The sequence below is a fragment of the Spermophilus citellus genome (assembly GCF_964194105.1).
Source record: "Spermophilus citellus genome assembly, chromosome: 5".
NCBI classification, from domain to species: domain Eukaryota; kingdom Metazoa; phylum Chordata; class Mammalia; order Rodentia; family Sciuridae; genus Spermophilus; species Spermophilus citellus.
Genome location: NC_138186.1, coordinates 36,692,249 through 36,764,337, shown reverse-complemented (window position 1 = coordinate 36,764,337; position 72,089 = coordinate 36,692,249).

Below are 72,089 nucleotides of genomic sequence, written 5' to 3'. Positions count from 1 at the left end.
TGAGGTTTCAGGAAACTCGTAGTTTTTAGGAAGCTTAGCAACCCCAGTTTATGAAAATGATTTGCGCCGGTCTCTGCTTAGGGCTACATCAATAGGAAATAAACCATAGAGATAGAACTTGGAACTACTTTATGTGTCAAGTTTCAAAGAGCTAGCACAAACCATGTTTGATTTAGAGTTCCAACTACATGTATCCATATAGGAGAAAACAGAGTGAAACCTAAAAATTAAAACTGTTACTGCAAACGAACGGTTTAACCTAGAAGAACGAAATTTGGTGAGCCAAGTGGGATTTGGGTACTGATCATTACCTGAAAGTGTCATCAAGATTGGGTGAAAAAATGTGTCCTGAGATTTCAGAAAACTCGTAGTTTTTTGGAAGCTTGGCAACCCCTTTCCATGAAAGTGATTTGCGCCGGTCTCTGCTTAGGCCTACATCAATAGGAAACAAACCATTTAGATGGAACTTGGAACTACTTTATTGTGTCAAGTTTCAAAGAGCTAGCAGAAACCGTGTTTGATTTAGAGTTCCAACTACATGTATCCATATAGGAGAAAACAGAGTGAAACCTAAAAATTAATACTGTTACTGCCAACGAATGGTTTAACCTAGAAGAACGAAATTTGGTGAGCCAAGTGGGATTGGGGTACTGATCATGACCTGAAAGTGTCATCAAGATTGGGTGAAAAAATGTGTGCGAGATTTCAGAAAACTAGTAGTTTTTTGGAAGCTTGGCAACCCCTTTCCATGAAAGTGATTCGCGCCAGTCTCTACTTAGGGCTACATCAATAGGAAACAATCCATAGAGAGAGAAATTGGAACTACTTTATTGTTTCAAGTTTCAAAGAGCTAGCACAAACCGTGTTTGATTTAGAGTTCCAACTACATGTATCCATATAGGAGAAAACAGAGTGAAACCTTAAAATTAAAACTGTTACTGCCAACGAACGGTTTAACCTAGAAGAACGAAATTTGGTGAGCCATGTGGAATTGGGGTACTGAACATTTCGAGAAAGTGTCATCAAGATTGGGTGAAAAAATATGTGTTGAGATTTCAGGAAACTCGTAGTTTTTTGGATTCTTGGCAACCCCTTTCCATTAAAGTGATTTGCACCGGTCTCTGCCTATGGCTACATCAATAGGAAACAAACCACAGAGATAGAACATGGAACTACTTTATTGTGTCAAGTTTCAAAGAGCTAGCACAAACCGTGTTTGATTTAGAGTTCCAACTACATGTTTCCATATAGGAGAAAACAGAGTGAAACCTAAAATTTAAAAGTGTTTCTGCCACGAACAGTTTAACCTAGAAGAACGAAATTTGGTGAGCCAAGTGGGATTGGGGTTCTCATCATTCCCTGAAAGTGTCATCAAGATTTGGTGAAAAAATGTGTGCTGAGATTTCAGGAAACTCATAGTTTTTTGGAAGCTTGGCAACCCCTTTCCATGTAAGTGATTTGCGCCAGTCTCTGCTTAGGGCTACATCAATAGGAAACAAACCATAGAGATAGAACTTGGAACTACTTTATTGTGTCAAGTTTCAAAGAGCTAGCACAAACCGTGTTTGATTTAGAGTTCCAAATACATGTATCCATATAGGAGAAAACAGAGTGAAACCTAAAAATTAAAACTGTTACTGCCAACGAACGGTTTAACCTAGAAGAATGAAGTTTGGTGAGCCAAGTGGGATTGGGGTACTGATCATTCCGAGAAAGTGTCATCAAGTTTTGGTGAAAAAATGTGTGCTGAGATTCCAGGAAACTCGTAGTTTTTTGGAAGCTTGGCAACCCCTTTCCATGTAAGTGATTTGCACCGGTCTCTGCTTATGGCTACATCAATAGGAAACAAACCATAGAGGGAGAACTTGGACCTAATTTATTGTGTGAAGTTTCAAAGAGCTAGCACAAACCGTGTTTGATTTAGAGTTCCAACTACATGTGTCCATATAGGAGAAAACAGAGTGACACCTAAAAATTAAAACTGTTACTGCCAACGAAAGGTTTAACCTAGAAGACGAAATTTATTGAGCCAAGTGGGATTGGTGTACTGATCATTACCTGAAAGTGTCATCAAGATTGGGTGAAAAAATGTGTGCTGAAATTTCAGGAAACTCGTAGTTTTTTGGAAGCTTGGCAACCCATTTCCATGAAAGTGATTTGCGCCTGTCTCTGCTTAGGGGTACATCAATAGGAAACAAACCATAGAGAGAGAACTTGGACCTAATTTATTGTGTGAAGTTTCAAAGAGCTAGCAGAAACCGTGTTTGATTTAGAGTTCCAACTACATGTATCCGTATAGGAGAAAACAGAGTGAAACCTAAAAATTAAAACTGTTACTGCCAACGAACAGTTTAACCTAGAAGAACGAAATTTGGTGAGCCAAGTGGGAATGGGGAACTGATCATTCCCTGAAAGTGTCATCAATATTTGGTGAAAAAATGTGTGCTGAGATTTCAGGAAACTCGTAGTTTTTTGGAAGCTTGGCAACCCCTTTCCATGAAAGTGATTTGCGCCAGTCTCTGCTTAGGGCTACATCAATAGGAAACAAACCATAGAGATAGAATTTGTAACTACTTTATTGTGTCAAGTTTCAAAGAGCTAGCACAAACCGTGTTTGATTTAGAGTTCCAACTACATGTATCCATATAGGAGACAACAGAGTGAAACCTAAAAATTAAAACTGTTACTGTCAATGAACGGTTTAACATAGAAGAACGAAATTTGGTGAGCCAAGTGGGATTGGGGTACTGATCATTCCGAGAAAGTGTCATCAAGATTGGGTTAAAAAATGTGTGCTGAAATTTCATGAAACTCGTAGTTTTTTGGAAGCTTGGCAACTCTTTTCCATGAAAGTGATTTGTGCCAGTCTCTGCTTAGGTCTACATCAATAGGAAACAAACCATAGAGAGAGAACTTGGAACTACTTTATTGTGTCAAGTTTCAAAGAGCTAGCACAAACCGTGTTTGATTTAGAGTTCCAACTACATGTATCCATATAGGAGAAAACAGAGTGAAACCTAAAAATTAAAACTGTTACTGCCAACGAACGGTTTAACCTAGAAGAACAAAATTTGGTGAGCCATGTGGGATTGGGGTACTGATCATTACCTGAAAGTGTCATCAAGATTTGGTGAAAAAATGTGTGTTGAAATTTCAGAAAACTCGTAGTTTTAGGAAGCTTGGCAACCCCTTTCCATGAAAGTGATTTGCACCGGTCTCTGCTTAGGGCTACATCAATAGGAAACAAACCATAGAGATAGAACTTGGAACTACTTTATTGTGTCAAGTTTCAAAGAGCTAGCACAAACCGTGTTTGATTTAGAGTTCCAACTACATGTATCCATTTAGGAGAAAACAGAGTGAAACCTAAAATTTTAAACTGTTACTGCGAACGAACGGTTTAACATAGAAGAAAGAAATTTGGTGAGCCAAGTGGGATTGGGGTACTGATCATTACCTGAATGTGTCATCAATATTGGGTGAAAAAATATGTGCTGAGATTTCAGGAAACTCGTAGTTTTTTGGAAGCTTGGCAACCCCTTTCCATGAAAGTGATTTGTGCAAGTCTCTGCTTAGGGCTACATCAATAGGAAACAAACCATAGAGAGACAACTTGGAACTACTTTATTGTGTCAATTTTCAAAGAGCTAGCGCAAACTGTGTTTGATTTAGAGTTCCAACTACCTGTGTCCATATAGGAGAAAACAGAGTGAAACCTAAAAATTAAAACTGTTACTGCCAACGAACGGTTTAACCTAGAAGAACGAAATTTGGTGAGCCAAGCGGGATTGGGGTACTGATCATTACCTGAAAGTGTCATCAAGATTTGGTGAAAAAATGTGTGCTGAGATTTCAGGAAACTCGTAGTTTTTTGGAAGCTTGGCAACCTCTTTCCATGAAAATGATTTACGCCAGTCTCTGCTTAGGTCTACATCAATAGGAAACAAACCATAGAGATAGAACTTGGAACTACTTTATTGTGTCAAGTTTCAAAGAGCTAGCACAAACCATGTTTGATTTAGAGTTCCAACTACATGTATCCATATAGGAGAAAACAGAGAGAAACCTAAAAATTAAAACTGTTACTGCCAACGAACGGTTTAACCTAGAAGAACGAAATTTGGTGGGCCAAGTGGGATTGCGGTACTGATCATTACCTAAAAGTGTCATCAAGATTGGGTGAAAAAAAGTGTGCTGAGATTTCAGGAAACTCGTAGATTTTTGGAAGCTTGGCAACCCCTTTCCATTAAAGAGATTTGCACCTGTATCTGCTTATGGCTACATCAATAGGAATCAAACCACAGAGATAGATCTTGGAACTACTTTATTGTGTCAAGTTTCAAAGAGCTAGCACAAACCGTGTTTGATTTAGAGTTCCAACTACATGTATCCATATAGGAGAAAACAGAGTGAAACCTAAAATTTAAAACTGTTACTGCCAACGAACGCTTTAACCTAGAAAAACGAAATTTGGTGAGCCATGTGGGATTGGGGTACTGATCATTTCGAGAAAGTGTCATCAAGTTTGGGTGAAAAAATGTGTGCTGAGATTTCAGGAAACTCGTAATTTTTTGGAAGCTTGGCAACCCCTTTCCATGAAAGTGTTTTTCGCCAGTCTCTGCTTAGAGCTACATCAATAGGAAACAAACCATACAGATAGAACTCGGGTCTACTTCATTGTGTCAAGTTTCAAAGTACTAGCACAAACCGTGTTTGATTTAGAGTTCCAACTACATGTATCCATATAGGAGAAAACAGAGTGAAACCTAAAAATTAAAACTGTTACTGCCAACGAAGGGTTTAACCTAGAAGAACGAAATTTTGTGAGCCAAGTGGGATTAGGGTACTGATCATTCCCTGAAAGTGTCATCAAGATTTTTTGAAAAAATGTGTGCTGAGATTTCAGGAAACTCGTAGTTTTTTGGAAGCTTTGCAACCCCTTTCCATGAAAGTGATTTGCGCCAGTCTCTGTTTACGGCTACATCAATAGGAAACAAAGCATAGAGAGAGAACTTGGAACTACTTTATTGTGTCAAGTTTCAAAGAGCTACCACAAACCATGTTTGATTTAGAGTTCCAAATACATGTGTCCATATAGGAGAAAACAGAGTGAAACCTAAAAATTAAAACTGTTACTGCCAACGAACGGTTTAAAATAAAAGAACAAAATTTGGTGAGAGAAATGGGAATGGGGTACTGATCATTACATGAAAGTGTCATCAAGATTGGGTGAAAAAAATGTGTGCTGAGATTTCAGGAAACTCGTAGTTTTTTGGAAGCTTGGCAACCCCTTTCCATGAAAGTGTTTTGCGCCAGTCTCTGCTTAGAGCTACATCAATAGGAAACAAACCATACAGATAGAACTTGGGTCTACTTTATTGTGTCAAGTTTCAAAGAGCAAGCACAAACCATGTTTGATTTAGAGTTCCAACTACATGTATCCATATAGGAGAAAACAGAGTGAAACCTAAAAATTAAAACTGTTACTGCCAACGAACGGTTTAACCTAGAAGAACGAAATTTGGTGAGCCAAGTGGGATTGGGGTACTGATCATTCCCTGAAAGTGTCATCAAGATTTGGAGAAAAAATGTGTGCTGGGATTTCAGGAAACTCGTAGTTTTTTGGAAGCTTGGCAACCTCTTTCCATGAAAGTGATTTGCGCCAGTCTCTGCTTAGGGCTAATTCAAAAGGAAACAAACCATAGAGATAGAACTTGGAACTACTTTAGTGTTTCAAGTTTCAAAGAGCTATCACAAACCATGTTTGATTTACAGTTCCAACTACATGTGTCCATATAGGAGAAAACAGAGTGAAACCTAAAAATTAAAACTGTTACTGCCAACGAACGGTTTAAACTATAAGAACTAAATTTGTGAGCCATGTGGGATTGCGGTACTGATCATTACCTGAAAGTGTCATCAAGATTGGGTGAAAAAATGTGTGCAGAGATTTCAGGAAACTCGTAGATTTTTGGAAGCTTGGCAACCCCTTTCCATGAAAGTGATTTGCGACAGTCTCTGCTTAGGGCTACATCACTAGGAAACAAACCATAGAGATAGAACTTGGAACTACTTTATTGTGTCAAGTTTCAAAGAGCTAGCACAAACCGTGTTTGATTTAGAGTTTCAACTACGTGTGTCCATATAGGAGAAAACAGAGTGAAACCTAAAAATTAAAACTGTTACTGCCAACGAACGGTTTAACCTAGTAGAAGAAAATTTGGTGAGCCAAGTGGGAATGGGGTACTGATCATTACCTGAAAGTGTCATCAAGATTGGGTGAAAAAAAGTGTGCTGAGATTTCAGGAAACTCGTAATTTTTTGGAAGCTTGGCAACCCCTTTCCATGAAAGTGTTTTTCGCCAGTCTCTGCTTAGAGCTACATCAATAGGAAACAAACCATACAGATAGAACTTGGGTCTACTTTATTGTGTCAAGTTTCAAAGAGCTAGCACAAACCATGTTTGATTTAGAGTTCCAACTACATGTATCCATATAGGAGAAAACAGAGTGACCTAAAAATTAAAACTGTTACTGCCAATGAACGGTTTAACAGAAGAACGAAATTTGGTGAGCCATGTGGGATTGGGGTACTGATCATTTCGAAAAAGTGTCATCAAGATTGTGTGAAAAAATGTGTGCTGAGATTTTATGAAACTCGTAGTTTTTAGGAAGCTTGGCAAACCCTTTCCATTAAAGTGATTTGCGCCGGTCTCTGCTTAGGGCTACATCAATAGGAAACAAACCATAGAGATAGAACTTGGAACTACTTTATTGTGTCAAGTTTCAAAGAGCTAGCACAAACCGTGTTTGATTTAGAGTTCCAAATACATGTGTCCATATAGGAGAAAACAGAGTGAAACCTAAAAATTAAAACTCTTACTGCCAACGAACGGTTTAACCTAGAAGAACGAAATTTGGTGAGCCAAGTGGGATTGGGGTACTGATCATTCCTGGAAAGTGTCATCAAGATTGGGTGAAAAAATGTGTGCTGAGATTTCATGAAACTCCTAGTTTTTAGGAAGCTTGGCAACCCCTTTCCATTAAAGTGATTTGCGCCGGTCTCTGCTTAGGGCTACATCAATGGAAACAAACCATAGAGATAGAACTTGGAACTACTTTATTGTGTCAAGTTTCAAAGAACTAGCACAAACCGTGTTTGATTTAGAGTTCCAACTACATGTATCCATATAGGAGAAAACAGAGTGAAACATAAAAATTAAAACTGTTACTACCAATGAACGGATTAACATAGAAGAACGAAATTTGGTGAGCCAAGTGCGATTGGGGTACTGATCATTCCTGGAAAGTGTCATCAAGATTGGGTGAAAAAATGTGTGCTGAGATTTCAGGAAACTCGTATTTTTTTGGAAGCTTGGCAACCCCTTTCCATGAAAGTGATTTGCGCCAGTCTCTGCTTAGGGCTACATCAATAGGAAACAAACCATAGAGAGAGAACTTGGAACTACTTTATTGTGTCAAGTTTCAAAGAGCTAGCACAAACCGTGTTTGATTTAGAGTTCCAACTACGTGTGTCCATATAGGAGAAAACAGAGTGAAACCTAAAAATTAAAACTGTTACTGCCAACGAACGGTTTAAACTAGGAGAACTAAATTTGTGAGCCAAGTGGGATTGCGGTACTGATCATTACCTGAAAGTGTCATCAAGATTGGGTGAAAAAATGTGTGCTGAGGTTTCAGGAAACTCGTAGTTTTTTGGAAGCTTGGCAACCCCTTTCCATGAAAGTGATTTGCGCCAGTCTCTGCTTAGTGCTACATCAATAGGAAACAAACCATAGAGAGAGAACTTGGAACTACTTTATTGTGTCAAGTTTCAAAGAGCTAGCACAAACCGTGTTTGATTTAGAGTTCCAACTACATGTATCCATATAGGAGAAAACAGAGTGAAACCTAAAAATTAAAACTGTTACTGCCAACGAACGGATTAACCTAGAAGAACGAAATTTGGTGAGCCAAGCGGGAATGGGGTACTGATCATTACGTTAAAGTGTAATCAAGGTTTGGTGAAAAAATGTGTGCTGAGATTTCAGGAAACTCGTAGTTCTTTGGAAGCTTGGCAACCCCTTTCCATGAAAGTGATTTGCACCAGTCTCTACTTAGGGCTACATCAACAGGAAACAAACCATAGAGAGAGAGAACTTGGAACTACTTTATTGTGTCAAGTTTCAAAGAGCTAGCACAAACCGTGTTTGATTTAGAGTTCCAAATACATGTATCCATATTGGAGAAAACAGAGTGAAACCTAAAAATTAAAACTGTTACTGCCATCGAACGGTTTAACCTAGAAGAACGAAATTTGGTGAGCCAAGTGGGATTGCGGTACTGATCATTACCTAAAAGTGTCATCAAGATTGGGTTAAAAAATGTTTGCTGACATTTCAGGAAACTCGTATTTTTTTGGAAGCTTGGCAACCCCTTTCCATTAAAGTGATTTGCGCCAGTCTCTGCTTAGGGCTACATCAATAGGAAACAAACCATAGAGAGAGAACTTGGAACTACTTTATTGTGTCAAGTTTCAAAGAGCTAGCACAAACCGTGTTTGATTTAGAGTTCCAACTACGTGTGTCCATATAGGAGAAAACAGAGTGAAACCTAAAAATTAAAACTGTTACTGCCAAAGAACGGTTTAAACTAGAAGAACTAAATTTGTGAGCCAAGTGAGATTGGGGTACTGATCATTACCTGCAAGTGTCTTCAAGATTGGGTGAAAAAATGTGTGCTGAGATTTCAGGAAACTCGTAGTTTTTTGGAATCTTGGCAACCCCTTTCCATGAAAGGGATTTGCGCCGGTCTCTGCTTAGGGCTACATCATTAGGAAACAAACCATAGAGATAGAACTTGGAACTACTTTATTGTGTGAAGTTTCAAAGAGCTAGCACAAACCATGTTTGATTTAGAGTGCCAACTACATGTATCCATACAGGAGAAAACAGAGTAAAACCTAAAAATTAAAACTGTTACTGCCAACGAACGGTTTAACCTAGGAAAACGAATTTTGGTGAGCCAAGTGGGATTGTGGTACTGACCATTCGCTGAAAGTGTCATAAAGATTTGGTGAAAAAAAGTGTGCTGGGATTTCAGGAAACTCATAGTTTTTTGGAAGCTTGGCAAACCCTTTCCATGAAAGTGATTTGCGCCTGTCTCTGCTTAGGGCTACATCAATAGGAAACAAACCATAGAGAGAGAACTTGGAACTACTTTATTGTGTCAAGTTTCAAAGAGCTAGCACAAACAATGTTTGATTTAGAGTTCCAAATACATGTGTCCATATAGGAGAAAACAGAGTGAAACCTAAAAATTAAAACTGTTACTGCCAACGAACGGTTTAACCTAGAAGAACGAAATTTGGTGAGCCAAGTGGGATTGGTGTACTGATCATTACCTGAAAGTGTCATCAAGATTGGGTGAAAAAATGTGTGCTGAGATTTCAGGAAACTCGTAGTTTTTTTGGAAGCTTGGCAACCCCTTTCCATGAAAGTGTTTTGTGCCAGTCTCTGCTTAGAGCTACATCAATAGGAAACAAACCATACAGATAGAACTTGGGTCTACTTTATTGTGACAAGTTTCAAAAAGCTAGCACAAACCGTGTTTGATTTAGAGTTCCAACTACATGTATCCATATAGGAGAAAACAGAGTGAAACCTAAAAATTAAAACTGTTACTGCCAACGAACGGTTTAACTTAGAAGAACGAAATTTGGTGAGCCAAGTGGGATTGGGGTACTGATCATTACCTGAACGTGTCCTCAAGATTGGGTGAAAAAATGTGTGCTGAGATTTCAGGAAACTCGTGGTTTTTTGGAAGCTTGGCAACCTCTTTCCATGAAAGTTATTTGCGCCAGTCTCTGTTTAGGGCTACATCAATAGGAAACAAACCATAGAGAGAGAACTTGGAACTACTTTATTGTGTCAACTTTCAAAGAGCTAGCACAAACTGTGTTTGATTTAGAGTTCCAACTACATGTATCCATATAGGAGAAAACAGAGTGAAACCTAAAAGTTAAAACTGTTACTGCCAACAAACGGTTTAACCTAGAAGAACGAAATTTGGTGAGCCAAGTGGGATTAGGGTACTGATCATTCCGAGAAAGTGTCATCAAGATTGGGTGAAAAAATGTGTGCTGAGATTTCAGGAAACTCATAGTTTTTTGGAAGCTTGGGAACCCCTTTCCATGAAAGTGATTTGCACCGGTCTCTGCTTATGGCTACATCAATAGGAAACAAACCATAGAGAGAGAACGTGGACCTACTTTATTTTGTCAAGTTTCAAAGAGCTAGCACAAACCGTGTTTGATTTAGAGTTCCAACTACATGTATCCATATAGGAGAAAACAGAGTGAAACCTGAAAATTAAAATTGTTACTGCCAACGAACGGTTTAACCTAGAAGAACGAAATTTGGTGAGCCAAGTGGGATTGCGGTACTGATCATTACCTGAAAGTGTCATCAAGATTGGTTGAAAAAATGTGTGCTGAGATTTCAGGAAACTCGTAGTTTTTTGGAAGCTTGGCAACCCCTTTCCATGAAAGTGATTTGCGCCAGTCTCTGCTTAGTTCTACATCAATAGGAAACAAACCATATTGATAGAACTTGGAACTACTTTATTGTGTCAAGTTTCAAAGAGCTAGCACAAACCATGTTTGATTTAGAGTTCCAACTACATGTTTCCATATAGGAGAAAACAGAGTGAAACCTAAAAATTAAAAGTGTTACTGCCAACAAACGGTTTAACCTAGAAGAACGAAATTTGGTGAGCCAAGTGGGAATGGGGTACTGATCATTCCGAGAAAGTGTCATCAAGTTTGGGTGAAAAAATGTGTGCTGAGATTTCAGGAAACTCATAGTTTTTTGGAAGCTTGGCAACCCCTTTCCATGAAAGTGATTTGCACCAGTCTCAGCTTAGGGCTACATCAATAGGAAACAAACCATAGAGAGAGAACTTGGAACTATTTATTGTGCCAATTTTCAAAGAGCTAGCACAAACCGTGTTTGATTTAGAGTTCCAACTACATGTATCCATATAGGAGAAAACAGAGTGAAACCTAAAAATTAAAACAATACTGCCAACGAACGGTTTAACCTAGAAGAATGAAATTTGGTGAGCCAAGTGGGATTGCGGTACTGATCATTACCTAAAAGTGTCATAAGGATTGGGTGAAAAAATGTGTGCTGAGATTTCAGGAAACTCGTATTTTTTTGGAAGCTTGGCAACCCCTATCCATGAAAGTCATTTGCGCCAGTCTCTGCTTAGGGCTACATCAATAGGAAACAAACCATTGAGATAGAACTTGGAACTACTTTATTGTGTCAAGTTTCAAAGAGCTAGCACAAACCGTGTTTGATTTAGAGTTCCAACTACATGTATCCATATTTGAGAAAACAGAGTGAAACCTAAAAATTAAAAATGTTACTGCCAACGAACGGTTTAACCTAGAAGAACGAATTTTGGTGAGCCAAGTGGGATTGCGGTACTGACCATTACCTAAAAGTGTCATCAAGATTGGGTGACAAAATGTGTGCTGAGTTTTCAGGAAACTCGTATTTTTTTGGAAGCTTGGCAACCCCTTTCCTTGAAAGTGATTTGCGCCAGTCTCTGCTAAGGGCTACATCAATAGGAAACAAACCATATAGATAGAACTTGGAACTACTTTATTGTGTCAAGTTTCAAAGAGCTAGCACAAACTGTGTTTGATTTAGAGTTCCAAATACATGTATCCATATAGGAGAAAACAGAGTGAAACCTAAAAATTAAAACTGTTACTGCCAAAGAACGGTTTAACCTAGAAGAACGAAATTTGGTGAGCCAAGTGGGATTGGGGTACTGATCATTCCGAGAAAGTGTCATCAAGATTGGGTGAAAAAATGTGTGCTGAGATTTCAGGAAACTCGTAGTTTTTTGGAAGCTTGGCAACCCCGTTCCATGAAAGTGATTTGCACTGGTCTCTGCTTATGGCTACATCAATAGGAAAAAAACCATAGAGAGAGAACGTGGACCTACTTTATTTTCTCAAGTTTCAAAGAGCTAGCACAAACCGTGTTTGATTTAGACTTCCAACTACATGTATCCATATAGGAAAAAACAGAGTGAAACCTAAAAATTAAAACTGTTACTGCCAATGAACGGTTTAACCTAGAAGAACGAAATTTGGTGATCCAAGTGGGATTGAGGTACTGATCATTCCGAGAAAGTGTCATCAAGATTGGGTGAAAAAAATGTGTGCTTAGATTTCAGGAAACTCGTAGTTTTTTGGAAGCTTGGCAACCCCTTTCCATGAAAGTGTTTTGTGCCAGTCTCTGCTTAGAGCTACATCAATAGGAAACAAACCATACAGATAGAACTTGGGTCTAGTTTATTGTGACAAGTTTCAAAAAGCTAGCACAAACCGTGTTTGATTTAGAGTTCCAACTACATGTATCCATATAGGAGAAAACAGAGTGAAACCTAAAAATTAAAACTGTTACTGCCAAAGAACGGTTTAACCTAGAAGAACGAAATTTGGTGAGCCAAGTGGGATTGGGGTACTGATCATTCCCTGAAAGTGTCATCAAGATTTGGTGAAGAAATGTGTGCTGAGATTTCAGGAAACTCGTAGTTTTTTGGAAGCTTGGCAACCCCTTTCCATGAAAGTGATTTGCACCGGTCTCTGCTTATGGCTACATCAATAGGAAACAAACCATAGAGAGAGAACGTGGACCTACTTTATTTTGTCAAGTTTCAAAGAGCTAGCACAAACCGTGTTTGATTTAAAGTTCCAACTACATGTATCCATATAGGAGAAAACAGAGTGAAACCTAAAAATTAAAATTGTTACTGCCAACGAACGGTTTAACCTAGAAGAACGAAAATTGTTGAGCCAAGTGGGATTCCGGTACTGATCATTAGCTGAAAGTGTCATCAAGATTGGTTGAAAAAATGTGTGCTGAGATTTCAGGAAACTCGTAGTTTTTTGGAAGCTTGGCAACCCCTTTCCTTGAAAGTGATTTGCGCCAGTCTCTGCTTAGTGCTACATCAATAGGAAACAAAGCATATAGGTAGAACTTGAAACTACTTTATTGTGTCAAGTTTCAAAGAGCTAGCACAAACCATGTTTGATTTAGAGTTCCAACTACATGTTTCCATATAGGAGAAAACAGAGTGAAACCTAAAAATTAAAAGTGTTACTGCCAACAAACGGTTTAACCTACAAGAACGAAATTTGGTGAGCCAAGTGGGATTGGGGTGCTGATCATTCCGAGAAAGTGTTACCAAGATTGGGTGAAAAAATGTTTGCTGAGATTTCAAGAAACTCGTAGTTTTTTGGAAGCTTGGCAACCCCTTTCCATAAAAGTGATTTGCGCCAGTCTCTGCTTAGGGCTACATCAATAGGAAACAAACCATATAGATTGAACTTGGAACTACTTTATTGTGTCAAGTTTCAAAGAGCTAGCACAAACTGTGTTTGATTTAGAGTTCCAACTACATGTATCCATATAGTAGAAAACAGAGTGAAACCTAAAAATTAAAACTGTTACTGCCAACAAACGGTTTAACCTAGAAGAACGAAATTTGGAGAGCCAAGTGGGATTAGGGTACTGATCATTCCGAGAAAGTGTCATCAAGATTGGGTGAAAAAATGTGTGCTGAGATTTCAGAAAACTCATAGTTTTTTGGAAGCTTGGGAACCCCTTTCCATGAAAGTGATTTGCACCGGTCTCTGCTTATGGCTACATCAATAGGAAACAAACCATAGAGAGAGAACGTGGACCTACTTTATTTTGTCAAGTTTCAAAGAGCTAGCACAAACTGTGTTTGATTTAGAGTTCCAACTACATGTATCCATATAGGAGAAAACAGAGTGAAACCTAAAAATTAAAATTGTTACTGCCAACGAACGGTTTAACCTAGAAGAACGAAATTTGGTGTGCCAAGTGGGATTGCGATACTGATCATTACCTGAAAGTGTCATCAAGTTTGGTTGAAAAAATGTGTGCTGAGATTTCAGGAAACTCGTAGTTTTTTGGAAGCTTGGCAACCCCTTTCCATGAAAGTGATTTGCGCCAGTCTCTGCTTAGTGCTACATCAATAGGAAACAAACCATATAGATAGAACTTGGAACTACTTTATTGTGTCAAGTTTCAAAGAGCTAGCACAAACCATGTTTGATTTAGAGTTCCAACTACATGTTTCCATATAGGAGAAAACAGAGTGAAACCTAAAAATTAAAAGTGTTACTGCCAACAAACGGTTTAACCTAGAAGAACGATATTTGGTGAGCCATGTGGAATTGGGGTACTGAACATTTCGAGAAAGTGTCATCCAGATTGGGTGAAAAAATGTGTGCTGAGATTTCAGGAAACTCATAGTTTTTTGGAAGCTTGGCAACCCCTTTCCATGAAAGTGATTTGCACCGGTCTCTGCTTAGGGCTACATCAATAGGAAACAAACCATAGGGAGAGAACTTGGGACTATTTATTGTGCCAATTTTCAAAGAGGTAGCACAAACCGTGTTTGATTTAGAGTTCCAACTACATGTATCCATATAGGAGAAAACAGAGTGAAACCTAAAAATTAAAACTGTTACTGCCAACGAACGGTTTAACCTAGAAGAACGAAATTTGGTGAGCCAAGTGGGATTGGGGTACTGATCATTCCCTGAAAGTGTCATCAAGATTTGGTGAAAAAATGTGTGCTGAGATTTCAGGAAACTCGTAGTTTTTAGGAAGCTTACCAACCCCAGTTTAGGAAAATGATTTGCGCCGGTCTCTGCTTAGGGCTACATCAATAGGAAATAAACCATAGAGATAGAACTTGGAACTACTTTATTGTGTCAAGTTTCAAAAAGCTAGCACAAACCGTGTTTGATTTAGAGTTCCAACTACATGTATGCATATAGGAGAAAACAGAGTGAAACCTAAAAATTAAAACTGTTACTGCCAACGAACGGTTTAACCTAGAAGAACGAAATTTGGTGAGCCAAGTGGGATTGCGGTACTGATCATTACCTGAAAGTGTCATCAAGATTGGGTGAAAAAATGTGTGCTGAGATTTCAGGAAACTCGTAGTTTTTTGGAAGCTTGGCAACCCCTTTCCATGAAAGGGATTTGCACCGGTCTCTGCTTATAGCTACATCAATAGGAAACAAACCATAGAGAGAGAACTTGGACCTAATTTATTGTGTGAAGTTTCAAAGAGCTAGCACAAACCGTTTTTGATTTAGAGTACCAAGTACATGTATCCATATAGGAGAAAACAGAGTGAAACCTAAAAATTAAAACTGTTACTGTGAACGAACGGTTTAACCTAGAAGAACGAAATTTGGTGAGCCAAGTGGGATTGGGGTACTGATTATTCCCTGAAAGTGTCATCAAGATTTGGTGAAAAAGTGTGTGCTGAGATTTCAGGAAACTCGTAGTTTTTTGGAAGCTTGGCAACCCCTTTCCATGAAAGTTATTTGCGCCAGTCTCTGCTTAGGTCTACATCAATAGGAAACAAACCATAGAGATAGAACTTGTAACTACTTTATTGTGTTAAGTTACAAAGAGCTAGCACAAACCGTGTATGATTTAGAGTTCCAACTACATGTATCCATATAGGAGAAAACAGAGTGAAACCTAAAAATTAAAACTGTTACTGCCAACGAACGGTTTAACCTAGAAGAACGAAATTTGGTGAGCCAAGTGGGATTGGGGTACTGATCATTCCGAGAAAGTGTCATCAAAATTAGGTGAAAAAATGTGTGCTGAGATTTCAGGAAACTCATAGTTTTTTGGAAGCTTGCAACCCCTTTCCATGAAAGTGATTTGCACCGGTCTCTGCTTATGGCTACATAAATAGGAAACAAACCATAGAGAGAGAACTTGGACCTAATTTATTGTGTGAAGTTTCAAAGATCTAGCACAAACCGTGTTTGATTTAGAGTTCCAACTACATGTATCCATATAGGAGAAAACAGAGTGAAACCTAAAAATTAAAATTAATGCCAACGAACGGTTAAACCTAGAAGAACGAAATTTGGTGAGCCATGTGGAATATGGGTACTGATCATTTCGAGAAAGTGTCATCAAGATTGGGTGAAAAAATATGTGTTGAGTTTTCAGGAAACTCGTAGTTTTTAGGAAGCTTAGCAACCCCAGTTTATGAAAATGATTTGCGCCGGTCTCTGCTTAGGGCTACATCAATAGGAAATAAACCATAGAGATAGAACTTGGAACTACTTTATGTGTCAAGTTTCAAAGAGCTAGCACAAACCATGTTTGATTTAGAGTTCCAACTACATGTATCCATATAGGAGAAAACAGAGTGAAACCTAAAAATTAAAACTGTTACTGCAAACGAACGGTTTAACCTAGAAGAACGAAATTTGGTGAGCCAAGTGGGATTTGGGTACTGATCATTACCTTAAAGTGTCATCAAGATTGGGTGAAAAAATGTGTCCTGAGATTTCAGAAAACTCGTAGTTTTTTGGAAGCTTGGCAACCCCTTTCCATGAAAGTGATTTGCGCCGGTCTCTGCTTAGGCCTACATCAATAGGAAACAAACCATTTAGATAGAACTTGGAACTACTTTATTGTGTCAAGTTTCAAAGAGCTAGCAGAAACCGTGTTTGATTTAGAGTTCCAACTACATGTATCCATATAGGAGAAAACAGAGTGAAACCTAAAAATTAATACTGTTACTGCCAACGAATGGTTTAACCTAGAAGAACGAAATTTGGTGAGCCAAGTGGGATTGGGGTACTGATCATGACCTGAAAGTGTCATCAAGATTGGGTGAAAAAATGTGTGCGAGATTTCAGAAAACTAGTAGTTTTTTGGAAGCTTGGCAACCCCTTTCCATGAAAGTGATTCGCGCCAGTCTCTACTTAGGGCTACATCAATAGGAAACAATCCATAGAGAGAGAAATTGGAACTACTTTATTGTTTCAAGTTTCAAAGAGCTAGCACAAACCGTGTTTGATTTAGAGTTCCAACTACATGTATCCATATAGGAGAAAACAGAGTGAAACCTTAAAATTAAAACTGTTACTGCCAACGAACGGTTTAACCTAGAAGAACGAAATTTGGTGAGCCATGTGGAATTGGGGTACTGAACATTTCGAGAAAGTGTCATCAAGATTGGGTGAAAAAATATGTGTTGAGATTTCAGGAAACTCGTAGTTTTTTGGATTCTTGGCAACCCCTTTCCATTAAAGTGATTTGCACCGGTCTCTGCCTATGGCTACATCAATAGGAAACAAACCACAGAGATAGAACATGGAACTACTTTATTGTGTCAAGTTTCAAAGAGCTAGCACAAACCGTGTTTGATTTAGAGTTCCAACTACATGTTTCCATATAGGAGAAAACAGAGTGAAACCTAAAAATTAAAATTGTTACTGCCAACGAACGGTTTAACCTAGAAGAACGAAATTTGGTGAGCCAAGTGGGATTGGGGTTCTCATCATTCCCTGAAAGTGTCATCAAGATTTGGTGAAAAAATGTGTGCTGAGATTTCAGGAAACTCATAGTTTTTTGGAAGCTTGGCAACCCCTTTCCATGTAAGTGATTTGCGCCAGTCTCTGCTTAGGGCTACATCAATAGGAAACAAACCATAGAGATAGAACTTGGAACTACTTTATTGTGTCAAGTTTCAAAGAGCTAGCACAAACCGTGTTTGATTTAGAGTTCCAAATACATGTATCCATATAGGAGAAAACAGAGTGAAACCTAAAAATTAAAACTGTTACTGCCAACGAACGGTTTAACCTAGAAGAATGAAGTTTGGTGAGCCAAGTGGGATTGGGGTACTGATCATTCCGAGAAAGTGTCATCAAGTTTTGGTGAAAAAATGTGTGCTGAGATTCCAGGAAACTCGTAGTTTTTTGGAAGCTTGGCAACCCCTTTCCATGTAAGTGATTTGCACCGGTCTCTGCTTATGGCTACATCAATAGGAAACAAACCATAGAGGGAGAACTTGGACCTAATTTATTGTGTGAAGTTTCAAAGAGCTAGCACAAACCGTGTTTGATTTAGAGTTCCAACTACATGTGTCCATATAGGAGAAAACAGAGTGACACCTAAAAATTAAAACTGTTACTGCCAACGAAAGGTTTAACCTAGAAGACGAAATTTATTGAGCCAAGTGGGATTGGTGTACTGATCATTACCTGAAAGTGTCATCAAGATTGGGTGAAAAAATGTGTGCTGAAATTTCAGGAAACTCGTAGTTTTTTGGAAGCTTGGCAACCCATTTCCATGAAAGTGATTTGCGCCTGTCTCTGCTTAGGGGTACATCAATAGGAAACAAACCATAGAGAGAGAACTTGGACCTAATTTATTGTGTGAAGTTTCAAAGAGCTAGCAGAAACCGTGTTTGATTTAGAGTTCCAACTACATGTATCCGTATAGGAGAAAACAGAGTGAAACCTAAAAATTAAAACTGTTACTGCCAAAGAACGGTTTAACCTAGAAGAACGAAATTTGGTGAGCCAAGTGGGATTGGGGTACTGATCATTCCCTGAAAGTGTCATCAAGATTTGGTGAAAAAATGTGTGCTGAGATTTCAGGAAACTCGTAGTTTTTTGGAAGCTTGGCAACCCCTTTCCATGAAAGTGATTTGCACCGGTCTCTGCTTATGGCTACATCAATAGGAAACAAACCATAGAGAGAGAACGTGGACCTACTTTATTTTGTCAAGTTTCAAAGAGCTAGCACAAACCGTGTTTGATTTAAAGTTCCAACTACATGTATCCATATAGGAGAAAACAGAGTGAAACCTAAAAATTAAAATTGTTACTGCCAACGAACGGTTTAACCTAGAAGAACGAAAATTGTTGAGCCAAGTGGGATTCCGGTACTGATCATTAGCTGAAAGTGTCATCAAGATTGGTTGAAAAAATGTGTGCTGAGATTTCAGGAAACTCGTAGTTTTTTGGAAGCTTGGCAACCCCTTTCCTTGAAAGTGATTTGCGCCAGTCTCTGCTTAGTGCTACATCAATAGGAAACAAAGCATATAGATAGAACTTGAAACTACTTTATTGTGTCAAGTTTCAAAGAGCTAGCACAAACCATGTTTGATTTAGAGTTCCAACTACATGTTTCCATATAGGAGAAAACAGAGTGAAACCTAAAAATTAAAAGTGTTACTGCCAACAAACGGTTTAACCTACAAGAACGAAATTTGGTGAGCCAAGTGGGATTGGGGTGCTGATCATTCCGAGAAAGTGTTACCAAGATTGGGTGAAAAAATGTTTGCTGAGATTTCAAGAAACTCGTAGTTTTTTGGAAGCTTGGCAACCCCTTTCCATAAAAGTGATTTGCGCCAGTCTCTGCTTAGGGCTACATCAATAGGAAACAAACCATATAGATTGAACTTGGAACTACTTTATTGTGTCAAGTTTCAAAGAGCTAGCACAAACTGTGTTTGATTTAGAGTTCCAATTACATGTATCCATATAGTAGAAAACAGAGTGAAACCTAAAAATTAAAACTGTTACTGCCAACAAACGGTTTAACCTAGAAGAACGAAATTTGGAGAGCCAAGTGGGATTAGGGTACTGATCATTCCGAGAAAGTGTCATCAAGATTGGGTGAAAAAATGTGTGCTGAGATTTCAGAAAACTCATAGTTTTTTGGAAGCTTGGGAACCCCTTTCCATGAAAGTGATTTGCACCGGTCTCTGCTTATGGCTACATCAATAGGAAACAAACCATAGAGAGAGAACGTGGACCTACTTTATTTTGTCAAGTTTCAAAGAGCTAGCACAAACTGTGTTTGATTTAGAGTTCCAACTACATGTATCCATATAGGAGAAAACAGAGTGAAACCTAAAAATTAAAATTGTTACTGCCAACGAACGGTTTAACCTAGAAGAACGAAATTTGGTGTGCCAAGTGGGATTGCGATACTGATCATTACCTGAAAGTGTCATCAAGTTTGGTTGAAAAAATGTGTGCTGAGATTTCAGGAAACTCGTAGTTTTTTGGAAGCTTGGCAACCCCTTTCCATGAAAGTGATTTGCGCCAGTCTCTGCTTAGTGCTACATCAATAGGAAACAAACCATATAGATAGAACTTGGAACTACTTTATTGTGTCAAGTTTCAAAGAGCTAGCACAAACCATGTTTGATTTAGAGTTCCAACTACATGTTTCCATATAGGAGAAAACAGAGTGAAACCTAAAAATTAAAAGTGTTACTGCCAACAAACGGTTTAACCTAGAAGAACGATATTTGGTGAGCCATGTGGAATTGGGGTACTGAACATTTCGAGAAAGTGTCATCCAGATTGGGTGAAAAAATGTGTGCTGAGATTTCAGGAAACTCATAGTTTTTTGGAAGCTTGGCAACCCCTTTCCATGAAAGTGATTTGCACCGGTCTCTGCTTAGGGCTACATCAATAGGAAACAAACCATAGGGAGAGAACTTGGGACTATTTATTGTGCCAATTTTCAAAGAGGTAGCACAAACCGTGTTTGATTTAGAGTTCCAACTACATGTATCCATATAGGAGAAAACAGAGTGAAACCTAAAAATTAAAACTGTTACTGCCAACGAACGGTTTAACCTAGAAGAACGAAATTTGGTGAGCCAAGTGGGATTGGGGTACTGATCATTCCCTGAAAGTGTCATCAAGATTTGGTGAAAAAATGTGTGCTGAGATTTCAGGAAACTCGTAGTTTTTAGGAAGCTTACCAACCCCAGTTTAGGAAAATGATTTGCGCCGGTCTCTGCTTAGGGCTACATCAATAGGAAATAAACCATAGAGATAGAACTTGGAACTACTTTATTGTGTCAAGTTTCAAAAAGCTAGCACAAACCGTGTTTGATTTAGAGTTCCAACTACATGTATGCATATAGGAGAAAACAGAGTGAAACCTAAAAATTAAAACTGTTACTGCCAACGAACGGTTTAACCTAGAAGAACGAAATTTGGTGAGCCAAGTGGGATTGCGGTACTGATCATTACCTGAAAGTGTCATCAAGATTGGGTGAAAAAATGTGTGCTGAGATTTCAGGAAACTCGTAGTTTTTTGGAAGCTTGGCAACCCCTTTCCATGAAAGGGATTTGCACCGGTCTCTGCTTATAGCTACATCAATAGGAAACAAACCATAGAGAGAGAACTTGGACCTAATTTATTGTGTGAAGTTTCAAAGAGCTAGCACAAACCGTTTTTGATTTAGAGTACCAAGTACATGTATCCATATAGGAGAAAACAGAGTGAAACCTAAAAATTAAAACTGTTACTGTGAACGAACGGTTTAACCTAGAAGAACGAAATTTGGTGAGCCAAGTGGGATTGGGGTACTGATTATTCCCTGAAAGTGTCATCAAGATTTGGTGAAAAAGTGTGTGCTGAGATTTCAGGAAACTCGTAGTTTTTTGGAAGCTTGGCAACCCCTTTCCATGAAAGTTATTTGCGCCAGTCTCTGCTTAGGTCTACATCAATAGGAAACAAACCATAGAGATAGAACTTGTAACTACTTTATTGTGTTAAGTTACAAAGAGCTAGCACAAACCGTGTATGATTTAGAGTTCCAACTACATGTATCCATATAGGAGAAAACAGAGTGAAACCTAAAAATTAAAACTGTTACTGCCAACGAACGGTTTAACCTAGAAGAACGAAATTTGGTGAGCCAAGTGGGATTGGGGTACTGATCATTCCGAGAAAGTGTCATCAAAATTAGGTGAAAAAATGTGTGCTGAGATTTCAGGAAACTCATAGTTTTTTGGAAGCTTGCAACCCCTTTCCATGAAAGTGATTTGCACCGGTCTCTGCTTATGGCTACATAAATAGGAAACAAACCATAGAGAGAGAACTTGGACCTAATTTATTGTGTGAAGTTTCAAAGATCTAGCACAAACCGTGTTTGATTTAGAGTTCCAACTACATGTATCCATATAGGAGAAAACAGAGTGAAACCTAAAAATTAAAATTAATGCCAACGAACGGTTAAACCTAGAAGAACGAAATTTGGTGAGCCATGTGGAATATGGGTACTGATCATTTCGAGAAAGTGTCATCAAGATTGGGTGAAAAAATATGTGTTGAGTTTTCAGGAAACTCGTAGTTTTTAGGAAGCTTAGCAACCCCAGTTTATGAAAATGATTTGCGCCGGTCTCTGCTTCGGGCTACATCAATAGGAAATAAACCATAGAGATAGAACTTGGAACTACTTTATGTGTCAAGTTTCAAAGAGCTAGCACAAACCATGTTTGATTTAGAGTTCCAACTACATGTATCCATATAGGAGAAAACAGAGTGAAACCTAAAAATTAAAACTGTTACTGCAAACGAACGGTTTAACCTAGAAGAACGAAATTTGGTGAGCCAAGTGGGATTTGGGTACTGATCATTACCTGAAAGTGTCATCAAGATTGGGTGAAAAAATGTGTCCTGAGATTTCAGAAAACTCGTAGTTTTTTGGAAGCTTGGCAACCCCTTTCCATGAAAGTGATTTGCGCCGGTCTCTGCTTAGGCCTACATCAATAGGAAACAAACCATTTAGATAGAACTTGGAACTACTTTATTGTGTCAAGTTTCAAAGAGCTAGCAGAAACCGTGTTTGATTTAGAGTTCCAACTACATGTATCCATATAGGAGAAAACAGAGTGAAACCTAAAAATTAATACTGTTACTGCCAACGAATGGTTTAACCTAGAAGAACGAAATTTGGTGAGCCAAGTGGGATTGGGGTACTGATCATGACCTGAAAGTGTCATCAAGATTGGGTGAAAAAATGTGTGCGAGATTTCAGAAAACTAGTAGTTTTTTGGAAGCTTGGCAACCCCTTTCCATGAAAGTGATTCGCGCCAGTCTCTACTTGGGGCTACATCAATAGGAAACAATCCATAGAGAGAGAAATTGGAACTACTTTATTGTTTCAAGTTTCAAAGAGCTAGCACAAACCGTGTTTGATTTAGAGTTCCAACTACATGTATCCATATAGGAGAAAACAGAGTGAAACCTTAAAATTAAAACTGTTACTGCCAACGAACGGTTTAACCTAGAAGAACGAAATTTGGTGAGCCATGTGGAATTGGGGTACTGAACATTTCGAGAAAGTGTCATCAAGATTGGGTGAAAAAATATGTGTTGAGATTTCAGGAAACTCGTAGTTTTTTGGATTCTTGGCAACCCCTTTCCATTAAAGTGATTTGCACCGGTCTCTGCCTATGGCTACATCAATAGGAAACAAACCACAGAGATAGAACATGGAACTACATTATTGTGTCAAGTTTCAAAGAGCTAGCACAAACCGTGTTTGATTTAGAGTTCCAACTACATGTTTCCATATAGGAGAAAACAGAGTGAAACCTAAAATTTAAAAGTGTTACTGCCACGAACAGTTTAACCTAGAAGAACGAAATTTGGTGAGCCAAGTGGGATTGGGGTTCTCATCATTCCCTGAAAGTGTCATCAAGATTTGGTGAAAAAATGTGTGCTGAGATTTCAGGAAACTCATAGTTTTTTGGAAGCTTGGCAACCCCTTTCCATGTAAGTGATTTGCGCCAGTCTCTGCTTAGGGCTACATCAATAGGAAACAAACCATAGAGATAGAACTTGGAACTACTTTATTGTGTCAAGTTTCAAAGAGCTAGCACAAACCGTGTTTGATTTAGAGTTCCAAATACATGTATCCATATAGGAGAAAACAGAGTGAAACCTAAAAATTAAAACTGTTACTGCCAACGAACGGTTTAACCTAGAAGAATGAAGTTTGGTGAGCCAAGTGGGATTGGGGTACTGATCATTCCGAGAAAGTGTCATCAAGTTTTGGTGAAAAAATGTGTGCTGAGATTCCAGGAAACTCGTAGTTTTTTGGAAGCTTGGCAACCCCTTTCCATGTAAGTGATTTGCACCGGTCTCTGCTTATGGCTACATCAATAGGAAACAAACCATAGAGGGAGAACTTGGACCTAATTTATTGTGTGAAGTTTCAAAGAGCTAGCACAAACCGTGTTTGATTTAGAGTTCCAACTACATGTGTCCATATAGGAGAAAACAGAGTGACACCTAAAAATTAAAACTGTTACTGCCAACGAAAGGTTTAACCTAGAAGACGAAATTTATTGAGCCAAGTGGGATTGGTGTACTGATCATTACCTGAAAGTGTCATCAAGATTGGGTGAAAAAATGTGTGCTGAAATTTCAGGAAACTCGTAGTTTTTTGGAAGCTTGGCAACCCATTTCCATGAAAGTGATTTGCGCCTGTCTCTGCTTAGGGGTACATCAATAGGAAACAAACCATAGAGAGAGAACTTGGACCTAATTTATTGTGTGAAGTTTCAAAGAGCTAGCAGAAACCGTGTTTGATTTAGAGTTCCAACTACATGTATCCGTATAGGAGAAAACAGAGTGAAACCTAAAAATTAAAACTGTTACTGCCAACGAACGGTTTAACCTAGAAGAACGAAATTTGGTGAGCCAAGTGGGAATGGGGAACTGATCATTCCCTGAAAGTGTCATCAATATTTGGTGAAAAAATGTGTGCTGAGATTTCAGGAAACTCGTAGTTTTTTGGAAGCTTGGCAACCCCTTTCCATGAAAGTGATTTGCGCCAGTCTCTGCTTAGGGCTACATCAATAGGAAACAAACCATAGAGATAGAATTTGTAACTACTTTATTGTGTCAAGTTTCAAAGAGCTAGCACAAACCGTGTTTGATTTAGAGTTCCAACTACATGTATCCATATAGGAGACAACAGAGTGAAACCTAAAAATTAAAACTGTTACTGTCAATGAACGGTTTAACATAGAAGAACGAAATTTGGTGAGCCAAGTGGGATTGGGGTACTGATCATTCCGAGAAAGTGTCATCAAGATTGGGTTAAAAAATGTGTGCTGAAATTTCATGAAACTCGTAGTTTTTTGGAAGCTTGGCAACTCTTTTCCATGAAAGTGATTTGTGCCAGTCTCTGCTTAGGTCTACATCAATAGGAAACAAACCATAGAGAGAGAACTTGGAACTACTTTATTGTGTCAAGTTTCAAAGAGCTAGCACAAACCGTGTTTGATTTAGAGTTCCAACTACATGTATCCATATAGGAGAAAACAGAGTGAAACCTAAAAATTAAAACTGTTACTGCCAACAAACGGTTTAACCTAGAAGAACAAAATTGGAAGAGCCAAGTGGGATTGGGGTACTGATCATTCCTAGAAAGTGTCATCAAGATTGTGTGAAAAAATGTGTGCTGAGATTTCAGGAAACTCGTAGTTTTTTGGTAGCTTGGCAACCTCTTTCCATTAAAGTGATTTGCACCGGTCTCTGCTTATGGCTACATCAATAGGAAACAAACCATAGAGAGAGAACTTGGACCTAATTTATTGTGTGAAGTTTCAAAGAGCTAGCAGAAACCGTGTTTGATTTAGAGTTCCAACTACATGTATCCATATAGGAGAAAACAGAGTGAAACCTAAAAATTAAAACTGTTACTGGCAATGAATCGTTTAACCTATAAGAACAAAATTTGGTGAGCCAAGTGGGAATGGGGTAATGATCATTACCTGAGAGTGTCATCAGGATTGGGTGAAAAAATGTGTGCTGAGATTTCAGGAAACTCGTAGTTTTTTGGAAGATTGGCAACCCCTTTGCATGAAAGTGATTTGCACCGGTCTCTGCTTATGGCTACATCAATAGGAAACAAACCATAGAGAGAGAACTTGGACATAATTTATTGTGTGAAATTTCAAAGAGCTAGCACAAACCCTGTTTGATTTAGAGTTCCAACTACATGTATCCATATAGGAGAAAACAGAGTGAAACCTAAAAATTAAAACTGTTACTGCCAACGAACGGTTTAACCTAGAAGAACGAAATTTGGTGAGTCAAGTGGGATTGGGGTACTGATCATTCCCTGAAAGTGTCATCAAGATTTGGTGAAAAAATGTGTGCTGAGATTTCAGGAAACTCGTAGTTTTTTGGAAGCTTGGCAACCCCTTTCCATGAAAGTGATTTGCGCCAGTCTCTGCTTAGGGCTACATCAATAGGAAACAAACCATCGAGATAGAATTTGTAACTACTTTATTGTGTCAAGTTTCAAAGAGCTAGCACAAACCGTGTTTGATTTAGAGTTCCAACTACATGTATCCATATAGGAGAAAACAGAGTGAAACCTAAAAATTAAAACTGTTACTGCCAACGAACGGTTTAACCTAGAAGAACGAAATTTGGTGAGCCAAGTGGGATTGGGGTACTGATCATTCCGAGAAAGTGTCATCAAGAATGGGTGAAAAAATGTGTGCTGAGATTTCAGGAAACTCGTAGTTTTTTGGAAGCTTGGCAACTCCTTTCCATGAAAGTGATTTGCGCCAGTCTCTGCTTAGGTCTACATCAATAGGAAACAAACCATAGAGAGAGAACTTGGAACTACTTTATTGTGTCAAGTTTCAAAGAGCTAGCACAAACCGTGTTTGATTTAGAGTTCCAACTACATGTATCCATATAGGAGAAAACAGAGTGAAACCTAAAAATTAAAACTGTTACTGCCAACGAACGGTTTAGCCTAGAAGAACGAAATTTGGTGAGCCATGTGGGATTGGGGTTCTGATCATTTTGAGAAAGTGTCATCAAGATTGGTTGAAAAAATGTGTGTTGAGACTTCAGGAAACTCACAGTTTTTAGGAAGCTTGGCAACCCCTTTCCATGAAAGTTATTTGCGCCGGTCTCTGCTTAGGTCTACATCAATAGGAAACAAACCATAGAGATAGAACTTGGAACTACTTTATTGTGTCAAGTTTCAAAGAGCTAGCACAAACCGTGTTTGATTTAGAGTTCCAACTACATGTTTCCATATAGGAGAAAACAGAGTGAAACCTAAAAATTAAAACTGTTACTGCCAACGAACGGTTTAACCTAGAAGACGAAATTTATTGAGTCAAGTGGGATTGGGGTACTGATCATTACCTGAGAGTGTCATCAGGATTGGGTGAAAAAATGTGTGCTGAGATTTCAGGAAACTCGTAGTTTTTTGGAAGATTGGCAACCCCTTTCCATGAAAGTGATTTGCACCGGTCTCTGCTTATGGCTACAACAATAGGAAACAATTATTGTGTGAAGTTTCAAGGAGCTAGCACAAACCCTGTTTGTTTTAGAGTTCCAACTACATGTATCCATATAGGAGAAAACAGAGTGAAACCTAAAAATTAAAACTGTTACCGCCAACGAACGGTTTAACCTAGAAGAACGAAATTTGGTGAGCCAAGTGGGATTGGGGTACTGATCATTCCCTGAAAGTGTCATCAAGATTGGGTGAAAAAATGTGTGCTGAAATTTCAGGAAACTCGTAGTTTTTTGGAAGCTTGGCAACCCATTTCCATGAAAGTGATTTGCGCCTGTCTCTGCTTAGGGCTACATCAATAGGAAACAAACCATAGAGAGAGAACTTGGACCTAATTTATTGTGTGAAGTTTGAAAGAGCTAGCACAAACCGTGTTTGATTTAGAGTTCCAACTACATGTATCCGTATAGGAGAAAACAGAGTGAAACCTAAAAATTAAAACTATTACTGCCAACGAACGGTTTAACCTAGAAGAACGAAATTTGGTGAGCCAAGTGGGATTGGTGTACTGATCATTCCGAGAAAGTGTCATCAAGATTTGGTGAAAAAATGTGTGCTGAGATTTCAGGAAACTCGTAGTTTTTTGGAAGCTTGGCAACCCCTTTCCATGAAACTGATTTGCGCCAGTCTCTGCTTAGGGCTACATCAATAGGAAACAAACCATAGAGAGAGAATTTGTAACTACTTTATTGTGTCAAGTTTCAAAGAGCTAGCACAAACCGTGTTTGATTTAGAGTTCCAACTACATGTATCCATATAGGAGAAAACAGAGTGAAACCTAAAAATTAAAACTGTTACTGCCAACGAACGGTTTAACCTAGAAGAACGAAATTTGGTGAACCAAGTGGGATTGGGGTAATGATCATTCCGAGAAAGTGTCATCAAGATTGGGTGAAAAAATGTGTGCTGAAATTTCAGGAAACTCGTAGTTTTTTGGAAGCTTGGCAACCCATTTCCATGAAAGTCATTTGCGCCTGTCTCTGCTTAGGGCTACATCAATAGGAAACAAACCATAGAGAGAGAACTTGGACCTAATTTATTGTGTGAAGTTTCAAAGAGCTAGCACAAACCTTGTTTGATTTAGAGTTCCAACTACATGTATCCATATAGGAGAAAACAGAGTGAAACCTAAAAATTAAAACTGTTACTGCCAACGAACGGTTTATCCTAGAAGAACGAAATTTGGTGAGGCAAGTGGGATTGGGGTACTGATCATTTTCTGAAAGTGTCATCAAGATTTTGTGAAAAAATGTGTGCTGAGATTTCAGGAAACTCGTAGTTTTTTGGAAGCTTGGCAACCCCTTTCCATGAAAGTGATTTGCGCCAGTCTCTGCTTATGGCTACATCAATAGGAAACAAACCATAGAGATAGAACTTGTAACTACTTTATTGTGTCAAGTGTCAAAGAGCTAGCACAAACCGTGTTTGATTTAGAGTTCCAACTACATGTATCCGTATAGGAGAAAACAGAGTTTAACCTAAAAATTAAAACTGTTACTGCCAACGAACGGTTTAACTTAGAAGAACGAAATTTGGTGAGCCATGTGGGATTGGGGATCTGATCATTTCGAGAAAGTGTCATCAAGATTGGTTGAAAAAATGTGTGTTGAGATTTCAGGAAACTCGTAGTTTTTAGGAAGCTTGGCAACCCCTTTCCATGAAAGTTATTTGCGCCAGTCTCTGCTTAGGTCTACATCAATAGGAAACAAACCATAGAGATAGAACTTGCAACTACTTTATTGTGTCAAGTTTCAAAGAGCTAGCACAAACCGTGTTTGATTTAGAGTTCCAACTACATGTGTCCATATAGGAGAAAACAGAGTGAAACCTAAAAATTAAAACTGTTACTGCCAACAAACGGTTTAACCTAGAAGAAGGAAATTTGGTGTACCAAGTGGGACTGCGGCACTGATCATTACCTGAAAGTGTCATCAAGGTTGGGTGAAAAAATGTGTGCTGAGATTTCAGGAAACTCATAGTTTTTTGGAAGCTTGACGACCCATTTTCATGAAAGTAATTTGCGCCGGTCTCTGCTTAGGGCTACATCAATAGGAAACAAACCATAGAGATAGAACTTGGAACTACTTTATTGTTTCAAGTTTCAAAGAGCTAGCACAAACCGTGTTTGATTTAGAGTTCCAACTACATGTATGCATATAGGAGAAAACAGAGTGAAACCTAAAATTTAAAACTGTTACTGCCAACGAACGGTTTAACCTAGAAGAACGAAATTTGGTGAGCCAAGTGGGATTGCGGTACTGATCATTACCTTAAAGTGTCATCAAGATTGGGTGAAAAAATGTGTGCTGAGATTTCAGGAAACTCGTAGTTTTTTGGAAGCTTGGCAACCCCTTTCCCTGAAAGTGATTTGCGCCACTCTCTGCTTAGTGCTACATCAATAGGAAACAAACCAAATAGATAGAACTTGGAACTACTTTATTTTGTCAAGTTTCAAAGCGCTAGCACAAACCGTGTTTGATTTAGAGTTCCAACTACATGTTTCCATATAGGAGAAAACAGAGTTAAACCTAAAAATAAAAAGTGTTACTGCCAACAAATGGTTTAACCTAGAAGAACGAAATTTGGTGATCCAAGTGGGATTGGGATACTGATCATTCCGAGAAAGTGTCATCAAGATTTGGTGAAAAAATGTGTGCTGAGATTTCAGGATACTTGTAGTTTTTTGGAAGCTTGGCAACCCCTTTCCATTAAAGTGATTTGCACTGGTCTCTGCTTATGGATACATCAATAGGAAACAAACCATAGAGAGAGAACTTGGAACTACTTTATTGTGTCAAGTTTCAAAACCTAGCACAAACCATGTTTGATTTAGAGTTCCAACTACATGTATCCATATAGGAGATAACAGAGTGAAACCTAAAAATTAAAACTGTTACTGCCAACGAAAGGTTTAAACTAGAAGAACGAAATTTGGTGAGCCAAGTGGGATTGGGGTACTGATCATTCCCTGAAAGTGTCATCAATTTTGGTGAAAAAATGTGTGCTGAGATTTCAGGAAACTCGTAGTTTTTTGGAAGCTTGGCAACCGCTTTCCATGAAAGTGATTTGCGCGAGTCTCTGCTTAGGGCTACATCAATAGGAAACAAACCATAGAGATAGAACTTGGAACTACTTTATTGTTTCAAGTTTCAAAGAGCTAGCACAAACCGTGTTTGATTTAGAGTTCCAACTACATGGGTCCATATAGGAGAAAACAGAGTGAAACCTAAAAATTAAAAGTGTTACTGCCAACAAATGGTTTAACCTAGAAGAAAGAAATTTGGTGAGCCAAGTGGGATTGGGGTACTGATCATTCCGAGAAAGTGTCATCAAGATTGGGTGAAAAAATGTGTGCTGAGATTTCAGGAAACTCGTAGTTTTTTGGAAGCTTGGCAACCCATTTCCATGAAAGTATTTTGCGCCAGTCTCTGCTTAGGGCTACATCAATAGGAAACAAACCATAGAGATAGAACTTGGAACTACTTTATTGTTTCAAGTTTCAAAGAGCTAGCACAAACCGTGTTTGATTTAGAGTTCCAACTACATGTATGCATATAGGAGAAAACAGAGTGAAACCTAAAAATTAAAACTGTTACTGCCAACGAACGGTTTAACCTAGAAGAACGAAATTTGGTGAGCCAAGTGGGATTGCGGTACTGATCATTACTTGAAAGTGTCATCAAGATTGGGTGAAAAAATGTGTGCTGAGGTTTCAGGAAACTCGTAGTTTTTTGGAAGCTTGGCAACCCCTTTCCATGAAAGTGATTTGCGCCACTCTCTGCTTAGTGCTACATCAATAGGAAAAAAACCATATAGATAGAACTTGGAACTACTTTATTGTGTCAAGTTTCAAAGAGCTAGCACAAACCGTGTTTGATTTAGAGTTCCAACTACATGTTTCCATATAGGAGTAAACAGAGTTAAACCTAAAAATAAAAAGTGTTACTGCCAACAAACGGTTTAACCTAGAAGAACGAAATTTGGTGATCCAAGTGGGATTGGGTACGGATCATTCCGAGAAAATGTCATCAAGATTGGGTGAAAAAATGTGTGCTGAGATTTCAGGAAACTTGTAGTTTTTTGGAAGGTTGGCAACCCCTTTCCATTAAAGTGATTTGCACCGGTCTCTGCTTAGGGCTACATCGTTAGGAAACAAACCATAGAGAGAGAACTTGGAACTACTTTATTGTGTCAAGTCTGAAAGAGCTAGCATAATCCGTGTTTGATTTAGAGTTCCAACTACATGTGTCCATATAGGAGAAAACAGAGTGAAACCTAAAAAATAAAACTGTTACTGCCAACGAAAGTTTTAAACTAGAAGAACGAAATTTTTGATCCAAGTGGGATTAGGGTACTGATCATTCCGATAAAGTGTCATCAAGATTGGGTGAAAAAATGTGTGCTGAGATTTCAGGAAACTCGTAGTTTTTTGGAAGCTTGGCAACCCCTTTCCATGAAAGTGATTTGCGCCAGTCTCTGCTTAGGGCTACATCAATAGGAAACAAACCATAGAGATAGAACTTGGAACTACTTTATTGTGTCAAGTTTCAAAGAGCTAGCACAAACCGTGTTTGATTTAGAGTTCCAACTACATGTTTCCATATAGGAGAAAAGAGAGTGAAACCTAAAAATTAAAACTGTTACTGCCAACGAACGGTTTAACCTAGAAGAACGAAATTTGGTGAGCCAAGTGGGATTGGGGTTCTGATCATTCCCTGAAAGTGTCATCAAGATTTGGTGAAAAAATGTGTGCTGAGATTTCAGGAAACTCGTAGTTTTTTGGAAGCTTGGCAACCCCTTTCCATGAAAGTAATTTGCGCCAGTCTCTGCTTAGGGCTACATCAATAGGAAACAAACCATAGAGATAGAACTTGTAACTACTTTATTGTGTCAAGTTTCAAAGAGCTAGCACAAACCGTGTTTGATTTAGCGTTCCAACTACATGTATCCATATAGGAGAAAACAGAGTGAAACGTAAAAATTTAAACTGTTACTGCCAACGAACGGTTTAACCTAGAAGAACGAAATTTGGTGAGCCAAGTGGGATTGGGGTACTGATCATTCCGAGAAAGTGTCATCAAGATTTGGTGAAAAAATGTGTGCTGAGATTTCAGAAAACTCGTAGTTTTTTGGAAGCTTGGCAACCCCTTTCCATGTAAGTGATTTGCACCGGTCTCTACTTATGGCTACATCAATAGGAAACAAACCATAGAGGGAGAACTTGGACCTAATTTATTGTGTGAAGTTTCAAAGAGCTAGCACAAACCGTGTTTGATTTAGAGTTCCAAATACATGTATCCATATAGGATAAAACAGAGTGAAACCTAAAAATTAAAACTGTTACTGCCAACGAACGGTTTAACCTAGAAGAACGAAATTTGGTGAGCCATGTGGGATTGGGGTTCTGATCATTTTGAGAAAGTGTCATCAAGATTGGTTGAAAAAATGTGTGTTGAGACTTCAGGAAACTCGTAGTTTTTAGGAAGCTTGGCAACCCCTTTCCATGAAAGTTATTTGCGCTGGTCTCTGCTTAGGTCTACATCAATAGGAAACAAACCATAGAGATAGAACTTGGAACTACTTTATTGTGTCAAGTTTCAAAGAGCTAGCACAAACCGTGTTTGATTTAGAGTTCCAACTACATGTGTCCATATAGGAGAAAACAGAGTGAAACCTAAAAATTAAAACTGTTACTGCCAATGAACGGTTTAACCTAGAAGAACGAAATTTGGTGAGCCAAGTGGGATTGCGTTACTGATCATTCCGAGAAAGGGTCATCAAGATTGGGTGAAAAAATGTGTGCTGAGATTTCAGGAAACTTGTAGTTTTTTGGAAGCTTCGCAACCCATTTCCATGAAAGTGATTTGCGCCAGTCTCTGCTTAGGGCTACATCAATAGGAAACAAACCATAGATATAGAACTTGGAACTACTTTATTGTGTCAAGTTTCAAAGAGCTAGCACAAACCATGTTTGACTTAGAGTTCCAACTACATGTATGCATATAGGAGAAAACAGAGTGAAACCTAAAAATTAAAACTGTTACTGCCAACAAACGGTTTAACCTAGAAGAAGAAATTTATTGAGCCAAGTGGGATTGGGGTACTGATCATTGCCTGAAAGTGTCATCAAGATTGGGTGAAAAAATGTGTGCTGAGATTTCAGGAAACTCGTAGTTTTTTGGAAGCTTGGCAACTCCTTTCCTTGAAAGTGATTTGCGCCAGTCTCTGCTAGGTCTACATCAATAGGAAACAAACCCTAGAGAGAGAACTTGGAACTACTTTATTGTGTCAAGTTTCAAAGAGCTAGCACAAACCGTGTTTGATTTAGAGTTCCAACTACATGTATCCATATAGGAGTAAACAGAGTTAAACCTAAAAATAAAAAGTGTTACTGCCAACAAACAGTTTAACCTAGAAGAACGAAATTTGGTGATCCAAGTGGGATTGGGTACGGATCATTCCGAGAAAGTGTCATCAAGATTGGGTGAAAAAATGTGTGCTGAGATTTCAGGAAACTCGTAGTTTTTTGGAAGCTTGGCAACCCATTTCCATGAAAGTATTTTGCGCCAGTCTCTGCTTAGGGCTACATCAATAGGAAACAAACCATAGAGATAGAACTTGGAACTACTTTATTGTTTCAAGTTTCAAAGAGCTAGCACAAACCGTGTTTGATTTAGAGTTCCAACTACATGTATGCATATAGGAGAAAACAGAGTGAAACCTAAAAATTAAAACTGTTACTGCCAACGAACGGTTTAACCTAGAAGAACGAAATTTGGTGAGCCAAGTGGGATTGGGGTACTGATCATTCCCTGAAAGTGTCATCAAGATTTGGTGAAAAAATGTGTGCTGAGATTTCAGGAAACTCGTAGTTTTTTGGAAGCTTGGCAACCCCTTTCCATGAAAGTGATTTCCGCCAGTCTCTGCTTAGGGCTACATCAATAGGAAACAAACCATCGAGATAGAATTTGTAACTACTTTATTGTGTCAAGTTTCAAAGAGCTAGCACAAACCATGTTTCATTTAGAGTTCCAACTACATGTATGCATATAGGAGAAAACAGAGTGAAACCTAAAAATTAAAACTGTTACTGCCAACGAACGGTTTAACCTAGAAGACGAAATTTATTGAGCCAAGTGGGATTGGGGTACTGATCATTACCTGAAAGTGTCATCAAGATTGGGTGAAAAAATGTGTGCTGAGATTTCAGGAAACTCGTAGTTTTTTGGAAGCTTTGCAACTCCTTTCCATGAAAGTGATTTGCACCGGTCTCTGCTTATGGCTACATCAATAGGAAACAAACCATAGAGAGAGAACTTGGACCTAATTTATTGTGTGAAGTTTCAAAGACCTAGCACAAACCGTGTTTGATTTAGAGTTCCAACTACATGTGTCCATATAGGAGAAAACAGAGTAAAACCTAAAAATTAAAACTGTTACTGCCAACGAACGGTTTAACCCAGAAGAACGAAATTTGGTGAGCCAAGTGGGATTGGGGTTCTGATCATTCCCTGAAAGTGTCATCAAGATTTGGTGAAAAAATGTGTGCTGAGATTTCAGGAAACTCGTAGTTTTTTGAAAACTTGGCAACCCCTTTCCATGAAAGTGATATACGCCAGTCTCTGCTTAGGGCTACATCAATAGGAAACAAACCATATAGATAGAACTTGGAACTACTTTATTGTGTCAAGTTTCAAAGAGCTAGCACAAACCGTGTTTGATTTAGAGTTCCAACTACATGTTTCCATATAGGAGAAAAGAGAGTGAAACCTAAAAATTAAAACTGTTACTGCCAACGAACGGTTTAACCTAGAAGAACGAAATTTGGTGAGCCAAGTAGGATTGGGGTTCTGATCATTCCCTGAAAGTGTCATCAAGATTTGGTGAAAAAATGCGTGCTGAGATTTCAGGAAACTCGTAGTTTTTTGGAATCTTGGCAACCCCTTTCCATGAAAGTGATTTGCGCCAGTCTCTGCTTAGGGCTACATCAATACGAAACAAACCATAGAGATAGAACTTGTAACTACTTTATTGTGTCAAGTTTCAAAGAGCTAGCAAAAACCGTGTTTGATTTAGCGTTCCAACTACATGTATCCATATAGGAGAAAACAGAGTGAAAGCTAAAAATTAAAACTCTTACTGCAAACGACCGGTTTAACCTAGAAGAACGAAATTTGGTGAGCCAAGTGGGATTGGGGTACTGATCATTCCGAGAAAGTGTCATCCAGATTTGGTGAAAAAATGTGTGCTGAGATTTCAGGAAACTCGTAGTTTTTTGGTAGCTTGGCAACCCCTTTCCATGTAAGTGATTTGCACCGGTCTCTGCTTATGGCTACATCAATAGGAAACAAACCATAGAGGGAGAACTTGGACCTAATTTATTGTGTGAAGTTTCAAAGAGCTAGCACAAACCGTGTTTGATTTAGAGTTCCAAATACATGTATCCATATAGGAGAAAACAGAGTGAAACCTAAAAATTAAAACTGTTACTGCCAACGAACGGTTTAAACTAGAAGAACGAAATTTGGTGAGCCATGTGGGATTGGGGTTCTGATCATTTTGAGAAAGTGTCATCAAGATTGGTTGAAAAAATGTGTGTTGAGACTTCAGGAAACTCGTAGTTTTTAGGAAGCTTGGCAACCCCTTTCCATGAAAGTTATTTGCGCTGGTCTCTGCTTAGGTCTACATCAATAGGAAACAAACCATAGAGATAGAACTTGGAACTGCTTTATTGTGTCAAGTTTCAAAGAGCTAGCACAAACCGTGTTTGATTTAGAGTTCCAACTACATGTGTCCATATAGGAGAAAACAGAGTGAAACCTAAAAATTAAAACTGTTACTGCCAACGAACGGTTTAACCTAGAAGAACGAAATTTGGTGAGCCAAGTGGGATTGCGTTACTGATCATTACCTGAAAGTGTCATCAAGATTGGGTGAAAAAATGTGTGCTGAGATTTCAGGTAACTCGTAGTTTTTTGGAAGCTTCGCAACCCCTTTCCATGAAAGTGATTTGCGCCAGTCTCTGCTTAGGGCTACATCAATAGGAAACAAACCATAGAGATAGAACTTGTAACTACTTTATTGTGTCAAGTTTCAAAGAGCTAGCACAAACCGTGTTTGATTTAGAGTTCCAACTACATGTATCCATATAGGAGAAAACAGAGTGAAACCTAAAAATTAAAACTGTTACTGCCAACGAACGGTTTAACCTAGAAGAACGAAATTTGGTGAGCCAAATGGGATTGGGGTACTGATCATTCCGAGAAAGTGTCATCAAGATTTTGTGAAAAAATGTGTGCTGAGATTTCAGGAAACTCGTAGTTTTTTGGAAGCTTGGCAACCCCTTTCCATGTAATTGATTTGCACCGGTCTCTGCTTAGGTCTACATCAATACGAAACAAACCTTAGAGATAGAACTTGGAACTACTTTATTGTGTCAAGTTTCAAAGAGCTAGCACAAACCGTGTTTGATTTAGAGTTCCAACTACATGTGTCCATATAGGAGAAAACAGAGTGAAACCTAAAAATTAAAACTGTTACTGCCAATGAACGGTTTAACCTAGAAGAACGAAATTTGGTGAGCCAAGTGGGATTGCGTTACTGATCATTCCGAGAAAGGGTCATCAAGATTGGGTGAAAAAATGTGTGCTGAGATTTCAGGAAACTTGTAGTTTTTTGGAAGCTTCGCAACCCATTTCCATGAAAGTGATTTGCGCCAGTCTCTGCTTAGGGCTACATCAATAGGAAACAAACCATAGATATAGAACTTGGAACTACTTTATTGTGTCAAGTTTCAAAGAGCTAGCACAAACCATGTTTGACTTAGAGTTCCAACTACATGTATGCATATAGGAGAAAACAGAGTGAAACCTAAAAATTAAAACTGTTACTGCCAACAAACGGTTTAACCTAGAAGAAGAAATTTATTGAGCCAAGTGGGATTGGGGTACTGATCATTGCCTGAAAGTGTCATCAAGATTGGGTGAAAAAATGTGTGCTGAGATTTCAGGAAACTCCTAGTTTTTTGGAAGCTTGGCAACTCCTTTCCTTGAAAGTGATTTGCGCCAGTCTCTGCTAGGTCTACATCAATAGGAAACAAACCCTAGAGAGAGAACTTGGAACTACTTTATTGTGTCAAGTTTCAAAGAGCTAGCACAAACCGTGTTTGATTTAGAGTTCCAACTACATGTATCCATATAGGAGTAAACAGAGTTAAACCTAAAAATAAAAAGTGTTACTGCCAACAAACAGTTTAACCTAGAAGAACGAAATTTGGTGATCCAAGTGGGATTGGGTACGGATCATTCCGAGAAAGTGTCATCAAGATTGGGTGAAAAAATGTGTGCTGAGATTTCAGGAAACTCGTAGTTTTTTGGAAGCTTGGCAACCCATTTCCATGAAAGTATTTTGCGCCAGTCTCTGCTTAGGGCTACATCAATAGGAAACAAACCATAGAGATAGAACTTGGAACTACTTTATTGTTTCAAGTTTCAAAGAGCTAGCACAAACCGTGTTTGATTTAGAGTTCCAACTACATGTATGCATATAGGAGAAAACAGAGTGAAACCTAAAAATTAAAACTGTTACTGCCAACGAACGGTTTAACCTAGAAGAACGAAATTTGGTGAGCCAAGTGGGATTGGGGTACTGATCATTCCCTGAAAGTGTCATCAAGATTTGGTGAAAAAATGTGTGCTGAGATTTCAGGAAACTCGTAGTTTTTTGGAAGCTTGGCAACCCCTTTCCATGAAAGTGATTTGCGCCAGTCTCTGCTTAGGGCTACATCAATAGGAAACAAACCATCGAGATAGAATTTGTAACTACTTTATTGTGTCAAGTTTCAAAGAGCTAGCACAAACCGTGTTTGATTTAGAGTTCCAACTACATGTATCCATATAGGAGAAAACAGTGTGAAACCTAAAAATTAAAACTGTTACTGCCAACGAACGGTTTAACCTAGAAGAACGAAATTTGGTGAGCCAAGTGGGATTGGGGTACTGATCATTCCGAGAAAGTGTCATCAAGAATGGGTGAAAAAATGTGTGCTGAGATTTCAGGAAACTCGTAGTTTTTTGGAACCTTGGCAACTCCTTTCCATGAAAGTGATTTGCGCCAGTCTCTGCTTAGGTCTACATCAATAGGAAACAAACCATAGAGAGAGAACTTGGAACTACTTTATTGTGTCAAGTTTCAAAGAGCTAGCACAAACCGTGTTTGATTTAGAGTTCCAACTACATGTATCCATATAGGAGAAAACAGAGTGAAACCTAAAAATTAAAACTGTTACTGCCAACGAACGGTTTAACCTAGAAGAACGAAATTTGGTGAGCCATGTGGGATTGGGGTTCTGATCATTTTGAGAAAGTGTCATCAAGATTGGTTGAAAAAATGTGTGTTGAGACTTCAGGAAACTCGTAGTTTTTAGGAAGCTTGGCAACCCCTTTCCATGAAAGTTATTTGCGCCGGTCTCTGCTTAGGTCTACATCAATAGGAAACAAACCATAGAGATAGAACTTGGAACTACTTTATTGTGTCAAGTTTCAAAGAGCTAGCACAAACCGTGTTTGATTTAGAGTTCCAACTACATGTTTCCATATAGGAGAAAACAGAGTGAAACCTAAAAATTAAAACTGTTACTGCCAACGAACGGTTTAACCTAGTAGAACGAAATTTGGTGAGCCAAGTGGGATTGCGTTACTGATCATTACCTGAAAGTGTCATCAAGATTGGGTGAAAAAATGTGTGCTGAGATTTCAGGAAACTCGTATTTTTTTGGAAGCTTGGCAACCCCTTTCCTTGAAAGTGATTTGCGCCAGTCTCTGCTTAGGGCTACATCAATAGGAAACAAACCGTAGAGATAGAACTTGGAACTACTTTATTGTGTCAAGTTTCAAAGAGCTAGCACAAACCATGTTTGATTTAGAGTTCCAACTACATGTATGCATATAGGAGAAAACAGAGTGAATCCTAAAAATTAAAACTGTTACTGCCAACAAACGGTTTAACCTAGAAGACTAAATTTATTGAGCCAAGTGGGATTGGGGTACTGATCATTACCTGAGAGTGTCATCAGGATTGGGTGAAAAAATGTGTGCTGAGATTTCAGGAAACTCGTAGTTTTTTGGAAGATTGGCAACCCCTTTCCATGAAAGTGATTTGCACCGGTCTCTGCTTATGGCTACAACAATAGGAAACAAACCATAGAGAGAGAACTTGGACATAATTTATTGTGTGAAGTTTCAAGGAGCTAGCACAAACCCTGTTTGATTTAGAGTTCCAACTACATGTATCCATATAGGAGAAAACAGAGTGAAACCTAAAAATTAAAACTGTTACTGCCAACGAACGGTTTAACCTAGAAGAACGAAATTTGGTGAGCCAAGTGGGATTGGGGTACTGATCATTCCCTGAAAGTGTCATCAAGATTGGGTGAAAAAATGTGTGCTGAAATTTCAGGAAACTCGTAGTTTTTTGGAAGCTTGGCAACCCATTTCCATGAAAGTGATTTGCGCCTGTCTCTGCTTAGGGCTACATCAATAGGAAACAAACCATAGAGAGAGAACTTGGACCTAATTTATTGTGTGAAGTTTCAAAGAGCTAGCACAAACCATGTTTGATTTAGAGTTCCAACTACATGTATCCGTATAGGAGAAAACAGAGTGAAACCTAAAAATTAAAACTATTACTGCCAACGAACGGTTTAACCTAGAAGAACGAAATTTGGTGAGCCAAGTGGGATTGGTGTACTGATCATTCCGAGAAAGTGTCATCAAGATTTGGTGAAAAAATGTGTGCTGAGATTTCAGGAAACTCGTAGTTTTTTGGAAGCTTGGCAACCCCTTTCCATGAAAGTGATTTGCGCCAGTCTCTGCTTAGGGCTACATCAATAGGAAACAAACCATAGAGAGAGAATTTGTAACTACTTTATTGTGTCAAGTTTCAAAGAGCTAGCACAAACCGTGTTTGATTTATAGTTCCAACTACATGTATCCATATAGGAGAAAACAGAGTGAAACCTAAAAATTAAAACTGTTACTGCCAACGAACGGTTTAACCTAGAAGAACGAAATTTGGTGAACCAAGTGGGATTGGGGTAATGATCATTCCGAGAAAGTGTCATCAAGATTGGGTGAAAAAATGTGTGCTGAAATTTCAGGAAACTCGTAGTTTTTTGGAAGCTTGGCAACCCATTTCCATGAAAGTCATTTGCGCCTGTCTCTGCTTAGGGCTACATCAATAGGAAACAAACCATAGAGAGAGAACTTGGACCTAATTTTTTGTGTGAAGTTTCAAAGAGCTAGCACAAACCTTGTTTGATTTAGAGTTCCAACTACATGTATCCATATAGGAGAAAACTTAGTGAAACCTAAAAATTAAAACTGTTACTGCCAACGAACGGTTTATCCTAGAAGAACGAAATTTGGTGAGCCAAGTGGGATTGGGGTACTGATCATTTTCTGAAATTTTCATCAAGATTTTGTGAAAAAATGTGTGCTGAGATTTCAGGAAACTCGTAGTTTTTTGGAAGCTTGGCAACCCCTTTCCATGAAAGTGATTTGCGCCAGTCTCTGCTTATGGCTACATCAATAGGAAACAAACCATAGAGATAGAACTTGTAACTACTTTATTGTGTCAAGTGTCAAAGAGCTAGCACAAACCGTGTTTGATTTAGAGTTCCAACTACATGTATCCGTATAGGAGAAAACAGAGTTTAACCTAAAAATTAAAACTGTTACTGCCAACGAACGGTTTAACTTAGAAGAACGAAATTTGGTGAGCCATGTGGGATTGGGGATCTGATCATTTCGAGAAAGTGTCATCAAGATTGGTTGAAAAAATGTGTGTTGAGATTTCAGGAAACTCGTAGTTTTTAGGAAGCTTGGCAACCCCTTTCCATGAAAGTTATTTGCGCCAGTCTCTGCTTAGGTCTACATCAATAGGAAACAAACCATAGAGATAGAACTTGCAACTACTTTATTGTGTCAAGTTTCAAAGAGCTAGCACAAACCGTGTTTGATTTAGAGTTCCAACTACATGTGTCCATATAGGAGAAAACAGAGTGAAACCTAAAAATTAAAACTGTTACTGCCAACAAACGGTTTAACCTAGAAGAAGGAAATTTGGTGAGCCAAGTGGGACTGCGGCACTGATCATTACCTGAAAGTGTCATCAAGGTTGGGTGAAAAAATGTGTGCTGAGATTTCAGGAAACTCATAGTTTTTTGGAAGCTTGACGACCCATTTTCATGAAAGTAATTTGCGCCGGTCTCTGCTTAGGGCTACATCAATAGGAAACAAACCATAGAGATAGAACTTGGAACTACTTTATTGTTTCAAGTTTCAAAGAGCTAGCACAAACCGTGTTTGATTTAGAGTTCCAACTACATGTATGCATATAGGAGAAAACAGAGTGAAACCTAAAATTTAAAACTGTTACTGCCAACGAACGGTTTAACCTAGAAGAACGAAATTTGGTGAGCCAAGTGGGATTGCGGTACTGATCATTACCTTAAAGTGTCATCAAGATTGGGTGAAAAAATGTGTGCTGAGATTTCAGGAAACTCGTAGTTTTTTGGAAGCTTGGCAACCCCTTTCCATGAAAGGGATTTGCGCCACTCTCTGCTTAGTGCTACATCAATAGGAAACAAACCATATAGATAGAACTTGGAACTACTTTATTTTGTCAAGTTTCAAAGAGCTAGCACAAACCGTGTTTGATTTAGAGTTCCAACTACATGTTTCCATATAGGAGAAAACAGAGTTAAACCTAAAAATAAAAAGTGTTACTGCCAACAAATGGTTTAACCTAGAAGAACGAAATTTGGTGATCCAAGTGGGATTGGGGTACTGATCATTCCGAGAAAGTGTCATCAAGATTTGGTGAAAAAATGTGTGCTGAGATTTCAGGATACTTGTAGTTTTTTGGAAGCTTGGCAACCCCTTTCCATTAAAGTGATTTGCACTGGTCTCTGCTTATGGATACATCAATAGGAAACAAACCATAGAGAGAGAACTTGGAACTACTTTATTTTGTCAAGTTTCAAAAGCTAGCACAAACCATGTTTGATTTAGAGTTCCAACTACATGTATCCATATAGGAGAAAACAGAGTGAAACCTAAAAATTAAAACTGATACTGCCAACGAAAGTTTTAAACTAGAAGAATGAAATTTGGTGAGCCAAGTGGGATTGGGGTACTGATCATTCCCTGAAAGTGTCATCAATTTTGGTGAAAAAATGTGTGCTGAGATTTCAGGAAACTCGTAGTTTTTTGGAAGCTTGGCAACCCATTTCCATGAAAGTGATTTGCGCGAGTCTCTGCTTAGGGCTACATCAATAGGAAACAAACCATAGAGATAGAACTTGGAACTACTTTATTGTGTCAAGTTTCAAAGAGCTAGCACAAACCGTGTTTGATTTAGAGTTCCAACTACATGGGTCCATATAGGAGAAAACAGAGTGAAACCTAAAAATTAAAAGTGTTACTGCCAACAAATGGTTTAACCTAGAAGAACGAAATTTGGTGAGCCAAGTGGGATTGGGGTACTGATCATTCCGAGAAAGTGTCATCAAGATTGGGTGAAAAAATGTGTGCTGAGATTTCAGGAAACTCGTAGTTTTTTGGAAGCTTGGCAACCCATTTCCATGAAAGTATTTTGCGCCAGTCTCTGCTTAGGGCTACATCAATAGGAAACAAACCATAGAGATAGAACTTGGAACTACTTTATTGTTTCAAGTTTCAAAGAGCTAGCACAAACCGTGTTTGATTTAGAGTTCCAACTACATGTATGCATATAGGAGAAAACAGAGTGAAACCTAAAAATTAAAACTGTTACTGCCAACGAATGGTTTAACCTAGAAGAACGAAATTTGGTGAGCCAAGTGGGATTGCGGAACTGATCATTACTTGAAAGTGTCATCAAGATTGGGTGAAAAAAATGTGTGCTGAGGTTTCAGGAAACTCGTAGTTTTTTGGAAGCTTGGCAACCCCTTTCCATGAAAGTGATTTGCGCCACTCTCTGCTTAGTGCTACATCAATAGGAAAAAAACCATATAGATAGAACTTGGAACTACTTTATTGTGTCAAGCTTCAAAGAGCTAGCACAAACCGTGTTTGATTTAGAGTTCCAACTACATGTGTCCATATAGGAGAAAACAGAGTGAAACCTAAAAATTAAAACTGTTACTGCCAACAAACGGTTTAACCTAGAAGAAGGAAATTTGGTGAGCCAAGTGGGACTGCGGCACTGATCATTACCTGAAAGTGTCATCAAGGTTGGGTGAAAAAATGTGTGCTGAGATTTCAGGAAACTCATAGTTTTTTGGAAGCTTGACGACCCATTTTCATGAAAGTAATTTGCGCCGGTCTCTGCTTAGGGCTACATCAATAGGAAACAAACCATAGAGATAGAACTTGGAACTACTTTATTGTTTCAAGTTTCAAAGAGCTAGCACAAACCGTGTTTGATTTAGAGTTCCAACTACATGTATGCATATAGGAGAAAACAGAGTGAAACCTAAAATTTAAAACTGTTACTGCCAACGAACGGTTTAACCTAGAAGAACGAAATTTGGTGAGCCAAGTGGGATTGCGGTACTGATCATTACCTTAAAGTGTCATCAAGATTGGGTGAAAAAATGTGTGCTGAGATTTCAGGAAACTCGTAGTTTTTTGGAAGCTTGGCAACCCCTTTCCATGAAAGGGATTTGCGCCACTCTCTGCTTAGTGCTACATCAATAGGAAACAAACCATATAGATAGAACTTGGAACTACTTTATTTTGTCAAGTTTCAAAGAGCTAGCACAAACCGTGTTTGATTTAGAGTTCCAACTACATGTTTCCATATAGGAGAAAACAGAGTTAAACCTAAAAATAAAAAGTGTTACTGCCAACAAATGGTTTAACCTAGAAGAACGAAATTTGGTGATCCAAGTGGGATTGGGGTACTGATCATTCCGAGAAAGTGTCATCAAGATTTGGTGAAAAAATGTGTGCTGAGATTTCAGGATACTTGTAGTTTTTTGGAAGCTTGGCAACCCCTTTCCATTAAAGTGATTTGCACTGGTCTCTGCTTATGGATACATCAATAGGAAACAAACCATAGAGAGAGAACTTGGAACTACTTTATTGTGTCAAGTTTCAAAAGCTAGCACAAACCATGTTTGATTTAGAGTTCCAACTACATGTATCCATATAGGAGAAAACAGAGTGAAACCTAAAAATTAAAACTGATACTGCCAACGAAAGTTTTAAACTAGAAGAATGAAATTTGGTGAGCCAAGTGGGATTGGGGTACTGATCATTCCCTGAAAGTGTCATCAATTTTGGTGAAAAAATGTGTGCTGAGATTTCAGGAAACTCGTAGTTTTTTGGAAGCTTGGCAACCCATTTCCATGAAAGTGATTTGCGCGAGTCTCTGCTTAGGGCTACATCAATAGGAAACAAACCATAGAGATAGAACTTGGAACTACTTTATTGTGTCAAGTTTCAAAGAGCTAGCACAAACCGTGTTTGATTTAGAGTTCCAACTACATGGGTCCATATAGGAGAAAACAGAGTGAAACCTAAAAATTAAAAGTGTTACTGCCAACAAATGGTTTAACCTAGAAGAACGAAATTTGGTGAGCCAAGTGGGATTGGGGTACTGATCATTCCGAGAAAGTGTCATCAAGATTGGGTGAAAAAATGTGTGCTGAGATTTCAGGAAACTCGTAGTTTTTTGGAAGCTTGGCAACCCATTTCCATGAAAGTATTTTGCGCCAGTCTCTGCTTAGGGCTACATCAATAGTAAACAAACCATAGAGATAGAACTTGGAACTACTTTATTGTTTCAAGTTTCAAAGAGCTAGCACAAACCGTGTTTGATTTAGAGTTCCAACTACATGTATGCATATAGGAGAAAACAGAGTGAAACATAAAAATTAAAACTGTTACTGCCAACGAATGGTTTAACCTAGAAGAACGAAATTTGGTGAGCCAAGTGGGATTGCGGAACTGATCATTACTTGAAAGTGTCATCAAGATTGGGTGAAAAAAATGTGTGCTGAGGTTTCAGGAAACTCGTAGTTTTTTGGAAGCTTGGCAACCCCTTTCCATGAAAGTGATTTGCGCCACTCTCTGCTTAGTGCTACATCAATAGGAAAAAAACCATATAGATAGAACTTGGAACTACTTTATTGTGTCAAGCTTCAAAGAGCTAGCACAAACCGTGTTTGATTTAGAGTTCCAACTACATGTTTCCATATAGGAGTAAACAGAGTTAAACCTAAAAATAAAAAGTGTTACTGCCAACAAACGGTTTAAACTAGAAGAAAGAAATTTGGTGATCCAAGTGGGATTGGGTACGGATCATTCCGAGAAAGTGTCATCAAGTTTGGGTGAAAAAATGTGTGCTGAGATTTCAGGAAACTTGTAGTTTTTTGGAAGGTTGGCAACCCCTTTCCATTAAAGTGATTTGCACCGGTCTCTGCTTATGGCTACATCAATAGGAAACAAACCATAGAGAGAGAACTTGGAACTACTTTATTGTGTCAAGTCTGAAAGAGCTAGCATAATCCGTGTTTGATTTAGAGTTCCAACTACATGTGTCCATATAGGAGAAAACAGAGTGAAACCTAAAAATTAAAACTGTTACTGCCAACGAAAGTTTTAAACTAGAAGAACGAAATTTTTGATCCAAGTGGGATTAGGGTACTGATCATTCCGATAAAGTGTCATCAAGATTGGGTGAAAAAATGTGTGCTGAGATTTCAGGAAACTCGTAGTTTTTTGGAAGCTTGGCAACCCCTTTCCATGAAAGTGATTTGCGCCAGTCTCTGCTTAGGGCTACATCAATAGGAAACAAACCATAGTGATAGAACTTGGAACTACTTTATTGTGTCAAGTTTCAAAGAGCTAGCACAAACCGTGTTTGATTTAGAGTTCCAACTACATGTTTCCATATAGGAGAAAAGAGAGTGAAACCTAAAAATTAAAACTGTTACTGCCAACGAACGGTTTAACCTAGAAGAACGAAATTTGGTGAGCCAAGTGGGATTGGGGTTCTGATCATTCCCTGAAAGTGTCATCAAGATTTGGTGAAAAAATGTGTGCTGAGATTTCAGGAAACTCGTAGTTTTTTGGAAGCTTGGCAACCCCTTTCCATGAAAGTAATTTGCGCCAGTCTCTGCTTAGGGCTACATCAATAGGAAACAAACCATAGAGATAGAACTTGTAACTACTTTATTGTGTCAAGTTTCAAAGAGCTAGCACAAACCGTGTTTGATTTAGCGTTCCAACTACATGTATCCATATAGGAGAAAACAGAGTGAAACCTAAAAATTAAAACTGTTACTGCCAACGAACGGTTTAACCTAGAAGAACGAAATTTGGTGAGCCAAGTGGGATTGGGGTACTGATCATTCCGAGAAAGTGTCATCAAGATTTGGTGAAAAAATGTGTTCTGAGATTTCAGAAAACTCGTAGTTTTTTGGTAGCTTGTCAACCCCTTTCCATGAAAGTGATTTGCACCTGTCTCTACTTATGGCTACATCAATAGGAAACAAACCATAGAGGGAGAACTTGGACCTAATTTATTGTGTGAAGTTTCAAAGAGCTAGCACAAACCGTGTTTGATTTAGAGTTCCAAATACATGAATCCATATAGGATAAAACAGAGTGAAACCTAAAAATTAAAACTGTTACTGCCAACGAACGGTTTAACCTAGAAGAACGAAATTTGGTGAGCCATGTGGGATTGGGGTTCTGATCATTTCGAGAAAGTGTCATCAAGATTGGTTGAAAAAATGTGTGTTGAGACTTCAGGAAACTCGTAGTTTTAAGGAAGCTTGGCAACCCCTTTCCATGAAAGTTATTTGCACTGGTCTCTGCTTAGGTCTACATCAATAGGAAACAAACCATAGAGATAGAACTTGGAACTACTTTATTGTGTCAAGTTTCAAAGAGCTAGCACAAACCGTGTTTGATTTAGAGTTCCAACTACATGTGTCCATATAGGAGAAAACAGAGTGAAACCTAAAAATTAAAACTGTTACTGCCAACGAACGGTTTAACCTAGAAGAACGAAATTTGGTGAGCCAAGTGGGATTGCGTTACTGATCATTACCTGAAAGTGTCATCAAGATTGGGTGAAAAAATGTGTGCTGAGATTTCAGGAAACTCGTAGTTTTTTGGAAGCTTGGCAACTCCTTTCCATGAAAGTGATTTGTGCCAGTCTCTGCTTAGGGCTACATCAATAGGAAACAAACCATAGAGATAGAACTTGTAACTACTTTATTGTGTCAAGTTTCAAAGAGCTAGCACAAACCGTGTTTGATTTAGAGTTCCAACTACATGTATCCATATAGGAGAAAACAGAGTGAAACCTAAAAATTAAAACTGTTACTGCCAACAGACGGTTTAACCTAGAAGAACAAAATTTGATGAGCCAAGTGGGATTGGGGTACTGATCATTCCGAGAAAGTGTCATCAAGATTGGGTGAAAAAAATGTGTGCTGAGATTTCAGGAAACTCGTAGTTTTTTGGTAGCTTGGCAACCCCTTTCCATGAAAGTGATTTGCACCGGTCTCTGCTTATGGCTACATCAATAGGAAACAAACCATAAAGAGAGAACTTGGACCTAATTTATTGTGTGAAGTTTCAAAGAGCTAGCACAAACCGTGTTTGATTTAGAGTTCCAACTACATGTATCCATATAGGAGAAAACAGAGTAAAACCTAAAAATTAAAACTGTTACTGCAAACGAACGGTTTAACCTAGAAGAACGAAATTTGGTGAGTCAAGTGGGATTGGGGTTCTGATCATTCCCTGAAAGTGTCATCAAGATTTGGTGAAAAAATGTGTGCTGAGATTTCAGGAAACTCATAGTTTTTTGGAAGCTTGGCAACCCCTTTCCATGAAAGTGATTTGCGCCAGTCTCTGCTTAGGGCTACATCAATAGGAAACAAACCATAGAGATAGAACTTGTAACTACTTTATTGTGTCAAGTTTCAGAGCTAGCACAAACCGTGTTTGATTTAGCGTTCCAACTACATGTATCCATATAGGAGAAAACAGAGTGAAACCTAAAAATTAAAACTGTTACTGCCAACGAACTGTTTAACCTAGAAGAACGAAATTTGGTGAGCCAAGTGGGATTGGGGTACTGATCATTCCGAGAAAGTGTCATCAAGATTTGGTGAAAAAATGTGTGCTGAGATTTCAGAAAACTCGTAGTTTTTTGGAAGCTTGGCAACCCCTTTCCATGTAAGTGATTTGCACCGGTCTCTGCTTATGGCTACATCAATAGGAAACAAACCATAGAGGGAGAACGTGGACCTAATATTTGTGTGAAGTTTCAAAGAGCTAGCACAAACCGTGTTTGATTTAGAGTTCCAAATACATGTATTCATATAGGATAAAACAGAGTGAAATCTAAAAATTAAAACTGTTACTGCCAACGAACGGTTTAACCTAGAAGAACGAAATTTGGTGAGCCATGTGGGATTGGGGTTCTGATCATTTCGAGAAAGTGTCATCAAGATTGGTTGAAAAAATGTGTGTTGAGACTTCAGGAAACTCGTAGTTTTTAGGAAGCTTGGCAACCCCTTTCCATGAAAGTTATTTGCGCTGGTCTCTGCTTAGGTCTACATCAATAGGAAACAAACCATAGAGATAGAACTTGGAACTACTTTATTGTGTCAAGTTTCAAAGAGCTAGCACAAACCGTGTTTGATTTAGAGTTCCAACTACATGTGTCCATATAGGAGAAAACAGAGTGAAACCTAAAAATTAAAACTGTTACTGCCAACGAACGGTTTAACCTAGAAGAACGAAATTTGGTGAGCCAAGTGGGATTGCGTTACTGATCATTACCTGAAAGTGTCATCAAGATTGGGTGAAAAAATGTGTGCTGAGATTTCAGGAAACTCGTAGTTTTTTGGAAGCTTGGCAACCCCTTTCCATGACAGTGATTTGCGCCAGTCTCTGCTTAGGGCTACATCAATACGAAACAAACCATAGAGATAGAACTTGTAACTACTTTATTGTGTCAAGTTTCAAAGAGCTAGCACAAACCATGTTTGATTTAGAGTTCCAACTACATGTATCCATACAGGAGAAAACAGAGTGAAACCTAAAAATTAAAACTGTTACTGCCAACAAACGGTTTAACCTAGAAGAACAAAATTTGGTGAGCCAAGTGGGATTGGGGTACTGATCATTCCGAGAAAGTGTCATCCAGATTTGGTGAAACAATGTGTGCTGAGATTTCAGGAAACTCGTAGTTTTTTGGAAGCTTGGCAACCCCTTTCCATGTAAGGGATTTGCACCGGTCTCTGCTTATGGCTACATCAATAGGAAACAAACCATAGAGGGAGAACTTGGACCTAATTTATTGTGTGAAGTTTCAAAGAGCTAGCACAAACCTTGTTTGATTTAGAGTTCCAAATACATGTGTCCATATAGGAGAAAACAGAGTGAAACCTAAAAATTAAAACTGTTACTGCCAACGAACGGTTTAACCTAGATGAACGAAATTTGGTGAGCCATGTGGGATTGGGGTTCTGATCATTTCGAGAAAGTGTCATCAAGATTGGTTGAAAAAATGTGTGTTGACACTTCAGGAAACTCTTAGATTTTAGGAAGCTTGGCAACCCCTTTCCATGAAAGTTATTTGCGCTGGTCTCTGCTTAGGTCTACATCAATAGGAAACAAACCATAGAGATAGAACTTGGAACTACTTTATTGTGTCAAGTTTCAAAGAGCTAGCACAAACCGTGTTTGATTTAGAGTTCCAACTACATGTGTCCATATAGGAGAAAACAGAGTGAAACCTAAAAATTAAAACTGTTACTGCCAACGAACGGTTTAACCTAGAAGAACGAAATTTGGTGAGCCAAGTGGGATTGCATTACTGATCATTACCTGAAAGTGTCATCAAGATTGGGTGAAAAAATGTGTGCTGAGATTTCAGGAAACTCGTAGTTTTTTGGAAGCTTGGCAACTCCTTTCCATGAAAGTGATTTGTGCCAGTCTCTGCTTAGGGCTACATCAATAGGAAACAAACCATAGAGATAGAACTTGTAACTACTTTATTGTGTCAAGTTTCAAAGAGCTAGCACAAACCGTGTTTGATTTAGAGTTCCAACTACATGTATCCATATAGGAGAAAACAGAGTGAAACCTAAAAATTAAAACTGTTACTGCCAACAGACGGTTTAATCTAGAAGAACAAAATTTGATGAGCCAAGTGGGATTGGGGTACTGATCATTCCGAGAAAGTGTCATCAAGATTGGGTGAAAAAAATGTGTGCTGAGATTTCAGGAAACTCGTAGTTTTTTGGTAGCTTGGCAACCCCTTTCCATGAAAGTGATTTGCACCGGTCTCTGCTTATGGCTACATCAATAGGAAACAAACCATAAAGAGAGAACTTGGACCTAATTTATTGTTTGAAGTTTCAAAGAGCTAGCACAAACCGTGTTTGATTTAGAGTTCCAACTACATGTATCCATATAGGAGAAAACAGAGTAAAACCTAAAAATTAAAACTGTTACTGCAAACGAACGGTTTAACCTAGAAGAACGAAATTTGGTGAGTCAAGTGGCATTGGGGTTCTGATCATTCCCTGAAAGTGTCATCAAGATTTGGTGAAAAAATGTGTGCTGAGATTTCAGGAAACTCATAGTTTTTTGGAAGCTTGGCAACCCCTTTCCATGAAAGTGATTTGCGCCAGTCTCTGCTTAGGGCTACATCAATAGGAAACAAACCATAGAGATAGAACTTGTAACTACTTTATTGTGTCAAGTTTCAGAGCTAGCACAAACCGTGTTTGATTTAGCATTCCAACTACATGTATCCATATAGGAGAAAACAGAGTGAAACCTAAAAATTAAAACTGTTACTGCCAACGAACTGTTTAACCTAGAAGAACGAAATTTGGTGAGCCAAGTGGGATTGGGGTACTGATCATTCCGAGAAAGTGTCATCAAGATTTGGTGAAAAAATGTGTGCTGAGATTTCAGAAAACTCGTAGTTTTTTGGAAGCTTGGCAACCCCTTTCCATGTAAGTGATTTGCACCGGTCTCTGCTTATGGCTACATCAATAGGAAACAAACCATAGAGGGAGAACGTGGACCTAATATTTGTGTGAAGTTTCAAAGAGCTAGCACAAACCGTGTTTGATTTAGAGTTCCAAATACATGTATTCATATAGGATAAAACAGAGTGAAACCTAAAAATTAAAACTGTTACTGCCAACGAACGGTTTAACCTAGAAGAACGAAATTTGGTGAGCCATGTGGGATTGGGGTTCTGATCATTTCGAGAAAGTGTCATCAAGATTGGTTGAAAAAATGTGTGTTGAGACTTCAGGAAACTCGTAGTTTTTAGGAAGCTTGGCAACCCCTTTCCATGAAAGTTATTTGCGCTGGTCTCTGCTTAGGTCTACATCAATAGGAAACAAACCATAGAGATAGAACTTGGAACTACTTTATTGTGTCAAGTTTCAAAGAGCTAGCACAAACCGTGTTTGATTTAGAGTTCCAACTACATGTTTCCATATAGGAGAAAACAGAGGGAAACCTAAAAATTAAAACTGTTACTGCCAACGAACGGTTTAAACTAGAGGAACAAATTTGGTGAGCCAAGTGGGATTGCGTTACTGATCATTACCTGAAAGTGTCATCAAGATTGGGTGAAAAAATGTGTGCTGAGATTTCAGGAAACTCGTAGTTTTTTGGAAGCTTGGCAACCCCTTTCCATGACAGTGATTTGCGCCAGTCTCTGCTTAGGGCTACATCAATACGAAACAAACCATAGAGATAGAACTTGTAACTACTTTATTGTGTCAAGTTTCAAAGAGCTAGCACAAACCATGTTTGATTTAGAGTTCCAACTACATGTATCCATATAGGAGAAAACAGAGTGAAACCTAAAAATTAAAACTGTTACTGCCAACAAACGGTTTAACCTAGAAGAACAAAATTTGGTGAGCCAAGTGGGATTGGGGTACTGATCATTCCGAGAAAGTGTCATCCAGATTTGGTGAAACAATGTGTGCTGAGATTTCAGGAAACTCGTAGTTTTTTGGAAGCTTGGCAACCCCTTTCCATATAAGTGATTTGCACCGGTCTCTGCTTATGGCTACATCAATAGGAAACAAACCATAGAGGGAGAACTTGGACCTAATTTATTGTGTGAAGTTTCAAAGAGCTAGCACAAACCGTGTTTGATTTAGAGTTCCAAATACATGTGTCCATATAGGAGAAAACAGAGTGAAACCTAAAAATTAAAACTGTTACTGCCAACGAACGGTTTAACCTAGATGAACGAAATTTGGTGAGCCATGTGGGATTGGGGTTCTGATCATTTCGAGAAAGTGTCATCAAGATTGGTTGAAAAAATGTGTGTTGAGACTTCAGGAAACTCTTAGATTTTAGGAAGCTTGGCAACCCCTTTCCATGAAAGTTATTTGCGCTGGTCTCTGCTTAGGTCTACATCAATAGGAAACAAACCATAGAGATAGAACTTGGAACTACTTTATTGTGTCAAGTTTCAAAGAGCTAGCACAAACCGTGTTTGATTTAGAGTTCCAACTACATGTGTCCATATAGGAGAAAACAGAGTGAAACCTAAAAATTAAAACTGTTACTGCCAACGAACGGTTTAACCTAGAAGAACGAAATTTGGTGAGCCAAGTGGGATTGCGTTACTGATCATTACCTGAAAGTGTCATCAAGATTGGGTGAAAAAATGTGTGCTGAGATTTCAGGAAACTCGTAGTTTTTTGGAAGCTTGGCAACCCCTTTCCATGAAAGTGATTTGCGCCAGTCTCTGCTTAGGGCTATATCAATAGGAAACAAACCATAGAGATAGAACTTGTAACTACTTTATTGTGTCAAGTTTCAAAGAGCTAGCACAAACCGTGTTTCATTTAGAGTTCCAACTACATGTATCCATATAGGAGAAAAGAGAGTGAAACCTAAAATTTAAAACTGTTACTGCCAACGAACGGTTTAACCTAGAAGAACGAAATTTGGTGAGCCAAGTGGGATTGGGGTACTGATCATTCCGAGAAAGTGTCATCAAGATTTGGTGAAAAAATGTGTGCTTAGATTTCAGGAAACTCGTAGTTTTTTGGAAGCTTGGCAACCCCTTTCCATGTAAGTGATTTGCACCGGTCTCTGCTTAGGTCTACATCAATAGGAAACAAACCTTAGAGATAGAACTTGGAACTACTTTATTGTGTCAAGTTTCAAAGAGCTAGCACAAACCGTGTTTGATTTAGAGTTCCAACTACATGTGTCCATATAGGAGAAAACAGAGTGAAACCTAAAAATTAAAACTGTTACTGCCAACGAACGGTTTAACCTAGAAGAACGAAATTTGGTGAGCCAAGTGGGATTGCGTTACTGATCATTACCTGAAAGTGTCATCAAGATTTGGTGAAAAAATGTGTGCTGAGATTTCAGGAAACTCGTAGTTTTTTGGAAGCTTGGCAACCCCTTTCCATGACAGTGATTTGCGCCAGTCTCTGCTTAGGGCTACATCAATACGAAACAAACCATAGAGATAGAACTTGGAACTACTTTATTGTGTCAAGTTTCAAAGAGCTAGCACAAACCATGTTTGATTTAGAGTTCCAATTACATGTATGCATATAGGAGAAAACAGAGTGAAACCTAAAAATTAAAACTGTTACTGCCAACGAACGGTTTAACCTAGAAGACGAAATTTATTGAGCCAAGTGGTATTGGGGTACTGATCATTACCTGAAAGAGTCATCAAGATTGGGTGAAAAAATGTGTGCTGATATTTCAGGAAACTCGTAGTTTTTTGGAAGCTTGGCAACTCCTTTCCATGAAAGTGATTTGCGCCAGTCTCTGCTTAGGTCTACATCAATAGGAAACAAACCATAGAGAGAGATCTTGGAACTACTTTATTGTGTCAAGTTTCAAAGAGCTAGCACAAACCGTGTTTGATTTAGAGTTCCAACTACATGTATCCATATAGGAGAAAACAGAGTGAAACCTAAAAATTAAAACTGTTACTGCCAACAAACGGTTTAACGTAGAAGAACAAAATTTGATGAGCCAAGTGGGATTGGGGTACTGATCATTCCGAGAAAATGTCATCAAGATTGGGTGAAAAAATGTGTGCTGAGATTTCAGGAGACTCGTAGTTTTTTGGTAGCTTGGCAACCCCTTTCCATTAAAGTGCTTTGCACTGGTCACTGCTTATGGCTACATCAATAGGAAACAAACCATAGAGAGAGAACTTGGACCTAATTTATTGTGTGAAGTTTCAAAGACCTAGCACAAACCGTGTTTGATTTAGAGTTCCAACTACATGTATCCATATAGGAGAAAACAGAGTAAAACCTAAAAATTAAAACTGTTACTGCCAACGAACGGTTTAACCTAGAAGAACGAAATTTGGTGAGCCAAGTGGGGTTGGGGTTCTGATCATTCCCTGAAAGTGTCATCAAGATTTGGTGAAAAAATGTGTGCTGAGATTTCAGGAAACTCGTAGTTTTTTGGAAACTTGGCAACCCCTTTCCATGAAAGTGATTTACGCCAGTCTCTGCTTAGGGCTACATCAATAGGAAACAAAACATATAGATAGAACTTGGAACTACTTTATTGTGTCAAGTTTCAAAGAGCTAGCACAAACCGTGTTTGATTTAGAGTTCCAAATACATGTTTCCATATAGGAGAAAAGAGAGTGAAACCTAAAAATTAAAACTGTTACTGCCAATGAACGGTTTAACCTAGAAGAACGAAATTTGGTGAGCCAAGTGGGATTGGGGTTCTGATCATTCCCTGAAAGTGTCATCAAGATTTGGTGAAAAAATGTGTGCTGAGATTTCAGGAAACTCGTAGTTTTTTGGAAGCTTGGCAACCCCTTTCCATGAAAGTGATTTGCGCCAGTCTCTGCTTAGGGCTACATCAATAGGAAACAAACCATAGAGATAGAACTTGTAACTACTTTATTGTGTCAAGTTTCAAAGAGCTAGCACAAACCGTGTTTGATTTAGAGTTCCAACTACATGTATCCATATAGGAGAAAACAGAGTGAAACCTAAAAATTAAAACTGTTACTGCCAACGAACGGTTTAACCTAGAAGAACGAAATTTGGTGAGCCAAGTGGGATTGGGGTACTGATCATTCCGAGTAAGTGTCATCAAGATTTGGTGAAAAAATGTGTGCTGAGATTTCAGGAAACTCGTAGTTTTTTGGAAGCTTGGCAACCCCTTTCCATGTAAGTGATTTGCACCGGTCTCTGCTTAGGTCTACATCAATAGGAAACAAACCATAGAGATAGAACTTGGAACTACTTTATTGTGTCAAGTTTCAAAGAGCTAGCACAAACCGTGTTTGATTTAGAGTTCCAACTACATGTGTCCATATAGGAGAAAACAGAGTGAAACCTAAAAATTAAAACTGGTACTGCCAACGAACGGTTTAACCTAGAAGAACGAAATTTGGTGAGCCAAGTGGGATTGCGTTACTGATCATTACCTGAAAGTGTAATCAAGATTGGGTGAAAAAATGTGTGCTGAGATTTCAGGAAACTCGTAGTTTTTTGGAAGCTTGGCAACCCCTTTCCATGACAGTGATTTGCGCCAGTCTCTGCTTAGGGCTACATCAATAGGAAACAAACCATAGAGATAGAACTTGGAACTACTTTATTGTGTCAAGTTTCAAAGAGCTAGCACAAACCGTGTTTGATTTAGAGTTCCAACTACATGTGTCCATATAGGAGAAAACAGAGTGAAACCTAAAAATTAAAACTGTTACTGCCAACGAACGGTTTAACCTAGAAGAACGAAATTTGGTGAGCCAAGTGGGATTGCATTACTGATCATTACCTGAAAGTGTCATCAAGATTGGGTGAAAAAATGTGTGCTGAGATTTCAGGAAACTCGTAGTTTTTTGGAAGCTTCGCAACCCCTTTCCATGAAAGTGATTTGCGCCAGTCTCTGCTTAGGGCTACATCAATAGGAAACAAACCATAGAGATAGAACTTGTAACTACTTTATTGTGTCAAGTTTCAAAGAGCTAGCACAAACCGTGTTTGATTTAGAGTTCCAACTACATGTATCCATATAGGAGAAAACAGAGTGAAACCTAAAAATTTAAACTGTTACTGCCAACAGACGGTTTAACCTAGAAGAACAAAATTTGATGAGCCAAGTGGGATTGGGGTACTGATCATTCCGAGAAAGTGTCATCAAGATTGGGTGAAAAAATGTGTGCTGAGATTTCAGGAAACTCGTAGTTTTTTGGTAGCTTGGCAACCCCTTTCCATGAAAGTGATTTGCACCGGTCTCTGCTTATGGCTACATCAATAGGAAACAAACCATAAAGAGAGAACTTGGACCTAATTTATTGTGTGAAGTTTCAAAGAGCTAGCACAAACCGTGTTTGATTTAGAGTTCCAACTACATGTATCCATATAGGAGAAAACAGAGTAAAACCTAAAAATTAAAACTGTTACTGCCAACAAACGGTTTAACCTAGAAGAACGAAATTTGGTGAGCCAAGTGGGATTGGGGTTCTGATCATTCCCTGAAAGTGTCATCAAGATTTGGTGAAAAAATGTGTGCTGAGATTTCAGGAAACTCGTAGTTTTTTGGAAGCTTGGCAACCCCTTTCCATGAAAGTGATTTGCGCCAGTCTCTGCTTAGGGCTACATCAATAGGAAACAAACCATAGAGATAGAACTTGTAACTACTTTATTGTGTCAAGTTTCAGAGCTAGCACAAACCGTGTTTGATTTAGCGTTCCAACTACATGTATCCATATAGGAGAAAACAGAGTGAAACCTAAAAATTAAAACTGTTACTGCCAACGAACTGTTTAACCTAGAAGAACGAAATTTGGTGAGCCAAGTGGGATTGGGGTACTGATCATTCCGAGAAAGTGTCATCAAGATTTGGTGAAAAAATGTGTGCTGAGATTTCAGAAAAATCGTAGTTTTTTGGAAGCTTGGCAACCCCTCTGCATGTAAGTGATTTGCACCGGTCTCTGCTTATGGCTACATCAATAGGAAACAAACCATAGAGGGAGAACTTGGACCTAATATTTGTGTGAAGTTTCAAAGAGCTAGCACAAACCGTGTTTGATTTAGAGTTCCAAATACATGTATTCATATAGGATAAAACAGAGTGAAACCTAAAAATTAAAACTGTTACTGCCAACGAACGGTTTAACCTAGAAGAACGAAATTTGGTGAGCCAAGTGGGATTGCGTTACTGATCATTACCTGAAAGTGTCATCAAGATTGGGTGAAAAAATGTGTGCTGATATTTCAGGAAACTGGTAATTTTTTGGAAGCTTGGCAACCCCTTTCCATGAAAGTTATTTGCGCTGGTCTCTGCTTAGGTCTACATCAATAGGAAACAAACCATAGAGATAGAACTTGGAACTACTTTATTGTGTCAAGTTTCAAAGAGCTAGCACAAACCGTGTTTGATTTAGAGTTCCAACTACATGTGTCCATATAGGAGAAAATGGAGTGAAACCTAAAAATTAAAACTGTTACTGCCAACGAACGGTTTAACCTAGAAGAACGAAATTTGGTGAGCCAAGTGGGATTGCGTTACTGATCATTACCTGAAAGTGTCATCAAGATTGGGTGAAAAAATGTGTGCTGAGATTTCAGGAAACTCATAGTTTTTTGGAAGCTTGGCAACCCCTTTCCATGACAGTGATTTGCGCCAGTCTCTGCTTAGGGCTACATCAATACGAAACAAACCATAGAGATAGAACTTGGAACTACTTTATTGTGTCAAGTTTCAAAGAGCTAGCACAAACCATGTTTGATTTAGAGTTCCAACTACATGTATCCATATAGGAGAAAACAGAGTGAAACCTAAAAATTAAAACTGTTACTGCCAACAAACGGTTTAACCTAGAAGAACAAAATTTGGTGAGCCAAGTGGGATTGGGGTACTGATCATTCCGAGAAAGTGTCATCCAGATTTGGTGAAACAATATGTGCTGAGATTTCAGGAAACTCGTAGTTTTTTGGAAGCTTGGCAACCCCTTTCCATGTAAGTGATTTGCACCGGTCTCTGCTTATGGCTACATCAATAGGAAACAAACCATAGAGGGAGAACTTGGACCTAATTTATTGTGTGAAGTTTCAAAGAGCTAGCACAAACCGTGTTTGATTTAGAGTTCCAAATACATGTATCCATATAGGAGAAAACAGAGTGAAACCTAAAAATTAAAACTGTTACTGCCAACGAACGGTTTAACCTAGAAGAACGAAATTTGGTGAGCCAAGTGGGATTGGGGTACTGATCATTCCGAGAAAGTGTCATCAAGATTTGGTGAAAAAATGTGTGCTGAGATTTCAGGAAACTCGTAGTTTTTTGGAAGCTTGGCAACCCCTTTCCATGTAAGTGATTTGCACCGGTCTCTGCTTAGGTCTACATCAATAGGAAACAAACCTTAGAGATAGAACTTGGAACTACATTATTGTGTCAAGTTTCAAAGAGCTAGCACAAACCGTGTTTGATTTAGCGTTCCAACTACATGTGTCCATATAGGAGAAAACAGAGTGAAACCTAAAAATTAAAACTGTTACTGCCAACGAACGGTTTAACCTAGAAGAACGAAATTTGGTGAGCCAAGTGGGATTGCGTTACTGATCATTACCTGAAAGTGTCATCAAGATTGGGTGAAAAAATGTGTGCTGATATTTCAGGAAACTGGTAATTTTTTGGAAGCTTGGCAACCCCTTTCCATGACAGTGATTTGCGCCAGTCTCTGCTTAGGGCTACATCAATACGAAACAAACCATAGAGATAGAACTTGGAACTACTTTATTGTGTCAAGTTTCAAAGAGCTAGCACAAACCATGTTTGATTTAGAGTTCCAACTACATGTATGCATATAGGAGAAAACACAGTGAAACCTAAAAATTAAAACTGTTACTGCCAACGAACGGTTTAACCTAGAAGACGAAATTTATTGAGCCAAGTGGTATTGGGGTACTGATCATTACCTGAAAGTGTCATCAAGATTGGGTGAAAAAATGTGTGCTGATATTTCAGGAAACTCGTAGTTTTTTGGAAGCTTGGCAACTCCTTTCCATGAAAGTGATTTGCGCCAGTCTCTGCTTAGGTCTACATCAATAGGAAACAAACCATAGAGAGAGAACTTGGAACTACTTTATTGTGTCAAGTTTCAAAGAGCTAGCACAAACCGTGTTTGATTTAGAGTTCCAACTACATGTATCCATATAGGAGAAAACAGAGTGAAACCTAAAAATTAAAACTGTTACTGCCAACAAACGGTTTAACCTAGAAGAACAAAATTTGATGAGCCAAGTGGGATTGGGGTACTGATAATTCCGAGAAAATGTCATCAAGATTGGGTGAAAAAATGTGTGCTGAGATTTCAGGAAACTCGTAGTTTTTTGGTAGCTTGGCAACCCCTTTCCATTAAAGTGCTTTGCACTGGTCTCTGCTTATGGCTACATCAATAGGAAACAAACCATAGAGAGAGAAGTTGGACCTAATTTATTGTGTGAAGTTTCAAAGACCTAGCACAAACCGTGTTTGATTTAGAGTTCCAACTACATGTATCCATATAGGAGAAAACAGAGTAAAACCTAAAAATTAAAACTGTTACTGCCAACGAACGGTTTAACCTAGAAGAACGAAATTTGGTGAGCCAAGTGGGGTTGGGGTTCTGATCATTCACTGAAAGTGTCATCAAGATTTGGTGAAAAAATGTGTGCTGAGATTTCAGGAAACTCGTAGTTTTTTGGAAACTTGGCAACCCCTTTCCATGAAAGTGATACGCCAGTCTCTGCTTAGGGCTACATCAATAGGAAACAAACCATATAGATAGAACTTGGAACTACTTTATTGTGTCAAGTTTCAAAGAGCTAGCACAAACCGTGTTTGATTTAGAGTTCCAAATACATGTTTCCATATAGGAGAAAAGAGAGTGAAACCTAAAAATTAAAACTGTTACTGCCAACGAACGGTTTAACCTAGAAGAACGAAATTTGGTGAGCCAAGTGGGATTGGGGTTTTGATCATTCCCTGAAAGTGTCATCAAGTTTTGGTGAAAAAATGTGTGCTGAGATTTCAGGAAACTCGTAGTTTTTTGGAAGCTTGGCAACCCCTTTCCATGAAAGTGATTTGCGCCAGTCTCTGCTTAGGGCTACATCAATAGGAAACAAACCATAGAGATAGAACTTGTAACTACTTTATTGTGACAAGTTTCAAAGAGCTAGCACAAACCGTGTTTGATTTAGAGTTCCAACTACATGTATCCATATAGGAGAAAACAGAGTGAAACCTAAAAATTAAAACTGTTACTGCCAACGAACGGTTTAACCTAGAAGAACGAAATTTGGTGAGCCAAGTGGGATTGGGGTACTGATCATTCCGAGAAAGTGTCATCAAGATTTGGTGAAAAAATGTGTGCTGAGATTTCAGGAAACTCGTAGTTTTTTGGAAGCTTGGCAACCCCTTTCCATGTAAGTGATTTGCACCGGTCTCTGCTTAGGTCTACATCAATAGGAAACAAACCATAGAGATAGAACTTGGAACTACTTCATTGTGTCAAGTTTCAAAGAGCTAGCACAAACCGTGTTTGATTTAGAGTTCCAACTACATGTGTCCATATAGGAGAAAACAGAGTGAAACCTAAAAATTAAAACTGTTACTGCCAACGAACGGTTTAACCTAGAAGAACGAAATTTGGTGAGCCAAGTGGGATTGCGTTACTGATCATTACCTGAAAGTGTAATCAAGATTGGGTGAAAAAATGTGTGCTGAGATTTCAGGAAACTCGTAGTTTTTTGGAAGCTTGGCAACTCCTTTCCATGACAGTGATTTGCGCCAGTCTCTGCTTAGGGCTACATCAATAGGAAACAAACCATAGAGATAGAACTTGGAACTACTTTATTGTGTCAAGTTTCAAAGAGATAGCACAAACCGTGTTTGATTTAGAGTTCCAACTACATGTGTCCATATAGGAGAAAACAGAGTGAAACCTAAAAATTAAAACTGTTACTGCCAACGAACGGTTTAACCTAGAAGAACGAAATTTGGTGAGCCAAGTGGGATTGCATTACTGATCATTACCTGAAAGTGTCATCAAGATTGGGTGAAAAAATGTGTGCTGAGATTTCAGGAAACTCGTAGTTTTTTGGAAGCTTCGCAACCCCTTTCCATGAAAGTGATTTGCGCCAGTCTCTGCTTAGGGCTACATCAATAGGAAACAAACCATAGAGATAGAACTTGTAACTACTTTATTGTGTCAAGTTTCAAAGAGCTAGCACAAACCGTGTTTGATTTAGAGTTCCAACTACATGTATCCATATAGGAGAAAACAGAGTGAAACCTAAAAATTAAAACTGTTACTGCCAACAGACGGTTTAACCTAGAAGAACCAAATTTGATGAGCCAAGTGGGATTGGGGTACTGATCATTCCGAGAAAGTGTCATCAAGGTTGGGTGAAGAAATGTGTGCTGAGATTTCAGGAAACTCGTAGTTTTTTGGTAGCTTGGCAACCCCTTTCCATGAAAGTGATTTGCACCGGTCTCTGCTTATGGCTACATCAATAGGAAACAAACCATAAAGAGAGTACTTGGACCTAATTTATTGTGTGAAGTTTCAAAGAGCTAGCACAAACCGTGTTTGATTTAGAGTTCCAACTACATGTATCCATATAGGAGAAAACAGAGTAAAACCTAAAAATTAAAACTGTTACTGCCAACGAACGGTTTAACCTAGAAGAACGAAATTTGGTGAGCCAAGTGGGATTGGGGTTCTGATCATTCCCTGAAAGTGTCATCAAGATTTGGTGAAAAAATGTGTGCTGATTTTTCAGGAAACTCGTAGTTTTTTGGAAGCTTGGCAACCCCTTTCCATGAAAGTGATTTGCGCCAGTCTCTGCTTAGGGCTACATCAATAGGAAACAAACCATAGAGATAGAACTTGTAACTACTTTATTGTGTCAAGTTTCAGAGCTAGCACAAACCGTGTTTGATTTAGCGTTCCAACTACATGTATCCATATAGGAGAAAACAGAGTGAAACCTAAAAATTAAAACTGTTACTGCCAACGAACTGTTTAACCTAGAAGAACGAAATTTGGTGAGCCAAGTGGGATTGGTGTACTGATCATTCCGAGAAAGTGTCACCAAGATTTGGTGAAAAAATTTGTGCTGAGATTTCAGAAAAATCGTAGTTTTTTGGAAGCTTGGCAACCCCTCTGCATGTAAGTGATTTGCACCGGTCTCTGCTTATGGCTACATCAATAGGAAACAAACCATAGAGGGAGAACTTGGACCTAATATTTGTGTGAAGTTTCAAAGAGCTAGCACAAACCGTGTTTGATTTAGAGTTCCAAATACATGTATTCATATAGGATAAAACAGAGTGAAACCTAAAAATTAAAACTGTTACTGCCAACGAACGGTTTAACCTAGAAGAACGAAATTTGGTGAGCCATGTGGGATTGGGGTTCTGATCATTTCGAGAAAGTGTCATCAAGATTGGTTGAAAAAATGTGTGTTGAGACTTCAGGAAATTCGTAGTTTTTAGGAAGCTTGGCAACCCCTTTCCATGAAAGTTATTTGCGCTGGTCTCTGCTTAGGTCTAAATCAATAGGAAACAAACCATAGAGATAGAACTTGGAACTACTTTATTGTGTCAAGTTTCAAAGAGCTAGCACAAACCGTGTTTGATTTAGAGTTCCAACTACATGTGTCCATATAGGAGAAAATGGAGTGAAACCTAAAAATTAAAACTGTTACTGCCAACGAACGGTTTAACCTAGAAGAACGAAATTTGGTGAGCCAAGTGGGATTGCGTTACTGATCATTACCTGAAAGTGTCATCAAGATTGGGTGAAAAAATGTGTGCTGAGATTTCAGGAAACTCGTAGTTTTTTGGAAGCTTGGCAACCCCTTTCCATGACAGTGATTTGCGCCAGTCTCTGCTTAGGGCTACATCAATACGAAACAAACCATAGAGATAGAACTTGGAACTACTTTATTGTGTCAAGTTTCAAAGAGCTAGCACAAACCATGTTTGATTTAGAGTTCCAACTACATGTATCCATATAGGAGAAAACAGAGTGAAACCTAAAAATTAAAACTGTTACTGCCAACAAACGGTTTAACCTAGAAGAACAAAATTTGGTGAGCCAAGTGGGATTGGGGTACTGATCATTCCGAGAAAGTGTCATCCAGATTTGGTGAAACAATGTGTGCTGAGATTTCAGGAAACTCGTAGTTTTTTGGAAGCTTGGCAACCCCTTTCCATGTAAGTGATTTGCACCGGTCTCTGCTTATGGCTACATCAATAGGAAACAAACCATAGAGGGAGAACTTGGACCTAATTTATTGTGTGAAGTTTCAAAGAGCTAGCACAAACCGTGTTTGATTTAGAGTTCCAAATACATGTATCTATATAGGAGAAAACAGAGTGAAACCTAAAAATTAAAACTGTTACTGCCAACGAACGGTTTAACCTAGAAGAACGAAATTTGGTGAGCCAAGTGGGATTGGGGTACTGATCATTCCGAGAAAGTGTCATCAAGATTTGGTGAAAAAATGTGTGCTGAGATTTCAGGAAACTCGTAGTTTTTTGGAAGCTTGGCAACCCCTTTCCATGTAAGTGATTTGCACAGGTCTCTGCTTAGGTCTACATCAATAGGAAACAAACCTTAGAGATAGAACTTGGAACTACTTTATTGTGTCAAGTTTCAAAGAGCTAGCACAAACCGTGTTTGATTTAGAGTTCCAAATACATGTGTCCATATAGGAGAAAACAGAGTGAAACCTAAAAATTAAAACTGTTACTGCCAACGAACGGTTTAACCTAGAAGAACGAAATTTGGTGAGCCAAGTGGGATTGCGTTACTGATCATTACCTGCAAGTGTCATCAAGATTGGGTGAAAAAATATGTGCTGAGATTTCAGGAAACTCGTAGTTTTTTGGAAGCTTGGCAACCCCTTTCCATGACAGTGATTTGCGCCAGTCTCTGCTTAGGGCTACATCAATACGAAACAAACCATAGAGATAGAAGTTGGAACTACTTTATTGTGTCAAGTTTCAAAGAGCTAGCACAAACCATGTTTGATTTAGAGTTCCAACTACATGTATGCATATAGGAGAAAACAGAGTGAAACCTAAAAATTAAAACTGTTACTGCCAACAAACGGTTTAACCTAGAAGACGAAATTTATTGAGCCAAGTGGGATTGGGGTACTGATCATTACCTGAAAGTGTCATCAAGATTGGGTGAAAAAATGTGTGCTGATATTTCAGGAAACTCGTAGTTTTTTGGAAGCTTGGCAACTCCTTTCCATGAAAGTGATTTGCGCCAGTCTCTGCTTAGGTCTACATCAATAGGAAACAAACCATAGAGAGAGAACTTGGAACTACTTTATTGTTTCAAGTTTCAAAGAGCTAGCACAAACCGTGTTTGATTTAGAGTTCCAACTACATGTATCCATATAGGAGAAAACAGAGTGAAACCTAAAAATTAAAACTGTTACTGCCAACAAACGGTTTAACCTAGAAGAACAAAATTGATGAGCCAAGTGGGATTGGGGTACTGATCATTCCGAGAAAGTGTCATCAAGATTGGGTGAAAAAATGTGTGCTGAGATTTCAGGAAACTCGTAGTTTTTTGGTAGCTTGGCAACCCCTTTCCATTAAAGTGCTTTGCACCGGTCTCTGCTTATGGCTACATCAATAGGAAACAAACCATAGAGAGAGAACTTGGACCTAATTTATTGTGTGAAGTTTCAAAGACCTAGCACAAACCGTGTTTGATTTAGAGTTCCAACTACATGTATCCATATAGGAGAAAACAGAGTAAAACCTAAAAATTAAAACTGTTACTGCCAACGAACGGTTTAACCTAGAAGAACGAAATTTGGTGAGCCAAGTGGGGTTGGGGTTCTGATCATTCCCTGAAAGTGTCATCAAGATTTGGTGAAAAAATGTGTGCTGAGATTTCAGGAAACTCGTAGTTTTTTGGAAACTTGGCAACCCCTTTCCATGAAAGTGATTTACGCCAGTCTCTGCTTAGGGCTACATCAATAGGAAACAAACCATATAGATAGAACTTGGAACTACTTTATTGTGTCAAGTTTCAAAGAGCTAGCACAAACCGTGTTTGATTTAGAGTTCCAAATACATGTTTCCATATAGGAGAAAAGAGAGTGAAACCTAAAAATTAAAACTGTTACTGCCAACGAACGGTTTAACCTAGAAGAACGAAATTTGGTGAGCCAAGTGGGATTGGGGTTCTGATCATTCCCTGAAAGTGTCATCAAGATTTGGTGAAAAAATGTGTGCTGAGATTTCAGGAAACTCGTAGTTTTTTGGAAGCTTGGCAACCCCTTTCCATGAAAGTGATTTGCGCGAGTCTCTGCTTAGGGCTACATCAATAGGAAACAAACCATAGAGATAGAACTTGTAACTACTTTATTGTGTCAAGTTTCAAAGAGCTAGCACAAACCGTGTTTGATTTAGAGTTCCAACTACATGTATCCATATAGGAGAAAACAGAGTGAAACCTAAAAATTAAAACTGTTACTGCCAACGAACGGTTTAACCTAGAAGAACGAAATTTGGTGAGCCAAGTGGGATTGGGGTACTGATCATTCCGAGAAAGTGTCATCAAGATTTGGTGAAAAAATGTGTGCTGAGATTTCAGGAAACTCGTAGTTTTTTGGAAGCTTGGCAACCCCTTTCCATGTAAGTGATTTGCACCGGTCTCTGCTTTGGTCTACATCAATAGGAAACAAACCATAGAGATAGAACTTGGAACTACTTTATTGTGTCAAGTTTCAAAGAGCTAGTACAAACCGTGTTTGATTTAGAGTTCCAAATACATGTGTCCATATAGGAGAAAACAGAGTGAAACCTAAAAATTAAAACTGTTACTGCCAACGAACGGTTTAACCTAGAAGAACGAAATTTGGTGAGCCAAGTGGGATTGCGTTACTGATCATTACCTGAAAGTGTCATCAAGATTGGGTGAAAAAATGTGTGCTGAGATTTCAGGAAACTCGTAGTTTTTTGGAAGCTTGGCAACCCCTTTCCATGACAGTGATTTGCGCCAGTCTCTGCTTAGGGCTACATCAATAGGAAACAAACCATAGAGATAGAACTTGGAACTACTTTATTGTGTCAAGTTTCAAAGAGCTAGCACAAACCGTGTTTGATTTAGAGTTCCAACTACATGTGTCCATATAGGAGAAAACAGAGTGAAACCTAAAAATTAAAACTGTTACTGCCAACGAACGGTTTAACCTAGAAGAACGAAATTTGGTGAGCCAAGTGGGATTGCATTACTGATCATTACCTGAAAGTGTCATCAAGATTGGGTGAAAAAATGTGTGCTGAGATTTCAGGAAACTCGTAGTTTTTTGGAAGCTTCGCAACCCCTTTCCATGAAAGTGATTTGCGCCAGTCTCTGCTTAGGGCTACATCAATAGGAAACAAACCATAGAGATAGAACTTGTAACTACTTTATTGTGTCAAGTTTCAAAGAGCTAGCACAAACCGTGTTTGATTTAGAGTTCCAACTACATGTATCCATATAGGAGAAAACAGAGTGAAACCTAAAAATTAAAACTGTTACTGCCAACAGACGGTTTAACCTAGAAGAACAAAATTTGATGAGCCAAGTGGGATTGGGGTACTGATCATTCCGAGAAAGTGTCATCAAGATTGGGTGAAAAAATGTGTGCTGAGATTTCAGGAAACTCGTAGTTTTTTGGTAGCTTGGCAACCCCTTTCCATGAAAGTGATTTGCACCGGTCTCTGCTTATGGCTACATCAATAGGAAACAAACCATAAAGAGAGAACTTGGACCTAATTTATTGTGTGAAGTTTCAAAGAGCTAGCACAAACCGTGTTTGATTTAGAGTTCCAACTACATTTATCCATATAGGAGAAAACAGAGTAAAACCTAAAAATTAAAACTGTTACTGCCAACGAACGGTTTAACCTAGAAGAACGAAATTTGGTGAGCCAAGTGGGATTGGGGTTCTGATCATTCCCTGAAAGTGTCATCAAGATTTGGTGAAAAAATGTGTGCTGATTTTTCAGGAAACTCGTAGTTTTTTGGAAGCTTGGCAACCCCTTTCCATGAAAGTGATTTGCGCCAGTCTCTGCTTAGGGCTACATCAATAGGAAACAAACCATAGAGATAGAACTTGTAACTACTTTATTATGTCAAGTTTCAGAGCTAGCACAAACCGTGTTTGATTTAGCGTTCCAACTACATGTATCCATATAGGAGAAAACAGAGTGAAACCTAAAAATTAAAACTGTTACTGCCAACGAACTGTTTAACCTAGAAGAACAAAATTTGGTGAGCCAAGTGGGATTGGGGTACTGATCATTCCGAGAAAGTGTCATCAAGATTTGGTGAAAAAATGTGTGCTGAGATTTCAGAAAAATCGTAGTTTTTTTGAAGCTTGGCAACCCCTCTGCATGTAAGTGATTTGCACCGGTCTCTGCTTATGGCTACATCAATAGGAAACAAACCATAGAGGGAGAACTTGGACCTAATATTTGTGTGAAGTTTCAAAGAGCTAGCACAAACCGTGTTTGATTTAGAGTTCCAAATACATGTATTCATATAGGATAAAACAGAGTGAAACCTAAAAATTAAAACTGTTACTGCCAACGAACGGTTTAACCTAGAAGAACGAAATTTGGTGAGCCATGTGGGATTGGGGTTCTGATCATTTCGAGAAAGTGTCATCAAGATTGGTTGAAAAAATGTGTGTTGAGACTTCAGGAAATTCGTAGTTTTTAGGAAGCTTGGCAACCCCTTTCCATGAAAGTTATTTGCGCTGGTCTCTGCTTAGGTCTACATCAATAGGAAACAAACCATAGAGATAGAACTTAGAACTACTTTATTGTGTCAAGTTTCAAAGAGCTAGCACAAACCGTGTTTGATTTAGAGTTCCAACTACATGTGTCCATATAGGAGAAAATGGAGTGAAACCTAAAAATTAAAACTGTTACTGCCAACGAACGGTTTAACCTAGAAGAACGAAATTTGGTGAGCCAAGTGGGATTGCGTTACTGATCATTACCTGAAAGTGTCATCAAGATTGGGTGAAAAAATGTGTGCTGAGATTTCAGGAAACTCGTAGTTTTTTGGAAGCTTGGCAACCCCTTTCCATGACAGTGATTTGCGCCAGTCTCTGCTTAGGGCTACATCAATACGAAACAAACCATAGAGATAGAAGTTGGAACTACTTTATTGTGTCAAGTTTCAAAGAGCTAGCACAAACCATGTTTGATTTAGAGTTCCAACTACATGTATGCATATAGGAGAAAACAGAGTGAAACCTAAAAATTAAAACTGTTACTGCCAACAAACGGTTTAACCTAGAAGAACAAAATTTGGTGAGCCAAGCGGGATTGGGGTACTGATCATTCCGAGAAAGTGTCATCCAGATTTGGTGAAACAATGTGTGCTGAGATTTCAGGAAACTCGTAGTTTTTTGGAAGCTTGGCAACCCCTTTCCATGTAAGTGATTTGCACCGGTCTCTGCTTATGGCTACATCAATAGGAAACAAACCATAGAGGGAGAACTTGGACCTAATTTATTGTGTGAAGTTTCAAAGAGCTAACACAAACCGTGTTTGATTTAGAGTTCCAAATACATGTATCCATATAGGAGAAAACAGAGTGAAACCTAAAAATTAAAACTGTTACTGCCAACGAACGGTTTAACCTAGAAGAACGAAATTTGGTGAGCCAAGTGGGATTGGGGTACTGATCATTCCGAGAAAGTGTCATCAAGATTTGGTGAAAAAATGTGTGCTGAGATTTCAGGAAACTCGTAGTTTTTTGGAAGCTTGGCAACCCCTTTCCATGTAAGTGATTTGCACAGGTCTCTGCTTAGGTCTACATCAATAGGATACAAACCTTAGAGATAGAACTTGGAACTACTTTATTGTGTCAAGTTTCAAAGAGCTAGCACAAACCGTGTTTGATTTAGAGTTCCAAATACATGTGTCCATATAGGAGAAAACAGAGTGAAACCTAAAAATTAAAACTGTTACTGCCAACGAACGGTTTAACCTAGAAGAACGAAATTTGGTGAGCCAAGTGGGATTGCGTTACTGATCATTACCTGAAAGTGTCATCAAGATTGGGTGAAAAAATATGTGCTGAGATTTCAGGAAACTCGTAGTTTTTTGGAAGCTTGGCAACCCCTTTCCATGACAGTGATTTGCGCCAGTCTCTGCTTAGGGCTACATCAATACGAAACAAACCATAGAGATAGAACTTGGAACTACTTTATTGTGTCAAGTTTCAAAAAGCTAGCACAAACCATGTTTGATTTAGAGTTCCAACTACATGTATGCATATAGGAGAAAACAGAGTGAAACCTAAAAATTAAAACTGTTACTGCCAACAAACGGTTTAACCTAGATGACGAAATTTATTGAGCCAAGTGGGATTGGGGTACTGATCATTACCTGAAAGTGTCATCAAGATTGGGTGAAAAAATGTGTGCTGATATTTCAGGAAACTCGTAGTTTTTTGGAAGCTTGGCAACTCCTTTCCATGAAAGTGATTTGCGCCAGTCTCTGCTTAGGTCTACATCAATAGGAAACAAACCGTAGAGAGAGAACTTGGAACTACTTTATTGTTTCAAGTTTCAAAGAGCTAGCACAAACCGTGTTTGATTTAGAGTTCCAACTACATGTATCCATATAGGAGAAAACAGAGTGAAACCTAAAAATTAAAACTGTTACTGCCAACAAATGGTTTAACCTAGAAGAACAAAATTTGATGAGCCAAGTGGGATTGGGGTACTGATCATTACCTGAAAGTGTCATCAAGATTGGGTGAAAAAATGTGTGCTGATATTTCAGGAAACTCGTGGTTTTTTGGAAGCTTGGCAACCCATTTCATGAAAGTGATTTGCGACAGTCTCTGCTTAGCGCTACATCAATAGGAAACAAACTATAAAGATAGAACTTGGAACTACTTTATTGTGTCAAGTTTCAAAGAGCTAGCACAAACCGTGTTTGATTTAGAGTTATAACTACATGTATCCATATAGGAGAAAACAGAGTGAAACCTAAAAATTAAAACTGTTACTGCCAACGAACGGTTTAACCTAGAAGAATGAAATTGGGTGAGCGAAGTCTGATTGGGTACTGATCATTACCTGAAATTGTCATCAAGATTGGGTGAAAAAATGTGTGCTGAGATTTCAGGAAACTCTTAGTTTTTTGGAAGCTTGGCAATCCCTTTCCATTAAAGTGATTTGCGACGGTCTCTGCTTAGGGCAACAACAATCGGAAACAAACCATAGAGATACAACTTGGAACTACTTATTGTGTCAAGTTTCAAAGAGCTAGCACAAACCGTGTTTTATTTAGAGTTCCAACTACATGTATCCATACAGGAGAAAACGGAGTGAAACCTAAAAATTAAAACTGTTACTGCCAACAAACGGTTTAACCTAGAAGAACGAAATTAGGTGAGCCAAGATGGATTGCGGTACTGATAATTACATGAAAGTGTCATCAAGATTGGGTGAAAAAGTGTGTGCTGAGATTTCAGGAAACTCATAGTTTTTTGGAAGCTTGGCAATCCCTTTCCATGAAAGTGATTTGCGCCATTCTCTGCTTGGTGATACATCAATAGGAAACAACCCATACAGAGAGAACATGGAACTACTTTTGTGTCAAGTTTCAAAGAGCTAGCACAAACCGTGTTTGATTTAGAGTTCCAACTACATGTATCCGTATAGGAGAAAACAGAGTGAAACCTAAAAATTAAAACTTTTACTGCCAACAAACGGTTTAACCTAGAAGAACGAAATTTGGTGAGCCAAGTGGGATTGGTGTACTGATCATTTTGAGAAAGTGTCATCAAGATTGGGTGAAAAAATATGTGCTGAGATTTCAGGAAACTCGTAGTTTTTAGGAAGCTTGGCAACCCCTTTCCATGAAAGTGATTTGTGCCAGTCTCTGCTTAGGGCTACATCAATAGGAAACAAACCATACAGATAGAACTTGGTACTACTTTATTGTGTCAAGTTTCAAAGAGCTAGCACAAACTGTGTTTGATTTAGAGTTCCAACTACATGTGTCCATATAGGAGAAAACAGAGTGAAACCTAAAAATTAAAACTGTTACTGCCAACGAACGATTTAACTTAGAAAAACAAAATTTGGTGAGCCAAGTGGGAATGGGGTACTGATCATTACCTGAAAGTGTCATCAAGATGGGGTGAAAAAATGTGTGCTGAGATTTCAGAAAACTCGTAGTTTTTTGGAAGCTTGGCAAACCGTTTCCATGAAAGTGATTTGCGCCAGTCTCTGCTTAGGGCTACATCAATAGGAAACAAACCATAGAGATAGAACTTGGAATATTTTATTGTGTCAAGTTTCAAAGAGCTAGCACAAACCGTGTTTGATTTAGAGTTCCAACTACATGTATCCATATAGGAGAAAACAGAGTGAAACCTAAAAATTAAAACTGTTACTGCCAACGAACGGTTTAACCTAGAAGAACGAAATTTGGTGAGCCAAGTGGGATTGGGGTAGTCATCATTCCGAGAAAGTGTCATCAAGATTGGTTGAAAAAATGTGTGCTGAGATTTCAGGAAACTCGTAGTTTTTTGGAAGCTTGGCAACCCCTTTCCATGAAAGTGATTTGCACCGGTCTCTGCTTAGGGCTACATCAATAGGAAACTAACCATAGAGATAGAACTTGGAATATTTTATTGTGTCAAGGTTCAAAGAGCTAGCACAAACCGTGTTTGATTTAGAGTTCCAACTACATGTATCCATATAGGAGAAAACAGAGTGAAACCTAAAAATTAAAACTGTTACTGCAAACAAATGGTTTAACCAAGAAGAACGAAATTTGGTGAGCCAAGTGGCATTGGGGTACTGATCATTCCGAGAAAGTGTCATCAAGATTGGGTGAAAAAATGTGTGCTGAGATTTCAGGAAACTCGTAGTTTTTTGGAAGCTTGGCAACCCCTTTCCATGAAAGTGATTTGCGCCAGTCTCTGCTTAGGGCTACA